Source organism: Triticum aestivum, chromosome 3A (assembly GCF_018294505.1).
Source record: "Triticum aestivum cultivar Chinese Spring chromosome 3A, IWGSC CS RefSeq v2.1, whole genome shotgun sequence".
Classification (NCBI taxonomy): Eukaryota; Viridiplantae; Streptophyta; class Magnoliopsida; order Poales; family Poaceae; genus Triticum; species Triticum aestivum.
In genome coordinates this window covers 441851918-441924006 of record NC_057800.1, presented here as the reverse complement: position 1 = coordinate 441924006, position 72089 = coordinate 441851918, and the positions used below count along the sequence as shown (strand labels likewise).

The 72089-nt window shown below is 47.0% G+C and overlaps 1 protein-coding gene and 1 long non-coding RNA gene across 3 annotated transcripts; both read right to left on the bottom strand.

Annotated features, from left to right (window-relative positions):
- Window positions 1-33623: 33623 nt before the first annotated feature.
- On the bottom strand, window positions 33624-40787 carry LOC123061567 (carbonic anhydrase, chloroplastic). Of its 2 annotated transcripts, XM_044484728.1 has the most exons (9): window positions 40504-40713; window positions 37649-37884; window positions 37216-37277; window positions 36994-37042; window positions 34822-34938; window positions 34685-34738; window positions 34413-34498; window positions 34205-34310; window positions 33624-34057 (listed from the first exon to the last, which is right to left on the bottom strand). In XM_044484728.1, exons 2-9 carry the CDS (start codon window positions 37802-37804, stop codon window positions 33923-33925), a joined length of 765 nt encoding a protein of 254 aa, XP_044340663.1. In that variant the 5' UTR covers window positions 37805-37884; window positions 40504-40713; the 3' UTR covers window positions 33624-33922. The 2 variants fall into 2 exon arrangements, with proteins under 2 accessions (XP_044340663.1, XP_044340662.1); XM_044484727.1 differs by lacking the exon at window positions 37649-37884 and having other exon boundaries at window positions 40504-40787.
- A 774-nt stretch (window positions 40788-41561) lies between these two features.
- Window positions 41562-56592, bottom strand: LOC123061568 (uncharacterized). Its single transcript, XR_006429123.1, has 3 exons — window positions 56355-56592; window positions 52994-53123; window positions 41562-41869 (listed from the first exon to the last, which is right to left on the bottom strand). It is a non-coding gene; the product is annotated as an uncharacterized lncRNA (long non-coding RNA).
- Between the last annotated feature and the right edge of the window lie 15497 nt (window positions 56593-72089).

The following is a 72089-nucleotide window of genomic DNA, read 5'->3' as shown; positions in this document are numbered from 1 at the left end:
ACTATATTCGGACATCGGAAAAGTTCTGAGTGATTCGGGTATTTTTCGGAGTACCGGTAAATTACGGGAATATGGGAGAAGAAGCATTGGGCCTCATGGGCCAAGTGGTGGAAGAGAGGAGGCAGGACAAGGCAGGGCGCGCGGCCCCCCTAGCCCAAACCGAATTGGACTAGGGGGTCGTCCCCCCTTTCCTCCTTTCCTCCCTCTCTTTCCTTCTCCCTCTCCTCCTTCCTTTCCTCCTCCTAGTAGGAGTAGGAAAGGGGAGTCCTACTCCTACTCGGAGGAGGAGGACTCCTCCTGGCACGCCCTGCAAGGGCCGGCCGGCCTCCCCCCTTGCTCCTTTATATACGGGGCTAGGGGGCACCCCAAGACACACAAGTTGATCAGTTGATCTTTTAGCCATGTGCGGTGCCCCCCTCCACCATAATCCACCTCGGTCATATCGTAGAGGTGCTTAGGCGAAGCCTTGCGTCTGTTGCATCATAATCACCGTCATCACGCCGTCATGCTGATGGAACTCTCCCTCGAAGCTCTGCTGGATTGGGGTTCATGGGACGTCACCGAGCTGAACGTGTGTTGAATTCGGAGGTGCTGTATGTTCGGTACTTGGATCGGTCGAATTGTGAAGACATACGACTACATCAACCGCGTTCTCATAACGCTTCCGCTTACGGTCTACGAGGGTACGTGGACGACACTCTCCCCTCTCGTTGCTATGCATCACCATGATCTTGCGTGTGCATAGGATTTTTTTTGAAATTACTAATTTCCCCAACAATAAGGTATTGCAAGCCGGTTTTTATTGGCCTACTCTCTTCAAAGATGCCCATAAGTTTGTCTTGTCTTGTGATGAATGTCAAAGAATTGGTAATATTAGTAGATGTCAAGAAATGCCCATGAACTATTCACTTGTTATTGAACCATTTGATGTTTGGGGCTTTGATTATATGGGACCTTTTCCTTCCTCTAATGGGTACACACATATTTTAGTTTCTGTTGATTAAGTTACTAAGTGGGTAGAAGCTATTCCAACTAGTAGTGCTGATCATAACACCTCTATTAAGATGCTTAAAGAAGTTATTTTTCGAGGTTTGGAGTCCCTAGATACTTAATGACTGATGTGTTGGAAATATGCCCTAGAGGCAATAATAAATTAGTTATTATTATATTATATTTCATTGTTCATGATAATCGTTTATTATCCATGGTAGAATTGTATTGATAGGAAACTCAGATACATGTGTGGATACATAGACAACACCATGTCCCTAGTAAGCCTCTAGTTGACTAGCTCGTTGATCAATAGATGGTTACGGTTTCCTGACCATGTACATTGGATGCCGTTGATAACGGGATCACATCATTAGGAGAACGATGTGATGGACAAGACCCAATCCTAAGCCTAGCGCAAGATCGTGTAGTTCGTATGCTAAAGCTTTTCTAATGTCAAGTATCATTTCCTTAGACCATGAGATTGTGCAACTCCCGGATACCGTAGGAGTGCTTTGGGTGTGCCAAACGTCACAACGTAACTGGGTGGCTATAAAGGTGCACTACGGGTGAGGGAGTCCTGGATTAGTGGGTGTACGGATAGCCGGACTATACCTTCAGCCGGACTCTTGGACTATGAAGATATAAGATTGAAGACTTCGTCCCGTGTCCGGAATGGACTTTCCTTGGCGTGGAAGGCAAGCTTGGCGATACGGATATGTAGATCTCCTACCATTGTAACCGACTTTGTGTAACCCTAACCCTCTCCGGTGTCTATATAAACCGGAGGGTTTTAGTCTGTAGGACAACGTACACATCAACAATCATACCATAGGCTAGCTTCTAGGGTTTAGCCTCTTCGATCTCGTGGTAGATCTACTCTTGTACTACCCATATCATCAATATTAATCAAGCAGGATGTAGGGTTTTACCTCCATCGAGAGGGCCCGAACCTGCATAAAACTTCGTGTCCCTTGCCTCCTGTTACCATCCAGCCTAGACGCACAGTTCGGGACCCCCTACCCGAGATCCGCCGGTTTTGACACCGACATTGGTGCTTTCATTGAGAGTTCCTCTGTGTCATCGCCGTCAGGCTCGATGGCTCCTATGATCATCAATAGCGATGTAGTCCAGGGTGAGACCTTCCTCCCCGGACAGATCTTCGTCTTCGGCGGCTTCGCACTGTGGGCCAATTCACTTGGCCGTCTGGAGCAGATCGAAAGCTACGCCCCTGGCCGTCAGGTCAGATTTGTAAGTTTAAACTACACGGCTGACATCCGCCGGGACTTGATCTTCGACGGATTCGAGCCACTGCCGAGCGCGCCGCACTGTCCCGACGAGCATGATCTAGCTCTGCCGCCGAACAGTGCCCTGGAGGCCGCACCCGCATCAGCTTTGACCCTTAATTCAGAGCCAACTATGCCGATCGAGGATGGGCGGTTGGATGCCACCTTGGGGGCTGTGATCCCAACGGTGATTGAGCCGAACACCAGCCCCGTACTTTGCGAGACTCGTGACTCCATGGAGCCGAACTCCTCTCCGGACTCCGAACCCTCCGTGCCCCTGCCGATCGAATCCGATTGGGCACCGATCATGGAGTTTACTGCCGCGGACATCTTTCAGCACTCGCCTTTCGGCGATATCCTGAAGACACTGAAGTCTCTCTCTTTATCAAGAGAGCCCTGGCTGGACTATGGTCAGCAAGGTTGGGGTACGGACGATGAAGAAATTCAAAGCCCACCCACCACCCACTTTGTAGCCACTGTCGACGACTTAACCGACATGCTCGACTTCGACTCCGAAGACATCGACGGTATGGACGCCAATGAAGGAGATGATGACGAACCAGCGCCTACCAGGCCCTGGAAAGCCACCTCGTCATATGACATTTACATGGTGGACACCCCAAAAGAAGGAGATGGCGATGGAACAGTGGAGGATGACCCCTCCAAGAAACAGCCTAAGCGCCGGCGTCAGCGGAGCCGCTCAAAATCCCGCCAAAACAAATACGGTGATTCCAGCACGGGAGATAATAATACTCCGGAAAGTGCCGAAGAAAATCCCTTCCGGCAAGATTTAGCACAGGAGGATGGAAAAACCATCCCTCATGAGAGAGCGGCAGATAGAGAGGTCGAGGACGACAATTATATGCCTCCCTCCGAAGACGAGGCAAGCCTCGATGATGACGAATTCGTCGTGCCAGAGGATACCGTCGAGCAAGAGCGTTTTCAACGCAGGCTTATGGCCACGGCAAGAAGCCTCAAGAAAAAACAGCAACAGCTTAGAGCTGATCAAGATTTGCTAGTCGACAGATGGACTGAAGTCCTTGCGGCCGAACAGCATAAACTCGAACGCCCCTCCAAGAGCTACCCAAAGCGCAGGTTGCTACCCCGATTAGAGGAGGAAGCACTTGATGCGGCCGACCAGCCACCTCGTGGCCGCGACAAAGAGGCCTCTTAGCCCTCCACTCAAGCCGCACCCCGTACCAAGGCACGGGAATATGCGCCGGACTTACGAGACATGTTGGAGGACAAGGAAAGGCAAACAAGATCGATCTACGGATCGCGTGGGTGCCCCACGGATCGAGACAGTAACCGTCACGCCGGCCACAAATTCGGCAGGGTCGAACACAGTAGACAAGGCTCATTGGAGCTACGTCATGATATAGCCCAGTACAGAGGCGCCGCACACCCACTATGCTTTACAGACGAAATAATGGATCATCAAATCCCCGAGGGTTTCAAACCTGTAAACATCGAATCATATGATGGCACAACAGATCCTGCGGTATGGATTGAGGATTATCTCCTTCATATCCACATGACCCACGGCGATGATTTCCACGCCATCAAATACCTCCCACTCAAGCTTAAAGGACCAGCTCGGCATTGGCTTAACAGCTTGCCAACAGGATCAATTAGTTGTTGGAAGGACCTGGAAGCTGCATTCCTCGACAATTTCCAGGGCACTTATCTGCGACCCCCAGAAGTCGATGACCTAAGTCACGTAATTCAGCAGCCAGAGGAATCGGCCAGGCAATTCTGGACATGGTTCCTAACAAAGAAAAATCAAATAGTCGACTGTCCGGACGCTGAGGCCCTAGCAGCCTTCAAGCACAATATCCGTGACGAGTGGCTGGCCCGGCACCTTGGACAGGAAAAGCCGAAATCTATGGCAGCACTCACGACACTCATGACCCGCTTTTGCACGGGAGAAGACAGTTGGCTTGCTCGTAGCAACAATTTGACCAAGAACCCTGGTAATTCGGACACCAGGGACAGTAGTGGCAGGTCGCGTCGCAACAAGCAGAAGCGCCGCATTAACGGCGACAATGCTAAGGATACGGCAGTTAATGCCGGATTCAAAGGATCTAAATCCGGTCAGCGGAAAAAGCCATTCAAAAGGAATCCTAGGGGCCCGTCCAGTTTGGACCGAATACTCGACCGCTTGGGATACATGGCACCCCCGAAAAGCAGGCCAATCACACCAACAGGGATTGTTGGGTGCTCAAGCAGGCAGGCAAGTTAAACGCTGAAAATGAAGACAAGGGGCTGCATAGCGATGACGACGAGGAGCCCCGGCCGCCGAACAACAGTGGACAGAAGGGTTTTCCCCCACAAGTGTGGACGGTGAACATGATATACGCAACCCACGTCCCCAAAAGGGAGCGGAAGCGCGTGTTAAGGGACGTATACGCGGTAGAGCCAGTCGCCCCAAAGTTCAACTCATGGTCCTCCTGCCCGATCACCTTTGATCGAAGGGACCATCCCACTAGCATCCGTCATGGCGGATTCGCCGCATTGGTTCTAGACCCAATTATTGGCAGATTTCATCTCACTAGAGTCCTTATGGACGGCGGCATCAGCCTGAACCTGCTTTACCAGGATACAGTGCGGAAAATGGGCATAGATCCCTTGAGGATTAAGCCCACCAAAACGACCTTTAAGGGCGTAATACTAGGTGTAGAGGCCAACTGTACAGGCTCAGTCACACTTGAAGTGGTCTTCGGATCTCCGGATAATTTCCGAAGCGAGGAGTTAATCTTCGACATAGTCCCATTTCGCAGTGGTTATCACGCACTGCTCGGGCGAACCGCATTCGCTAAGTTCAATGAGGTACCGCACTACGCATACCTTAAGCTCAAGATGTCAGGCCCTCAAGGAGTAATTACGGTCAATGGAAACACCGAACGCTCCCTCCGAACGGAGGAGCACACGGCGGCCCTTGCAGCGGAAGTACAAAGCAGCCTCTCCAGGCAGTTCTCCAGTCCGGCCACTAAACGACCGGACACCGTCAAGCGCGCCCGGAGTAACCTACAACAAGACCGCCTGGCACGATCCGAGCAGGCGTAGCAATGCGGCCCCAACCCCAACCCTCGCAAAAAGGTGACGCCAGTACTTTGCGTACATAACTACGCTCTAGAGATACCATGGGTACAGGGGGAGGGGCACCATCACGGCATGCCCAAAACACGGCTTAAACCGTACAAGGGGCTGCCGATTTTTTAATTTTCTCTTACTTTCAGGACTCCATTCTTCGGAAGGCCTGTTCGTCAGTTCAATTGCCGCACAAATGATGCAAGAACCAGAGAAGAAGACAAGCCACGCCGCATTACGGAACTCCCAGGTGGTCTCTATCACGAGCAGTATACCTGTTCCGCATACTATTCCATAGCTTGCCCCTGGAACGGACATGTTAACTAGTCCAACCTTCCACTTATCACATTATTTGTATCGTTCTGCTTTGATCGCAGCCCTTTTTAATAAACAATGCATAGCTTTCGTCTATTTTTGCATTACCTTTTTTCTTTATATATGTTCCTTAACGACATGTTGCACCCGTACACGTTGGTACGGCCAAAATACGCCAGGGGCTTTAGTACCCCTCAATATGGTGTGAGAAGTCTGAACACTTTAACAAGTGAGGCACCCCGAACTTATAGCAGTATATGCATCGGCTCCGAATCATGCCTTGGGTCAATAGTTGGGTCTGCCCGGCTCCTATGTTTTGGTGCCTTACGTTCCGCTATATCGGCTAAGGTAGCACTAGGAGAACCACTGCGATTGTGCCCCAGTTGAGCTGGGTCGAGCACCTCAGTGGAGAAATCTAAAACTGACTATCATGATGAAGCGAGAGCTGGTCGCTGTTTGAGAGGTTTTTCGAGTCCCTAAAGACTTATGCCGCTTAGGGAGAGGAGCCGGCTCTGTCCGGCCAAGGCGTGGATAGCGCCCCGAACTTGGTCTTCCGAACACCAGGGGCTTCGCCGAAATTTAAAATTATAGAATTCCATGGCTAAGTGAGAGTGTTCACACATTATAGTCTGATTGCCTTGTTCGTTGGGCTGAGCGCCTCCCTCGAAGGACCCAAACATGGGAAAAAGAGCGCTCAAGTTTATCCCCGAACACCGCAGCACTAGCGGCACGGGGGCAGAAGTCGACCACTCGCTATCTCTCAGAATTGATAAACAGCTGCACAGAAGGTAATATTTTAAATTCCAATAGCATCGCTTAGCGCATATGAACAAGTTTTCAGCGCATAGGACAAAACGAACAAGTTTCACTCAAAAATTACATCCCTAGAACATTCATCCACCACAAGGCAGGCACCCTTCAGAACATCCTTATATAATTTTCGGTCTTGCGATGCTCTTTCCCCGGCGGTGGCCCGTCCTTCACAAGCTTCTCAGTATCCAGCTTGCCCCAGTGCACCTTAGCACGGGCAAGGGCCCTACGGGCACCTTCAATGCAGACGGAGCGCTTGATGACTTCGAGCCTTGGACAGGCCTCCACCAGCCGCCGCACCAGCCCGAAATAGCTCCCAGGCAGAGCCCCTCCAGGCCACAGCCAAACAATGAGGCCCTTCATGGCCTGTTCGGCCGCCTTGTGGAGCTCGACCAGTTGCTTCAGCTGGTCGCTCAGGGGCACAGGGTGTCCGGCCTCTGCATACTGAGACTAGAACACCTTCTCTGTCGAGCTGCCCTCCTCGGCTCGATAGAATGCGGCTGCATCGGACACACTCCGGGGAAGATCTGCGAACGCTCCTGGAGAGCTCCGGATTCGGGTAAGTAACAAGTAACTCACGTTTATGTGTTTGCTTTGCATAAAGAATGCCTTACCCGCCGCTATCTTCTTCACCTCATCCAACTCCTGGAGGGTCTTCTGGGATTCGGCCTTGGCAGACTTGGCATTTTCAATAGCCACCGCGAGCTCCGACGCTCGCGTCTTTGAGTCAAGCTCCAAACTCTCATGTTTTTCCATGAGAGCCTGGAGCTCTACCGTACCTTGCCAACCTCGGCCTCATACTTCTCCCGCTCGGTGCGCTCCGAGGCCGCCCTCTTCTCGGCCTCGACCAGCGCTTTCTTAAGGGTCGCCACCTCAGACGTGGCCCCTACAATAGCCACGATAATCCTGTCATTATTTGCAATTGCACCTTTTTATATATATTTAAAAAATAAGGTATTTCTTACCTTCATTTTCCTCGAGCTCCTTCTTGACACACCCGAGCTCTTGCTCGGACCACTCGAGGTTCTGCTTTAGCGTGTCCACTTCCGCAGTCAGTGCGGCGGACGCAAGCAGAGAAGCCTGCATACGCATATTGACTCATTTTTGTTAGACTCCCACGAATTTTATTTGATCCTATATTCGGCCTTTCTTCTCGAACGCCAAACAGAGCATCAGGGGCTACTGTATATGCGGTAATATTTTTTACACATTCTTTACTTACCTCAAAGCCTGTTAAAAGGCTAGTACAAGCTTCAATCAGTCCGCTCTTGGCAGACTGAACCTTCTGGACCACCGCACTCATAATAGTGCGGTGCTCCACGTCAATGGAGGCGCCTTGGAGCGCCTCCAACATATTGTCCGGCGCCTCCGGTTGGACGGGGGCCACCGGCACGGTGGACTTGCTCCTCTTAGAAGGAGGTCCCCCGTCGGACTCTGGAACCTTTGAAGGTTCCGGAGCGGTGTCCGGCCTAGAGCCGGACTTGGAGCCCTGGGGGGTTTCATCCCCTTTACTCCTGGAGTCCGGGAGGTCGCCTTGCGGCGCCTCCAGGACCACCTCCTCCTGGCTTGGAACCTGTTGGGACAACACTTCGGTGTTGTCCGTAGGGCGGGGGGAGGAAGCCGTCGGAAGCAAGTTCACATCCGACGAGTCCAGTGAGCCGTTCAACGACGCGTCGAGCCGGTCTTTGGGTGGGCTGCATAAACATATTCGACGTAAGGGAAAGCTGTGCAATAAACGAATACTATGAATTACTCTGGTATCCGGATACTTACGATTTTGCCAGGGGCTTGGCCCTGGGCTGCCACTCCTCTCCGCCGTCGTCGGCGTCGGTGGAGTAGTCCGAAGGAAGGGTTTTCCCCTTCTTGGACCCTCCGGCCTCCCCAGAGAGGGCGGCCTTCCTTTTCTTCTCTCCTCCCGCTGGAGGGGGAGAGGTCTCTTCTTCTTCCTCCTCGTCTTCATGGGAGGAATGCGCCTCGGAACCATCAGATGATGGATCCGACACCTCCTGGCGCCGGGCACTCTTTCGAGTCCCCGCGGCCTTTTTTGCGGCCTTCTTCTCCGGCACCACATAGGGTGCCGGAACTAGCAGCTTCGCCAAGCGAGCGTCCGCTGGGCCTTAGGGCAAAGGAGCCGGACAGTTGATATGTCCGGATGTCACCTGCCAATCCTGTCAAAGGTAAGGGAGCTTAGATCCCGCATGGAGTCAAACTATGAAAAACTGATACCCTGTAAAAGGAAAAAACATCTTACCACGAGAGCGTGACGCTGCACACTGAATCCGCGATCCTCGGTAGCGGATGCGGGAGCCTCGGCACCCTTGAAAAGCACCTTCCAGGCATCTTCATACGTCGTGTCGAAGAGCCTGCTCAGAGTTTGGTGTCGCGTCGGGTCGAACTCCCACAGGTTGAAAGCCCGTTGTTGACATGGGAGGATCAAGCGGATGAGCATAACTTGGACTACGTTGACAAGTTTGAGCTTCTTGTCCACCAGGGTTTGGACGCATGTTTGGAGTCCGGTCAGCTCTCCCTTCTTACCCCATGACAGGCCCGTCTCCTTCCAAGAGGTGAGCCGCGTAGGGGGTCCGGATCGGAACTCAGGGGGTGCGGCCCATTCGGCGTTGCGCGGCTCGGTGATGTAAAACCACCCTGATTGCCACCCCTTCAGGGTCTCCACAAAGGAGCCCTCGAGCCATAGGACGTTGGCCATCTTGCCCACCATGGCGCCTCCGCACTCCGCCTGGTTGCCGCGCACCACCTTCAGCTTGACGTTGAAAGTCTTGAGCCATAGGCCGAAATGGGGGCGGATGTGGAGGAAGGCCTCACACACGACGATAAACACCGAGATGTTGAGAACGAAGTTCGGGGCCAGATCGTGGAAATCCAGGCCGTAGTAGAACAAGAGCCCCCAGACAAATGGGTGGAGAGGGAAGCCCAGTCCGCAGAGGAAATGGGGGAGGAACACCACCCTCTCATGGGGCCTAGGGGTGGGGATGAGCTGCCCCTTTTCGGGAAGCCGGTACGCGATGTCGTTAGACAGGTATCCGGCCTTCCTCAGCTTTTTGATGTGTCCCTCCGTGACGGAGGAGACCATCCACTTGCCTCCCACTCCGGACATGGCTGGAGAAGGTTGAGGTGGGGAGTGCGGACTTGGGCGCTGGAGCTCGAGTGCGCAAGAATGGATAGGCGAAGGAGGAAGAAGGCGTAGGTGAAAAGGTGGATCCTTATCCCCTTATATGGGTGGACGCAACTACATGTCCCCACCAGCCTGGTAAAACTCGCTTATCTCCAAGCACCATAATCAATGGCGCGGTTGGGTTACCCACGCCCGTATTGATGAGAATCCCGGAATAAGGGGACACGATCTCTGCTTTAACAAGACGTGCCAAGGAAACCGCCTCGCATGGCGCTGAGGTGGGATAATGAAACGACTCGGATAAAGGCTTGGCCGTGGTGTGTCACGCTACAGAATACGTCAGCGGATTAGATTGGTTACTTGGAGGAGGAACCCGCCTTGCAATGCCGAAGACAATCTGCGCGCCGGACTCGTTGTCACTGAAGCCTGGTTCAGGGGCTACTGAGGGAGTCCTGGATTAGGGGGTGTTCGGATAGCCAGACTATACCTTCAGCCGGACTCCTAGACTATGCAGATACAAGATTGAAGACTCCGTCCCGTGTCCGGAAGGGACTTTCCTTGGCGTGGATGGCAAGCTTGGCGATACAGATATGTAGATCTCCTACCATTGTAATCGACTTTGTGTAACCCTAACCCTCTCCGGTGTCTATATAAACCGAAGGGTTTTAGTCCGTAGAACAATGTACACATCAACAATCATACCATAGGCTAGCTTGTAGGGTTTAGCCTCTTCGATCTCGTGGTAGATCTACTCTTGTACTACCCATATCATCAATATTAATCAAGCAGGACGTAGGGTTTTACCTCCATCAAGAGGGCCCGAACCTGGGTAAAACTTTGTGTCCCTTGCCTCCTGTTACCATCCGGCCTAGACGCACAGTTCGGGACCCCCTACCCGAATCCGCCGGTTTTGACACCAACAACGGGTATCTCCGAAAGTGTCTGTTGGGTTGGCACGAATCAAGACTGGGATTTGTCACTCCCTGTAACGGAGAGGTATCTCTGGGCCCACTCGGTAGGACATCATCATAATGTGCACAATGTGACCAAGGAGTTGATCACGGGATGATGTGTTATGGAACGAGTAAAGAGACTTGCCGGTAACGAGATTAAACAAGGTATCGGGATACCGATGATCGAATCTATGGCAAGTACTATACCGCTAGACAAAGGGAATTGTATACGGGATTGATTGAATCCTTGACATCGTGGTTCATCCGATGAGATCATCATGGAGAATGTGGTAGCCAACATGGGTATCCAGATCCCGCTGTTGGTTATTGACCGGAGAGTTGTCTCGGCCATGTCTGCATGACTCCCGAACCCGTAGGGTCTACACACTTAAGGTTCGATGACGCTAGGGTTATAGGGAAAGTATGTACGCGGTTACCGAATGTTGTTCGGAGTCCCGGATGAGATCCCGGACATCACGAGGAGTTCCGGAATGGTCCGGAGGTAAAGATTTATATATAGGAAGTATGGTTTTGGCCACCGGAAGTGTTCCGGGCATCACCGGTAGTGTACCGGGACCACCGGAGGGGTCCGGGGGTCCACCGGGAAGGGCCCCGGAGGCATACATGGGCCTATAGTGGGAAGGGACCAGCCCCTAGGTGGGCTGGGGCCCTCCCACCAAGGCCTAAGGCGCCTCCAAGAGGGGAAGGGGGCAAACCCTAGGGCAGATGGGCCCTAAGGCCCACCCCAGGTGCGCCTCCCCCTCTCCCCCTTGTGACCGCCACCCTAGATGGGATCAGGGGCTGCCGCACCCCTTGGGGTGGGAACCCTAGAAGGGGCGCAGCCCCCTCCCTCCCCCTATATATACTTGAGGTATGGGGGCCGCCCAACACACGATTTGATCTCTCTCTTGGCGCAGCCCTACCTCTCTCCCTCCTCGTCTCTCATAGTGCTTGGTGAAGCCCTGCTAGAGTCCCGCGCTCCTCCACCACCACAACGCCATCGTGCTGCTGCTGGACGGAGTCTTCCTCAACCTCTCCTTCTCCCCTTGCTGGATCAAGGCGTGGGAGACGTCGCCGGGCTGCACGTGTGTTGAACGCGGAGGCGTCGTGGTTCGGCGCTTAGATCGGAATCAACCGCGATCTGAATCGCTATGAGTACGACTCCTTCATCCGCGTTCTTGCAACGCTTCCTCTTAGAGATCTACAAGGGTATGTAGATGCACTCTCCTTCCCCTCGTTGCTAGACTGCTCCATAGATTGATCTTGGTGATGCGTAAAAATTTTTAAATTTCTGCTACGATCCCCAACAGTGGCATCATAAGCTAGGTCTATGCGTAGTTTCTATGCACGAGTAGAACACAAGTTGTTGTGGGCGTCGATTTTGTCAATTTGCTTGCCGTTACTAATCTTATCTTGATTCTGCGGCATCGTGGGATGAAGCGGCCCGGACCGACCTTACACGTACGCTTACGTGAGACTGGTTCCACCGACTGACATGCACTAGTTGCATAAGGTGGCTAGCGGGTGTCTGTCTCTCCCACTTTAGTCGGATCAGATTCGATGAAAAGGGTCCTTATGAAGGGTAAATAGAAATTTGCATATCACGTTGTGGTTTTCGCGTAGGTAAGAAACGTTCTTGCTAGAAACCGATAGCAGCCACGTAAAAACTTGCAACAACAATTAGAGGACGTCTAACTTGTTTTTGCAGCATATGCCTTGTGATGTGGTATGGCCAAAAGGATGTGATGAATGATATATGTGATGTATGAGATTGATCATGTTCTTGTAATAGGAATCACGACTTGCATGTCAATGAGTATGACAACCGGCAGGAGCCATAGGAGTTGTTTTAATTTATGACCTGCGTGTCAACATAAATGTCATGTAATTACTTTACTTTATTGCTAAAGCATTAGCCATAGTAGTAGAAGTAATAGATGACGAGACAACTTCAAGAAGACACGATGATGGAGATCATGATGATGGAGATCATGGTGTCATGCCGATGACAACGATGATCATGGAGCCCCGAAGATGGAGATCAAAAGGAGCAAAATGATATTGGCCATATCATGTCACTATTTGATTGCATGTGATGTTTATCATGTTTTACATCTTATTTGCTTAGAATTACGGTAGCTTAAATAAGATGATCCCTCACTAAAATTTCAAGAAAAGTGTTCCCCCTAACTGTGCACCGTTGCGAAGGTTCGTTGTTTCGAAGCACCACGTGATGATCGGGTGTGATAGATTCTAACATTCGAATACAACGGGTGTTGACGAGCCTAGCATGTATAGACATGGCCTCGGAACACATGTGAAACACTTAGGTTGACTTGACGAGCCTAGCATGTACAGACATGGCCTCGGAACATGAAAGACCGAAAGGTCGAACATGAGTCGTATAGAAGATACGATCAACATGAGATGTTCACCATTGATGACTAGTCTGTCTCACGTGATGATCGGACACGGCCTAGTCGATTCGGATCATGTATCACTTAGATGACTAGAGGGATGTCTATCTGAGTGGGTATTCATTGAATAATTTGATTAGATGAACCTAATTATCATGAACGTAGTCTAAATTGTCTTTGCAAATATGTTGTAGATATATAGCTCACGTTGTAGCTCCCTGTTTCAATACGTTCCTAAAGAAAGACCAAGTTGAAAGATATTGTAAGCAATGATGCGGACTGGGTCCGTAGTCCGAGGAGTGTCCTCACTGCTACACAGAAGGCTTACGTCTTTGATGCACCGCTCGATGTGCAAACCCGTACAACGTCGTCTGTGGATGTTGTGAACACCTGACAGACACATCCTGATGACTACTTGATAGTTTAGTGCACCATACTTTACGGCTTAGAATCATGATTCCAATGACGTTTTGAATGCCATAAGACATATGAGATGTTCCAAGAGCTGAAAATGGGATTTCAGGCTCATGCCCGTGTTGAGAGGTATGAGACCTCTGACTAGTTCTTTTGCCAACAAGATGGAGGAGAATAGCTCAGCTAGTGAGCATGTGCTCAGAATGTCTGGGTGCTACAATCACTTGAAACAAGTGGGAACTAAAACTTCCAGATAAGATAGTGATTAATAGAGTTCTCTAGCCACTATCACTAAGCTACTAGATCTTCGTGATGAACTATGACATGCAAGGGATGGAGTTGATCCCGGAGCTGTTCGCGGTGCTTAAGACCGCAAAAGGTAGAAATCAAGAAGGAGCATCAAGTGTTGATGGTTTAACAAGACCACTGGTTTCAAGAAGGGCAATGGCTAGAAGGGAAACTTCATGGATGGCAAACCAGTTGCCGCTCCAGTGAAGGAACCCAAGGTTGAACCCAAACCCGAGACTAAGTGCTTCTATTGTAAGGGGAGCGGTCACTGGTAGCGGAATTACCCCAAATGCATGGTAGATAAGAAGGCTGGAAACTTCAACAAAGTATATCCGTGTTATTAATATGTACCTCACTAGTACTCCTGGTAGCACCTGGGTATTGGATACCGGTTTAGTTGCTATTATTGGTGACATGAAGAAAAAGCTACGGACTAAACAGAGACTGGCTAAGGGTGAGGTGATGATGTGTGTTGGAAGTGTTTCCAAAGTTGATGAGATCACCATCGCATGCTCCATCTGCCTTCGGGATTAGTATTGAACCTAGATAAATGTTATCAGGTGTCTACGTTGAGCATGAATATGATTAGATCATGTTCATTGCAATACGGTTATTCATTTAAGTTAGAGAATACTGGTTATTCTGTTTACATGAATAATACCTTTCATGGTCATGCACCCTATGTGAATGGTTCATTGAATCTCGGTCGTGGTAATACACATGTTCATGCCAAAAGATGTAGAGTTAATAATGATAGTACCACTTTCTTGTGGCATTGCCGCTTAGGTCATATTGGCGTAAGATGCATGAAGAAACTCCATATCGATGGATGTTTGGAGTCACTTGATTTTGAATCGCTTGACACATGCGAGCCGTGCCTCATGGGCAGGATGACTAAGACCCCATTTTCAGGTACAATGAAACGGGGAAATGACTTGTTGGAAATCATACATGCTGATGCGTGTGATCCAATGAGAATTTAAGCGTGCGGTGGATATCGCTATTTTCTCATCTTCACTGACGATTTGAGTAGATATAGGTATATTTACTTAATGAAGCACAAGTCTGAAACATTTGAAAAGTTCAAGATGTTTCAGAGTGAAGTTAAGAACCATCATAACAAGAAGATCAAATTCCTATGATCTGATCGATGAGAATTTCTGAGTTATGAGTTTGGCAATCACTTAATACATTGTGGAATTGTTTCACAGTTGAAGCCACCTGGAACACCACAGGGTAATGGTGTGTACGGATGTCGTAATCGAACCTTATGAGATATGGTGCGATCTGTGATGTCTCTTACCGATCTACCGCTATTATTTTGAGGTTATGCATTAGAGACATCTGCATTCACTTTAGATAGGACACCATATAAGTCCGTTGAGACGACGTCATATGAACATTGGTTTGGCAAGAAACCAAAGTTGTCGTTTCTTAATGTTTGGGTTGCGATGCTTAAGGCTTCAGCCAGAGAAGCTCGAACCCAAAGCGGATAAACACATCTTCATAGGATACCCAAAGGTGACAGGTGGGCATACCTTCTATCTCAGATCCGAGGGCAAATTGTTTGTCGCTAAGAACGGGTCCTTTCTCGAGAAGGAGTTTCTCTCGAAAGAATTGAGTGGGAGGAAGATAGAACTTGATGAGGTTGTCGAACCTTTACTTCAACCAGAGAGTGATGCAACACAGAAAGATGTTTTCTGTGGCACCTATGTCTGTTGAATAGGAAGTTAATGATAGTGACCATGAAGCTTCGGATCAAGTTGCTATCGAACCTCATAGGTCGACAAGGATATGTACTACTCCTGAGTGGTACGGTAATCATGTCTTAAATATCATGTTGTTAGACAACAATGAACCTATGAGCTATGGAGAAGCGATGGTGGGCCCGTATTCCGACAAATGGTTAGAAGCCATGAAATCCGAGATAGGATCCATGGATCAGAACAAAGTATGGACTTTGGTGGACTTGCCCGATGATCGGCAAGCCATTGAGATAAATGGATCTTTAAGAAGAAGACGGACATGGGCGGTAATGTTACCGTCTATGAAGCTCGACTTGTGGGAAAGAGTCTTCTCACAAGTTCAAGGAGTTGACTACGATGAGAATTTCTCACCCGTAGCGATGCTTAAGTCCGTCGGAATCATGTTAGCATTAGTTGTATTTTTCGATTATGAAATCTGATAGATGGATGTCAAAACAAGTTTTCTTACCAGTTTTCGTAAGAAAAAGTTGTATGTGATACAATAAAAGGTTTTGTCGATCCTAAGGATGCTAAAAGGTATGCTGGCTCCAGCAATCCTTCTACGGACTAGAGCAAGCATCTCGGAGTCGGAATATATGCTTTGATGGAGTGATCAAAGCTTTTAGGTTTATACAATGTTTGCTAGAAACTTGTATTTACAAGAAAGTGAGTGGGAGCACTACAACATTTCTGATAAGTATATGTGGATGACATATTGTTGATCCAAAATAATGTAGAATTTCTGGAAAGCATAAACGGTTGTTTGAAGAGTGTTTTTCAAAGGAAGACCTGGATAAAGCTACTTACATATTGGGCATCAAGATCTATAGAAATAGATCAAGACGCCTGATGATACTTTCAAAGAACGCACACCTTGACATGTTTTTGAAGGAGTTCAAAATAGATCAGTCAAAGAAGGGGTTCTTACCTGAGTTGTAAGGTGTGAAGTTGAGTAAGACTCAAAGCTTGACCACGGAAGAAGAAAGAGGAAGGACAAAGGTCGTCCCCTATGCTTTTGTCATAGGCTCTATACGGTATGCCATGCTGAGTACTGCACCTGATGTGTGCCTTGCCACATGTCTGGCAAGAGGGTACAAAGGTGATCTAGGAGTGGATCACCAGATAGCGGTCAAAATTATCCTTAGAGGAATAAGGAAATGTTTCTCGGTTATGGTGGTGATAAAGAGTTCGACGTAAAGAGTTACGTCGATGCAAGCTTAACACCTATCCGGATAGCTCTGAGTAGATATACCCGATACGTATAATGGAGCAACAATTTGGAATAGCTCCAAGTGGAACGTGGTAGCAGCATCTATGATATGACATAAAGTTTTGCGAAATACATAGGGATCTGAATATGGCAAGACTCATTGACTACAACCTCTCTCACAAGCATAACATGATCAAACCCAGAACTCATTGAGTGTTAATCACATAGTGATGTGAACTAGATTATTGAGTCTAGTAAACTCTTTGGATGTTGGTCACATGGCGATGTGACCTGTGAGTGTTAATCACATGGCGATGTGAACTAGATTATTGACTCTAGTGCAAGTGGGAGGCTGTTGGAAATATGCCCTAGAGGCAATAATAAATTAGTTATTATTATATTATATTTCATTGTTCATGATAATCGTTTATTATCCATGCTAGAATTGTATTGATAGGAAACTCAGATACATGTGTGGATACATAGACAACACCATGTCCCTAGTAAGCCTCTAGTTGACTAGCTCGCTGATCAATAGATGGTTACGGTTTCCTGACCATGGACATTGGATGTCGTTGATAACGGGATCACATCATTAGGAGAATGATGTGATGGACAAGACCCAATCCTAAGCCTAGCACAAGATCGTGTAGTTCGTATGCTAAAGCTTTTCTAATGTCAAGTATCATTTCCTTAGACCATGAGATTGTGCAACTCCCGGATACCGTAGGAGTGCTTTGGGTGTGCCAAACGTCACAATGTAACTGGGTGGCTATAAAGGTGCACTATGGGTATCTCCGAAAGTGTCTATTGGGTTGGCACGAATCGAGACTGGGATTTGTCACTCCGTGTAACGGAGATGTATCTCTGGGCCCACTCCGTAGGACATCATCATAATGTGCACAATGTGACCAAGGAGTTGATCACGGGATGATGTGTTACAGAACGAGTAAAGAGACTTGCTGGTAACGAGATTGAACAAGGTATCGGGATACCGACGATCGAATCTCGGGCAAGTACTATACCGCTAAACAAAGGGAATTGTATATGGGATTGATTGAATCCTTGACATTGTGGTTCATCCGATGAGATCATCGTGGATCATGTGGGAGCCAACATGGGTATCCAGATCCCGATGTTGGTTATTGACCGGAGAGTTGTCTCGGCCATGTCTACATGACTCCCGAACCCGTAGGGTCTACACACTTAAGGTTCGATGACGCTAGGGTCACAGGGAAAGTATGTACGCGGTTACCGAATGTTGTTTGGAGTCCCGGATGAGATCCCGGACGTCACGAGGAGTTCCGGAATGGTCCGGAGGTAAATATTTATATATAGGAAGTATGGTTTTGGCCACCGGAAGTGTTCCGGGCATCACCGGTAGTGTACCGGGACCACCGAAGGGGTCCGGGGGTCCACCGGGAGGGGCCACGGGCCCCGGAGGCATACATGGGCCTATAGTGGGAAGGGACCAGCCCCTAGGTGGGCTGGGGCACCTCCCACCAAGGCCCAAGGCGCCTCCAAGAGGGGAAGGGGGCAAACCCTAGGGCAGATGGGCCCTAAGGCCCACCCCAGGTGCGCCTCCCCCTCTCCCCCTTGTGGCCGCCACCCTAGATGGGATCAAGGGCTGTCGCACCCCTTGGGGTGGGAACCCTAGAAGGGGTGCAGCCCCATCCCCTCCCCCTATATATACTTGAGGTATGGGGGCTCCCCAACACACGATTTGATCTCTCTCTTGGCGCAGCCCTACCTCTCTCCCTCCTCGTCTCTCATAGTGCTTGGCGAAGCCCTGCTAGAGTCCCGTGCTCCTCCACCACCACCACGCCGTTGTGCTGCTGCTGGATGGAGTCTTCCCCAACCTCTCCTTCTCCCCTTGCTGGATCAAGGCGTGGGAGACGTCACCGGGCTGCACGTGTGTTGAACGCGGAGGCGTCGTGGTTCGGCGCTTAGATCGGAATCAACCGCGATCTGAATCGCTACGAGTACGACTCCTTCATCCGTGTTCTTGCAACACTTCCGCTTAGTGATCTATAAGGGTATGTAGATGCACTCTCCTTCCCCTTGTTGCTAGATTACTCCATGGATTGATCTTGGTGATGCGTAGAAAATTTTAAATTTCTGCTACGATCCCCAACGTGATGGTGGTTCACATTTTATTCATGGTGCTTTTCGTAAAATGCTTGCTAAGTGTGATGTTAATCATAGAATCTCATCTCCATATCATCCACAGTCTAGTGGTCAAGTAGAACTTAGCAATAGAGAGCTTAAATTAATTTTGCAAAAGACTGTCAATAGATCTAGAAAGAATTGGTCCAAGAAACTTGATGATGCATTATGGGCTTATAGAATTGCATATAAAAATCCTATGGGTATGTCTCCGTATAAAATGGTTTATGGCAAAGCATCTCACTTACCTCTTGAATTAGAACATAAGGCATATTGGGCTATTAAAGAGCTCAACTATGATTTCAAACTTGCCGGTGAGAAGAGGCTTTTTGACATTATCTCACTTGATGAATGGAGAACCCAGGCCTACGAGAATGCCAAACTGTTTAAAGAAAAATTTAAAAGATGGCATGATAAAAGGATACAAAAACGTGAGTTTAATGTAGGCGATTATGTATTGTTATACAACTCTCGTTTAAGATTTTTTGCAGGAAAACTCCTCTCTAAATGAGAAGGTCTTTACGTCATCGAGGAGGTTTATCGTTCCGGTGCCATAAAAATCAACAACTTAGAAGGAACAAATCCGAAGGTGTTGAACGGTCAAAGAATCAAACATTATATCTCAGGTAATCCTATAAATGTTGAAACTAATGTTATTGAAACCATAACCGCGGAGGAATACATAAGGGACACTTTCCAGAATGTTTCAGACTCCGAAAAGGAATAGGTACGTGGTACGGTAAGTAAACCGACTCCAAAACAGTTCTAATGGCAATTTTTCTCCGTTTTGGAATATTTAAGAAAATATGAAAATAAGAAGCAGACCGAAAAGGACACGAGGCTTCCACGAGGGTGAAGGGCGCGCCCCCTGCCTCATGGGCACCTCGTGTGCTCTACGGACTCCGTTTTCTTGCACGATACTTCTTTTGGTCAGTAAAAATTCAATATATAATCTCCTGAAGGTTTTGACCACCGTATCACGCAAATATCCTCTGTCTTTGTTTCGAGCTGTTTCTGCGGCAGATTAGAACAATATGTCGTCCCAAGATTCGGAGGGAGAAAGTTATGTGGCTGATTACTTTGCAGATCATAAGGTCTACGGGGACTTGGAGCATTGTGGTTGGACCACGGAGGAAGAAGAATACTATGAGCCTAAGGGAAAGGAGGAGATGAGCTCAGATGAAGATGAAGCCCCATTACCTCAACCTGGGGATATGCATGTGGAATTCAAAAATTCAAGCCTCCCCAATAGAGCAAAGAAACCTAAGATCGAGTTTATCCCTTTTTGTCTCTTGCAGGAGAACAAAGAAGAACTATGCAAAAATGTATTAAGCCTTGAGCGGGATATCGAGGACCTAAGGGAGCAAAATTCTATCCTCAAGCGCAAATTAAGGAATAAGCCCACATCATCAACAACTCCCTCATCACCACATCCGAGGAAGGAAACATAAACACATGGGTATGGGCACTCCCCTTGGCAACTGCCAAGCTTGGGGGAGTGCCCCGGTATCGTATCACCATCACTTTTATCTTTACCATTTTTCTTAGTTCGATCCTTTTGGTAATATCTTGATCTAGTAGAATAAAGTTTTAGTATGATCTCGTTGTGAGTTTTGCTTTATGATCCTTCTATGTAATCGAGTCCGTGAGCTATATATAATAAAGATTAGTGTTGAGTCAAGGGCTTGATTATTTTGCTATGATCTTGAGGGAATAGAATAAAATAAAAGAGAAGAAATAAAGAGATCATATGGGAGAGTAATGAGCTCACATATAAAGAGTATGATGAATAAAAATTGTTGAGAGTTAACAAGCATAGTTTTGGTCATCGCTGAAGTAATAAAGAAAGAGAGGTTTTCACATATAAATATACTATCTTGGACATCTTTTATGATTGTGAGCACTCATTGAAATATGACTTGCTAAAGAGTTGATGTTGGACAAGGAAGACAACGTAATGGGTTATGTTTTCTTATATCTGAGATAAATTATATTGTCATGGATCATCCAACATGTTGAGCTTGCCTTTCCCTCTCTTGCTAGCCAATTACTTTGCACCAAGTAGAGATACTACTTGTGCTTCCAAATATCCCTAAACCCAGTTTCGCCATGAGAGTCCACCATATCTACCTATGGATTGAGTAAGATCCTTCAAGTAAGTTGTCATCGTTGCAAGCATTAAGAATTTATCTCTAAATATGTATGACTTATTAGTGTGGAGAAAATAAGCTTTATATGATCTTGTGATGTGGAAGAAATAAAAGCGACGGACTACATAATAAAGGTCCATATCACAAGTGGCAATATAAAGTGACGTTCTTTCGCATTAAGATTTCGTGCATCCAACCATAAAAGCACATGACAACCTCTGCTTCCCTCTGCGAAGGGCCTATCTTTTATTCTTGTCTATTACTTCATATAAGAGTCACGGTGATCTTCACCTTTCCTTTTTACATTTTATCCTTTGGCAAGCACAATGTGTTCGAAAGATCCTGATATATCTGGCTAATTGGATGTGGGTTTTCATGAACTATTATTGCTGACATTACCCTTGAGGTAAAAAGTTGGGAGGCAAAACTATAAGCCCCTATCTTTCTCTGTGTCCGATTAAAACTTCATAACCATAAATATCGCGTGAGTGTTAGCAATTGTGAAAGACTATATGATGGTTGAGTATGTGGACTTGCTGATAAGCTCTTATATTGACTCTTTCCTATGTTATGATAAATTGTAATTGCTTCAATGACTGAGAATATAGTTTGTTAGTTTTCAATGAAGTTTCTGATTCATACTTGAGTATGTGGATGAATTGTTACTTTAGCATAAGAGATCATATGACAATATATATATGTGTGTGTGTTGCTGTTCGAAGAATGATCATGACGCCCTCATGTCCGTATTTTATTTTATCGACACCTCTATCTCTAAACATGTGGACATATTTTTCGATTTCGGCTTTCGCTTGAGGAGAAGCGAGGTCTAAGCTTGGGGGAGTTGATATGTCCATTTTGCATCATGCTTTTATATCGATATTTATTGCATTATGGGCTGTTATTACACATTATGTCACAATATTTATGTCTTTTCTCTCTTATTTTACAAGGTTTACATGAAGAGGGGGAATGCCGGCAGCTGGAATTGTGGGCTGGAAAAGGAGCAAATATTAGAGACATATTCTGCACATCTCCAAAAGTCCTAAAACTCCACGGGAATTATTTTCAGAATATATAGAAAATATTGGGCCAAAGAAGTACCAGAGGGGGGCCACCCACCGTCCACGAGGGTGGGGGCGCGCCCCTGCCTCGTGGGCCCCCTGGTGGCCCTCTGATGCCCATCTTTGGCTATATGTAGTCTTTCATCGAGGAAAAAATCATAAGCAAGCTTACGGGACGAAACTCCACCGCCACGAGGTGGAACCTTGGTGGAACCAATCTAGGGCCCCGGCGGAGCTGTTCTACCGGGGAAACTTCCCTCCGGGAAGGCGAAATCATCACGAACGATCCTCTCATCGAGAGGGGGTCAATCTCCATCAGCAACTTCACTAGCACCATCTCATCTCAAACCCTAGTTCATCTCTTGTATCCAATCTTTGTATCCAAACCTCTCATCGAGAGGGGGTCAATCTAGTACTTGTGGGTTGCTAGTAGTGTTGATTACTCCTTGTAGTTGATGCTAGTTGGTTTACTTGGTGGAAGATCATATGTTAAGATCCATTATGCATATTAATACTCCTCTGATTATGAACATGAATATGCTTTGTGAGTAGTTACGTTTGTTTCTGAGGACATGGGAGAAGTCTTGCTATAAGTAGTCATGTGAATTTGGTATTCGTTCCATATTTTGTTGAGATGTATGTTGTCTTCCCTCTAGTGGTGTCATGTGAACGTCGACTACATGACACTTGACCATTATTTGGGCCTAGAGGGAGGCATTAGGAAGTAATAAGTAGATGATGGGTTGCTAGAGTGACAGAAGCTTAAATCCTAGTTTATGTGTTGCTTCGTAACGGGCTGATTTGGATCCATATGTTTCACGCTATGGTTAGGTTTACCTTAATACTTTTGTTGTAGTTGCGGGTGCTTTCAATAGGGGTTAATCATAAGTGGGATGCTTGTCCAAGTAAGGGCAGTACCCAAGCACCGGTCCACCCACATATCAAATTATCAAAGTACCGAATGCGAATCATATGAACGTGATGAAAACTAGCTTCACGATAATTTCCATGTGTCCTCGGGAGTGCTTTACTTTATATAAGAGTTTTTCCAGGCTTGTCCTTTGCTACAAAAAGGATTGGGCCATCTTGTTGCACCTTATTTACTTGCATTACTTGTTACTTGTTACAAATTACCTTATCACAAAACTATCTGTTACCGATAATTTCAGTGCTTGCAGAGAATACCTTACTGAAAACTGCTTATCATTTCCTTCTGCTCCTCATTGGGTTCGACACTCTTACTTATCGAAAAGGCTACGATAGATCCCCTTCACTTGTGGCTCATCATCTACGTACCCTCGTAGACCGTAAGCGGAAGCATTATGACAGCGCGGTTGATGTAGTCGTACGTCTTCACGATCGACCGATCTAGTACCGAAGATACGACACCTCCGCTATCTGCACACGTTCGGCTCGGTGACGTCCCGCGAACTCACGATCCAGTAGAGCTTCGATGGAGAGCATCATCAGCACGGCGGCGTGATGACAGTGATGATGTTGCTTGATGTCTACTACACAACCTTCTTCTTGTAGACGTTATTGGGCCTCCAAGTGCAGAGGTTTGTAGGACAGTAGCAAATTTCCCTCAAGTGGATGACCTAAGGTTTATCAATCTGTAGGAGGCGTAGGATAAAGATGGTCTCTCTCAAGCAACCCTGCAACCAAATAACAAAGAGTCTCTTGTGTCCCCAACACACCCAATACAATGGTAAATTGTATAGGTGCACTACTTCGGCGAAGAGATGGTGATACAAGTGGTATATGGATAGTAGATAAAGGTATTTGTAATCTGAAATTATAAAAACAGCAAGGTAACTAATGATAAAAGTGAGCGTAAACGGTATTGCAATGCGTTGAAACAAGGCCTAGGGTTCATACTTTCACTAGTGCAAGTCCTCTCAACAATAATAACATAATTCGATCACATAACTATCCCTCAACATGCAACAAAGAGTCACTCCAAAGTCGCTAATAGCGGAGAACGGACGAAGAGATTATGGTCGGGAACGAAACCACCTCAAAATTATTCTTTCCAATCAATCCGTTGTGCTATTCCTATAAGTGTCACAAACAGCCCTAGAGTTCGTACTAGAATAACACCTTAAGACACAAATCAATCAAAACCCTAATGTCACCTAGATACTCCAATGTCACCTCAAGTATCCGTGGGTATGATTATACGATATGCATCACACAATCTCAGATTCATCTATTCAACCAACACAAAGGACCTCAAAGAGTGCCCCAAAGTTTCTACCGGAGAATCACGATGAAAACATGTGCCAACCCCTGTGCATAGGTTCACGGGCGGAACCCGCAAGTTGATCACCAAAACATACATCAAGATAACTTCAAAGGGGAAACTCAACTCAATACAAGAGAGTAGAGGGGGAGAAAACATCATAAGATCCAACTATAATAGCAAAGCTCGCGATACATCAAGATCGTACCACCTCAAGAACACGAGAGAGAGAGAGAGAGAGAGAGAGATCAAACACATAGCTACTGGTACATATCCTCAGCCCCGAGGGAGAACTACTCCCTCCTCGTCATGGAGAGCACCGGGATGATGAAGATGGCCACCGGAGAAGGATTCCCCCTTCGGCAGGGTGCCGGAACGGGTCTAGATTGGTTTTCGGTGGCTACGGAGGCTTCTGGCGGCGGAAATCCCGATTAATTGTGCCCCTTGGAAGTTTTAGGGTATATGGAGATATATAGGCGGAAGAACTACGTCAGGGGGGCCACGAGGGGCCCACGAGGGTGGAGGGCGCGCCCTAGGGGAGTGGGCGCGCCCCCCTACCTCGTGGCCTCCTTGAAGCTTCCCTTACGTGCACTTCAAGTCTTCTGGGCTTCTTGCCTTCCAAAAATGAGTTCCGTGAAGTTTCAGGTCAATTGGACTCCGTTTGATTTTCCTTTTCTTCGAAACACTAAAACAAGGTAAAAACAGAAACTGGCACTGGGCTCTGGGTTAATAGGTTAGTCCCAAAAATAATATAAAAGTGTATAATAAAGCCCATAAACATCCAAAACAGATAATATAATAGCATGGAACAATAAAAAATTATAGATACGTTGGAGACGTATCATTGCTAACGGAACAAGGCTTCGCCTAAGCACCGCTATGATATTACTGTGGTGGATTATGGTGGAGGGGGCACCGCACACGGCTAAAGATCAACGATCAACTTGTTGTGTCTCCAAGGGGTGCCCCCATCCCCGTATATAAAGGAGTGGAGGAGGGGAAGGGGCCGGCCTCCTATGGCGCGCCCCATGAGGAGTCCTACTCCCACCGGGAGTAGGACTCCCCCCTTCCAAGTAGGAGTAGGAAAGGAGAAGGAAGGGAGAGAAGGAGAGAAGGAAAGGGGGGCGCCGCCCCCCCCCCTTGTCCAATTTGTACTAGAGGGGGAGGGGGCGCAGGGCTGCCCTGGCCGCCCCTCCTATTCTCCCACTAGGGCCAATTAGGCCCAATATACTCCCCGGGGGGTTCCGGTAACCCCCAGGTACTTCGGTATATGTCCAAAACCTCCCGAAACACTTCCTTGTCCGAACATAGTCGCCCAATATATCAATCTTTACGTCTCGACCACTTCGAGACTCCTCGTTATGTCTGTGATCATATCCGGGACCCCAAACTACCTTCAGTACATCAAAACACAAAAAATCATAATACCGATCGTCACATAACTTTAAGCGCGCAGACCCTACGGGTTCGAGAACTATGTAGACATGACCGAGACACGTCTCCGGTCAATAACCAATAGCGGAACCTGGATGCTCATATTGGTTCCTACATATTCTACGAAGATCTTTATCGGTCAACCCGCATAACAACATACGTTGTTCCCTTTGTCATCAGTATGTTACTTGCCCGAGATTCGATCATCGGTATCTCAATACCTAGCTCAATCTCGTTACTGGCAAGTCTCTTTACTCGTTCCGTAATGCATCATCCCGCAACTAACTCATTAGTTGCTTTGCTTGCAAGGCTTATAGTGATGTGCATTACCGAGAGGGCCCATAGATACCTCTCCGACAATCGGAGTGACAAATCCTAATATCGATCTATGCCAACTCAACAAGTACCATCGGAGACACCTGTAGAGCACCTTTATAATCACCCAGTTACATTGTGACGTTTGGTAGCACACAAAGTGTTCCTCCGGTAATCAGGAGTTGCATAATTCATAGTCATAGGAACATGTATAAGTCATGAAGAAAGCAATAGCAGTAAACTAAAACGATCAAGTGCTAAGCTAGCGGAATGGGTCAAGTCAATCACATCATTCTCCTAATGATGTGATCCCATTTATCAAATGACAACTCATGTCTATGGTTAGGAAACATAACCATCTTTGATCAACGAGCTAGTCAAGTAGAGGCATACTAGTGACACTATGTTTGTCTATGTATTCACACATGTATTATGTTTCTGGTTAATACAATTATAGCATGAATAATAAACATTTATCATGATATGAGGAAATAAATAATAACTTTATTATTGCCTCTAGGGCATATTTCCTTCAGATACGTGTTTTTGTCACAATTATAGTCATAGAAGTGTCATACGCATGACAGAAAAAGTTTTTCGTTCGTGTCAAAATGTCACGGATGTGTCTTTTTTTGTAGTGTGCCCAGACCCTCCGTATGTGTGATTTGAATGTTGTGTGTAGTCTGTCAGAGAACTGATTGATGTATGTCGATCGGGCAGTGTACTCAGCAGCCCTCCTGCCGTCCAGGTAATCTCATCCTCCATTCCCTCGACCAAGATGATGCACACCCTTCTGACAAGTCATAGTAATTGAATGAATTGAGGTGGGATGATGGCGATGTTATCGTGGCGAAGGTCGAGCACCCAACGGTCTTCGTGCAATGCCACCACAGCGGTCCTGTTTTTTTTGATGGCGTGATTGAACATGTCCGGGAAGGCGAGCCGCAGGGGGCGATCACGCAACCAATTGCAATGACACAAACTCGTCCTTGTGTCATTGTGAACAGTGACATCTGTTGTGGACGTGGAAATGGCCTTGTCCTTGTCGTCGCAGGGCATGCCAGAGCCCACTCAAGTCCTCTCCAGGTGCTTCCAGGCAAGCCACAATCATCGCAGGCGCGGCGCGCTTGTGAACCGCAACATTTAGTGGATGCTTAGTCCACCACAATCCCTTGGTGAGGTGACAATTTGCCAATTGATCTTGCACTTGCCGCCCATGATTTGTTTGTCTTGCGCCCATAGAAACTACCCCAATGTCATTATAAGCACATTGAAATTAATGGACAAAACGACATCGATTTTGATAATTTAATGGATGGTGAAGTTATAAGGAATGAAAATATTTGTTCCATTTGAATCAACTATTTTAAGTGTATTGTCATGGTTGGATCTGCTGTAACATCCCAAATTTCGAATTTGGAATGATATACATAGATCATTCATGCATATCATATTTTGCTGCATTTCGTTTCGCGATCCTCGAAATTCTAAGCAACTCAAGGACCCTTGGAGAGAGTTGGGGATTTCACCGTTTTCATATTTGAATTCTATCAAATATTGAAACAAGGATTTTTGGTTTTAATTATTTTTCTCTCCGAAAATATTTCATATTAAAAATATATGAGAGGAGATAATATGACTGTCTCCAAAATAAATGAAATATTGGAAGAAAAATATTAAAATCAAATATTTGGACTTTATTCGGAGTTTATTGCTATTTTATTTGAATTAGAAAAATTGCTTGTTTTACAAAATTGCATTTTAGGGCCAAGAAAATGTTCATCTCGTTCTAAATATTTTATTTAGACGGTGAAAATTTGTTTTGGCATTTTTAGATTTTTATTTATTTATTTAGGATTTATTTAAGTTTCGATGAAATTATTTAAAAAAAATCTCCAGCGCCGACTAGGCCGAAGCCCAGCCCAGCCGGCCCACCTCCCCACGCCTCGTCTCCCTCCAGGAGACCGGCAGGCCGCCGCCGCCCAAGGCCGAGTCCGGCCGGAACTCTCCCGCGCCGCCTTGCCCCTCCCCCAAGCAAGCCCCCTTCTTTTATAGTGCCGCCCCGCCCCCGACTCCACCACCACCCGCAACCCCGCCGCCTGCCGCGCCCGCCGTTGCAACGCCGCACCGCTGCCGCGCCTCGCCGCCACACCACCCGCCGCCCCGCCCGGACCCTGCGAAGACCGCTGGACCTCGCCGGAGCCCCGCCAAGGTAGTCGCCTCGCCGTCGCCTGTTTTGAGAGAAAAATTGATCCGATTTTTTTTGAAAACCCTAGGTTTTTCTTTAGAATAGACCGGTTTTATTTTTTTCCGGTTTAGTTTATTTAGCGGACGTTCGTCCGTATGTTCGTTTTAACGAACGGTGTTCACTCGTTAGCCGTAGACAACGAACGATTGTTCGTTAGCCTGTTCGTCAGTTTTCTTTTTCTCGGATTTTCCACGATTATTTTCGATCGCGATTTCTGATCCGATTTTCGTTTCAGTTTATCTTTTCACTCGTTTATCGGAATCAGGCGATTCAAGCGTCTAGATCTTCGTCTCGAAACCCTCTTTCTGTTTAACCAACTTGAACAAGATTTTGATACAGTAAAATTTTACTTTAGTCCAGATTAGTAATCAGATCTTGTTTCTCTCGCAGTTTGAGTTTCATTGCTCCGTTTGATTTGATTCTTTTTGCAAACTAGAGTTCTTAAGTTGAACTTTCTGGTTAGATCTCTTATTTGAGTTTTACCCGTGCTTCTTTGCTTGATTGCTTATGTATGCTATTGTTTATTTGCGATAGAACACTCGGAGTGCGAAGCGTGCTACTTCGAGTCTCTAAGTTTTGCGGATCATCAGCAAGGCAAGTAACACTTTGATCATACCCTTTATCACCCAGTTTTTATGCATTAGTTCCAATCCTCAAACATTGCATGGTTAGGACTTGATAACATGTGGGTTGGGAAGTAGTTGATGAGGTAGAACCTATTGCCCTATTATTATTAAACCCTTGGGAGTTACTTCTACATATTGCTTATATTGCTATGCTATGCTCGTAGACGTGGATTGAGTTTGAGTGAAACCATGACAGATGTGAGATTGTTAATTAATGGTTCAACTTAAGGTGGCAACTTTAATGCACATCTGGGTGGATTGCTTGTTGGGCACCTGGAGAATCCAATGTTGTCCTAGGATATCCCGGAGTACCCGTGTGATAATCCTACGGTCCGCCACCCAGGCTCAAAGGGAACCGAGATATTTCATGCTAGAAACTTCCGTGTGCAGCCACAAGCTATTATGAGCTCTAGCATAGTTGAGTAAATTGTGTGAAGCACTTGAAGAGATAGACTAGCAGGTAGTGGGTTGTAGGTGGTATAGTCTATCCGGAGTAGAAAGTTAATGCTTCTGAAAAACTGTGTCTCGATCATCCATTTCTCAAACATAATGTAGTGCGAGAAATCCAACGAAGGAGATCGAGTCTTGTGGGGAAAAGTGCGCAAACCTCTGCAGAGTGTATAGACTAATTATGGTTAGCCGTGTCCCCGGTTATGGACAATCTTGAGTATCTAGTACTTGGATTATCATGTGTATCTCATCACTCTAAATTAATATTGTTGGGTTAATAATTACTTTTAATTGGGATTGAGTTGGAGGAACCTTCTCAATGATGTTTCAACTACCATGATAGTTAAATAAAGTATATTCCTTTGTTGTAGGGAAAAATTGGCTTTTCACAAAATTTTAACCGTAGAGCTTTCCACCAGCCAAATATGCATGAGTGATAGCATTATTATGTTCTTGCTCTACTGTGTTACATTGCCAGCATATTCCATGTGCTGACCCGTTTTCGGGCTGCAACATATTATGTTGAAGACTTTTCAGACGAAGAGTAAGGTTCGTTAGGTCGTTGTCGTGCAGCTCAGCTATGCCGTTGGAGTTGATGGACTCATTTTATCTTCCAAGACTTCTGATGTTATCGTATTAGATGGCCTTAAGCCATATTTATTGTAATAAGTTCTCTTTTGAGACATTCGATGTAATAAGTGCGTGATTGCTACTCTGTTATAAATCCTCGAGTACTGTGTGTGTCAGCATTACCGATCCAGGGATGACACTGAAACAGAGATTTGACCATTTGAGATCGGGTCGCTACATCTGCCAACAGAACAACAGTGTAAATTTCTTAAGGGCGGATATTAAAGACAAGTAAAAAGGAACTTGACTCATATGTGATGTCTACTATGTAACTTTCTTCTTGCAGACTTTGTTGGGCCTCCAAGTGCCGAGTTTTGTAGGACAACAATAAATTTCCCTCAAGTGAATGACCTAACATTTATCAATCCGTTGGAGGTGTAGGATAAAGATGGTTCTCTCTCAAACACCCCTGGTATAGGTGCACTAAGTTTGGTGAACCAAGGAGGGCTAAAACCCTTGGGTATAGGTGCACTAGTTTGGTGAAGAAATCGTAATACAAGTGTAGTATGGATGATAGAAATAGGTTTTTATAGTCTGAACAAATAAAAAAAGTAAGGTAAAAAGTAAAAAAGGTAGATAAAAACGGTGTCTCAATTCTTGGAAATAAGGCCGAGGGTTCATACTTTCACTAGTGCCAACTCTCAAAATCATGAACATAATTGAACATCATGATAATCCCTCAAAGTGTAGTAAAGAGTCACTCCAAAGTTTCTATTCTTTCGGAGAAAGTAGGATGAAATCGCGTAGGTAACAAACCATCTCAAAGTTGCATTTCTAATCAATCTATTGAATCACCCCCAAAGTGTCATGGATATCCCTAGAGATCGTATACGACAACACCATATGATACGCATGGTTCAACATTTATGCCTAGATTACTCCAATGTCATCACGGATATCCGCAAGTTAATTACTAGACATTCATCAAGTGATCTCAAATCTAAAGTACTAAATCCAACATAAAGAAACTTCAAAGTATTCAATTCAATTACTAGACATGCATTTTTTAGACCATGGCATTTTTATTGTTAGGCCATTCTTTTTTATAAACTAGCCCATGGTACTTTCATTTGTATGTAGCATGTCATTTCTATTATTTCGGCTAAAAAATCAAAGTTTTGTTCCTTTTTTCAATAATGGGGTTGTGAGATGGCAATGTACATGTTCTTTTTTCTAATTTCGGCATGTCAATTTTTTGATTTTTCTGCAATGTGTGTGTGTGTGTTGTGTTGGGATGTACACCACCTAATTATTTTGTACATGAAATCATTTAAATTATGTACATCATGGCATTTTGATGTTGTTTGTAAAATGAAGCCCATACAATTTTTGTTAGTTTCGGCAATGTATAATAGAAAAATCGGCTTTATTGGCCTTTTTTGGCCCAACTGGGCGTCGCTGAGGAAGGATCATGGAAGAGGATGTGGAAAACCCATGTACCAGCCAAGGTAAAGATGTTTCTTTGGAGATTAGCTAAACATTCTCTGTCCACAGAGGACATTAGGACGCATAGACATATGGCAGATGACTCATCATGTGGTTTATGCGGCTCCCTGGACTCTTGGCGGCATTCTTTGATCAGCTGTACTACATCAAGATGCACATGGGCACTAGTTGATGAGGAGCTAACTCATAAGCTAGTAACATCGACGGAGCCGAATGCTAAGCAGTGGTTGTTTACCCTGATGGAATCATTACCATATGATCAGTTCGTTCTTCTGATTGTCACACTCTGGGCTATTTGGACGGCTCGGCGTAAGGCGATTCATGAAGGAATTTTTCAAACACCGCAGGGTACCCAGGCCTTTGTCACGAGATTCATCGAGGAGCTAAATATGGTGAATGAGAATAGAGGATCGACAACCCAGCGGGGTGCTTCCACTGCACTCCCTACTCGCCCGAAGGCCCCACCTGCTGGTTTTGCAAAAATTCATGTGGATGCAGGCGTGAGGACTAGAAGGAGCGGATTGGCAGTTGCTGTCTGTCGGGATAGACAAGGAAATTATTTGGGGAGCTCCTCACTCGTGATCGCAGGTCTATGTGAACCGGCGATACTGGAGGCGATAGCCTGCCGAGAGGCTTTAGCGCTAGCAGAAGATCTTAATTTGCAGAATTTTGTTGTCGCCTCGGACTCCAAACAAACAATATCGGACATCTCTCAAGGCAGCAGAGGGAAGAACGGGTCTATCATCCATGAAATAACTCTTAGAGCTTTCTATGTTTCAATGTAATTTTACGTTTGAAGGTCGTGCTATGAATTATGAAGCACACAGGCTAGCTAAGTACTCTCTTAATCTCGGTCCAGGGCGCCACATTTGGTTGGGACAACCCCACGACTCGAGCTGTATCCCACTTCATGTGGCTTTCGGTGAATAAAGTTTGTTTCACCCCTAAAAAAAGATACATAGGGGGGGCTCTTTCCAGTCAATGAAATCGACCCCCCCCCCTTTGAAAGGATTAGTTCGCAGATGCCTCCTCCCCTTTGAACATTCCCCAGTTATTAGGGTCCATTAATTAACTACAATTAAGGGATTAAACTCCTGCTTGTAATAAATCGCAGGCGGTTGCCTTTCAGGGCATGTACAATGGTTGATAAGATAGTCTTATCTTAATATGTGCATGTAATTTTTAGAGATGACAAAATGAAATGTCTACAATGGGCCGTTTCTTAGCCTTATCTTCAATAACTAGTCATTCCTAAAAACGTGGTGGGACATATTGTGCTAAGAGATCATCTCTTGTCTTCTCTTAAATAAGATAAGACACGCCTTTTCTTATGAGTCCCCTCTCCTTCACGTCATCATTTATCCTACATGGCACTTCTAAGATAGCACCATTGTACATGCCCTCAGCCACCATCGTATCGGTTCCAACTCAAACCGACATATCCTGTAAAGGCGTTTCCCTATTCACATTTGTCTCTTCAAGTGCTATATATAACAGTCATCTAACCCAAAGACACGGTTTTCATTACTGTTAATTGCCAGTCTCTCGCGTTTCTGCGCTCAAACATGAATCACAGCCACTCTAGATCGAAGCAGGAGAACCCAGATACCTCAATCCTTCATGTCAAAAAAAAGATACCTCTATCCTTTTAGTCCTCGATCCCTCTTCCATTTTTTTTGGTCAATATGGTGTGTGGTATATATATGTCTACTTGCTTAAGTAATACTACTCCGTAGATAGTCTTGTCAATTTTTTCCATCAATTGCATTTTTCAAGTTTGTCATTTTGCACCGAGTAATGAAATGTGATGGATCCTTTTAGACTGATATGCACTAAGGCGCCGGAGACTGGAAATTGACAGCTGACAGAGCTGAGCGCAACTATTAGTTTTGCACAAACAATATCCAACTCACGGATGAAAAGAGTCCGAAAGGTGGACAGACCTTTCTTTCTGAAAAAAAAATGAAACTGAAGATAGTTCCTACACATGAGCATAGATTACCGACTATGTAATTCCGATGTCGAGGTCATTAGTAATCAAGACATTACTGCAAGACCTCAAATCTTTCAGTAAGTTTGTATATTGCCTTTAGTCAATTTCGGTTCCTTCAGATATACAGTAGTACAAACTGTTTCTTGGGTTGGGCAAACAGCTAAGCAGTGCCAGACACAAGACGGAAAACCACAAGGACAAAGGGTAATAAAAGGGGTAAACTGTTCATGAAAATATTATTAAACTTATATATGATGTCTTTTGATCACAGGACGATCAAATTATGCATCACACGGGTAGTACAATTCCTCGTCAGAAAATGGTAAAAGAAAAAGGGTTCTATTGCTTATGGCGAATTCACATCGGGCCATCCCGGCATCCAGTACTGGAAAACAACGAGTACGCACTCCATGGCATTGGATTCACATCGGTCGGTCGGACGATATCTTGATATATGTACGCGTTTGCATTCGCATGTATATATAGGAGTTAACCGCTGGGGAAGATTCACTGCTCCCATGTCTCGAACTTGCCGGAGACGAAGTCGTAGTGACCGCCGACCAGCTTGAGGGTTCCGTTGGACACACCCTCCTTGACGAACGGGTAGGTCAGGAGGTTCTGGAGGGACACGTTCACTGCCTCCTGTGGAAACAATTCAGAAATATCCCTTGGTCAGCGTACCAATCATCAGTTAGACAAACCACATGCAGAATTGCGAAGTCTACAGTACTGCCAATAGGAGTAATATATGAGCAAAGTATGAGATGGCAGATGGGCAATGGTGCGAACCTTTTCGAGGACGGTGCACTGGTCATCGAAAGGCATGGAGGCGCACTCAGTCTGCACCTTCTTCTTGGCCGGGAAGCCGATCCTGACCCAGTCCTCGACGAAGTGGCTGACCAAGACCAACCAAATAGACAGTCAGAAACTGATCGGAGAGACGGTAGCAGCGTTAGCTGGAGTAAGATGTGAGCCGTTTTACTCTAGTGGTACTTACAAGGAGTCGTCTGCGCCATCCTTGAGTGAGAGCAGAGCCTTGATTCCACCGCAGCGGCTGTGGCCAATCACCACGATGACCTCAACCTGCAGCCGAAAGTAAAGTCCATATCAGGCCACGCTCTAAAATACAGACAGTGCCCATGTTCACTTGTTCTTATACTAGTAGTTGGGTGACAGCAAAGTCCACTAGGGCAATAATGCATTATGGCACTCCTATTTTAGAAGCGACAGCACCAGAGAAAGAAAGAGAGAGAGGGGGAGGGAGTTGACCTTGAGAGCACAGACGGCGTATTCGATGGCCGATCCAACACCGGCGTACTTGTTCTGTAGTTGACAAAGAAATATCGTCAAAAATGCAGCTCGGCGATGAGAAAGAAAAAAAGAGGAAGAGAGAAACGGGGCGGGACCTTGCAGTAGGAGGGGACCATGTTGGCGATGTTGCGGATGGTGAAGGCCTCGCCGGGCTCCAGGCCCAGGGTGACCGAGGGGCACACACGGGAGTCGGCGCACGCGAACACCATGTACTGCGCAGCCAATCACCACCACCAGGTCAATCATCATCATCAAGGAACAAAGAAAATAAAAGAAAAGATGCTCCACTAGTGGTACTAAGCATAATAAGCACTGAATCCACTTTGTGGGGTGTTATATTAGCGAGCATTTCACTCACAGTGGTTAGTGATAAGCAGATGCGTTGTTCAGCGCATAAACAAATATAAGCAGATGTGCTGATAATACGAGTGATAGGTGGAGTAGGCGTATCCTTCCTTCTGACACACACACACACACACAGAGCTTTGCGCTAAAGGCCGCCGCTTTTGACCTGTCTCCGGCCCAGCATACCCACTTTTTATCCAGAGGGGAGGCATGCAGAGGGGCTCGCGAGAAGGAACCGGAGACGTACGGCACAGGAGACAGAAAGGCGAGGCAAGCAAGTAGCGGCAAGGTTCCCTCCGTGGCACGCCTACTGGACAGTACACAGGCTTCTATTTCCAAACCAAATTACCGACTAAACACTTGATTATGACGCGTGACAGTAGACCAGACCCGACGAAGGACTTGATTATGGGCCAGGCCTTTGTGTGAGTTATCAAGAAGACAGGACCACCGGCGGTTTCTTGTGCAAGAAATGAAGCCAGGCCCACTGCTCACGCGCCGCAGCTTGCTCCTCCGATGGCGACACGCCGGAAGTACTACTGTAGGATCTTTTCTTCCTGCAGTAGCAGCACTGCTGTGGGATGTGGCACGGATCATCAGCTGTGGATTACAGTATTACCGTCTCCCTGTAAAGCAGCCTTTGGGCCTTAACCGATCTCTCAGGTCAGGTAGTACTGCTGCGAGAGGCACTCGGTGCTTGCATAGGCCAACCTGACTGATAAAGATAAGCATATGCCAATCTCTAAAAGGATACGGCCAAACATATGTATGTAGGCGCCAAACTCTTTCGTAAGGCTCCGTCCACACACGCATTAATCTGTGACTGTAATGGGTGGTCCACCGATTGATAGCCCCCTCCATGGTAGGGTAGGGCCTGCTTAATCATGGAGTACCACGCAAAGCGGCAGCGCCATAGCCATACACTGGCAGCTCCAGCTAGCTATGCCCTGTTCTCAGGTAGTACTTCTTCTCTGCTTACAATAAATAATACCCCGAGCGAGGACGGAGCAAGACTTGCCGCTCACGGTTCTTGCGCGTGGGGTCCGACGCGGCCGGTGCCAAGATGATGAAGCTTCCATATAAATGGACATCATCAAAAGACCTTCATCTTCAACTCCGATAGTGCGGGGTGACGGCCATTTTTTCTCAAAGAAAAAAGGATAGCTGCAACTGAGACGGCTGGGATCGAAATTCAACACAGCCAGCCAAGGGAACCTCAACGACTGCATTGGCAAGCACGCCAATGGAGAAGAGAATCCAGAAGAGAGGGAAAATAAAACGCTTCTTCTTGTACTTGCAAGATTCTGAGCGTCAATTTATCCTAGCTGCTACAACAACAGAAAAGGGGGAAAAAGAACCATATTCTAATGCCACAAGACCACAAAGACGGTGACATCTCAATAAGCCTTGGGTCAAAAAAAAAACATCTCAATAAGCCAAATCATATCATGGCATCGCCGTGCACATGGGAGTCGTTACCGCGGCGCGATCCGATTTCCTGGATGTGCACGACAGGTGGGGGTTTATTCGGAGGGAGATCCACAACTGTACTGGTTTCAGCCTGAGATTGCCTACCGCCCATCTTTGGTACGCTAGTACAGTAGTGGTTGTGTTAACACATAACCTAGTATCAAGTATCAACTGGCTGGCAATGGCGACAAGCTGTCCCCTCTTACGGCCAGGCCATGCAATTAGGACAAGCGTTTCATCTGCTTTGACCGCATCAGGAAATGCTATGGGCACCCACAGAGTGTGTTCCGGGTTATGCGCCGAACGGCAGGCTAATGCGAACAGAGGACTTCTTCCGCTGCTGCGCTAAAGACTAAACACTCTTCTGCTACCACAACAGAACAAATATAACAAGAGTACTCCAGCTGCTAGAGACAACATTGGCTCAAGGAAATGATGGATGCGGTACATACCTTGGGCGCCTGGCCGGCCTTGAGGGGCTCGAAGAAATCGGGCTTCTTGCTGCAAAGAGGAAACGGAAACGGAAACGGACAGACAATCAGTTGAAGAAGAAGAAGAAGAAGAAGAAGAAGAAGAAGAAGAAGAAGAAGAAGAAGAAGAAGACTCAAATCGAAGCAAAGAAACCATCATCAGTCGAAGCGGCAGGACAGGAACAGGATTGGGGGTGAACTTACTCGTAGACCTCGGTCTTGAACTTCTCGAACCCGGTCTTGAGGCGCTCCACGGCGGCGTCCATCTGCAAGGGGAGGAGAGGAGAGGATCAACACCAAATTAGTTGCCGTCGCGTCGCCACACACTCGCAGCAAGAAGAAACAAATAAACACTCGATATGCATCATGCGAATTTCGAGAGAGAGAGAGAGAGAGAGAGAGAGAGCTGTGCCCACGGAAAGGGAGAGCGTGCGCAAGCAAAGGCGATTCAAGAGGATAACTAAATGCTTTACAACAGCAACAAAAAAGAAAGAAAAGCTGAAAGGGCAAGCTGTGAACTGAATCGAAAGGGGGGCGGCCGAAAAGGAAACGGAAAAAGAAGAGATGGATGGATGGATGGAGCAGTTTACGGGTGGTGTGTGGGGGAGGGGGAGGAAGGGAGAGGAGGGAGACGGACCTTGTTGGAGGGTGGAGGAGGTGGTGGATGGTAGGTAGGCTTCTGGAGGAGTGACGAGGAGGAAGAATCTATCGCTGCTGCTGGGGGAGTTGTGTTCTCCCCACCGGGGGCGGAGGGCTTCTTATAGCAGCAGGGGAGGCACAGGCAGCCGCTCATCTTCAACTATCGCGCTCGCGTTCGCGACTCTACTCTTTTGGGTTTTCTCTCTTCTCCCCGATGGATGGATGGATGGATTACTGGCAAACACGGCACGTGGAAAGAAGAAGGCAACGAAAGAAGTTAGCAGCAAAGGAGGAGGGGCTGGCCGGCTTTGTGGCCAAATGGCCCATCGCAATGGCAGCGGTTCTCTTTCTCTTTCTTTCTTTTGGTATGTTTTGATCAGATCATTAAGCCCGTGAATTCATGGTGACCGGGCATCCTTATCTTTATCCTTTTGGAGTACTAGTACTTTATAATCTTATTATTCATGGAATTAAATAAATACGAGGAAATGCGTCTAGAGAAAGCTAGTACTGTACTACGAAACAAGGAAGACGGTAGCTGGCGCGTGATGCAATTGCCACTAGGCCTAGGGTGTGGACACAGTTCACAAGTCAAAGCATATGCAGGTTGGACATGCCTTCAATTGTGTGCTGCCTGCCTAGTGCCTAGTTGAGCAGCAGTAGTATCTCAGATCCCCAGGCCAGAAGCGCTTGCGCTTGCCCAGGTCAGGTGCATGGGTGAAGGTGGGCCTGGGGTAATCACCGGCTCCCAGATCCAAGGACAATTGGCAACAAGAAAATTGGCAATTGGTAGTAATGTGCTGGGCTCCTCTCTCTACTCAACCAACGTCGGGTACGCTAATTCCAGATGCCGGGGCCGCGGAAGGGCCGCCCGGCCACGAGTTCCACCTGCGGGGCCCCCTGAATTGACGCCTCTATCCCTCCCGTACCAACTGCCCAGACCACCGCTTCCTGAATTATTGGAACCTTGCTCCCTCCCTCCCTCCCTCCCTCCTCCTCAGTCGACGACGAGCCCTCCTGAATCTCCGCCACGACTCCTTCCGGCCCGCGTCTGCTGCCCAAAGCAGTCGCCGATCCAAGTCCAACGGCAACTGCTTGCTTTCTTTTTCTTTAACGGCGTTTCTGCTCGTTTTTTACATGCATGGAGCATGATGTATGATGCCAAATAATATTTCAGCCCATTCTTTAGAATGAACTGCCAATAAGATTAAAACATTATTTTTAATTTTTTTGCGAGAGAAGATTAAAACATTGGGGCGACATATATGCAGGATTCTTTCTTTGTTGACATCTCAGCTGGAGAAGCTGGATATGGTACTACAACCACACATGGTTGAGGGTTGCAATCAGCTTCAACCTCTGCATCGATATCACATCACTACGTGTACCGTTGTGACGTTGATACCAACAAAATATCAGGCCTCCTCCTACATATGGTTAACACGTTTTTATGTACAATCTCCTACGTAAAAGCTTGGTAATGCACTGGCTCTTTGTTTCCTTCAAATGAAATATTAATATAAATATGAGGATTTGTTATAACATTCGGGTTGGATTAAGTGTAGTAGTAGCTTGCATAGGTGGTGTTTGAATACTCGAAAAGAGGAAACATAGGAAGCTGACGGAGTGGATGACCTAGTCGTTATTTCTGCAAGCTTTTGCTATCCCAAGTCAAACTACTCAACTCAACATCAAGACAAAGGATGGACATCTTTCTCCAAGAATCAAGAGAATGGAAACATTGAGTAGACCTAGCTTAGGAGTACCTTACTTTACTTACTTAGATAAGCCAAAGTAACAACTGCCTTAACGACTCCATAGTTAACGTGTTTCATGTAGATTATTTGATATTTCTGCACTTACTGTTTGTTTTATTGAAATAAATGAAGATTTCTTATATCCTTCGAGTTGGATTTAGTGTAGTAACTTGCCTTGGTGGTGTTTGAAAACTCAAAAAGAGGAAAACAGGAAGCTTCTTATATCAAAAAAAAAAAAAGAATAGGAAGCTGACGCAGTGGATGACCTAGTCGTTAGTATTTCTGCAAGCTTTTGCGGATCAAAGTCAAACTACTCAACATCAAAGCCAAAGTATGGTCATTTTTCTCCAAGAACCAAGAGAGTGCTAGAAACATAGAGTAGACCTAGCTTAATTGGTGTCCTTTCAGTCTTACCTAGCAATAATGCCCGATAGACTCCACCTTATTGCTTTAAGGAAAAGCTGCCGCTACATGTTTATGCGCTAGTATAAACTTTGTCCTGTACACTTGAGACTTTGTGGAGTTATTTTCAACCCAGAGCACATTATTGTGTTAAACTAACATTATCGCTGGCCACCTCTCTGGAAACCCGTTCATGTTCATCCCACATATATTCTATCCAGTTTGTTGACATGCATGTTGATGGTGGATGCAGAGAGGACTAAAAACACAATGCCTTTTGTCTGTTAGATCCATATATATAATATTCAATGATTGCGTTCGCATAAATAGAAAAGGTTGCAAGAGTATAGGGGATCATGGCGACATGCAAGCCCCATGTGCAGAGCTGGTCAACTGTGCAGCAGTAATGCGTTTTGGTTTTTTGAGGTCGAAAATAAGGTGCATTTGGTTGAGCCATCACATGCATTTTGGTTACCTCTAGACCTTGCATGCCGTTCTCCCATATTGTGGGAAGAAGATCTAGGCATGTGGCGTGGAGCAAGGGGACCCGTGAGTGACCCACGTACGTCGTTCCCAAAACAGCAAAGGACACGCCATGGTGCCAAACTTAGCCAAGCTTAACAAGGGCTCTGCCGGCCGGATAGAGGAAACGATATGCATGGTGCATGCAGCTGCGAACGTGCGTAGTACGTACCAATGCGGGTGCGACGGGGGCGGCCTGGACGGGGGTGTTCCTGATGAGCTTGGGGCGGAAGGAGGAGGAGTTGGAGGGCGCGGGGGTGCCGAGGCTGGCGACGATGGTGGAGGAGCGGGCACGGGGCGCGACTACGGTTGCGTAGCACCAGTTAGCCGCGGCGGTCGACATTGTGCAGATGGGCAGTGCCTGCTGCCCTCCTTATACGCGCAACAAATAGTGCGCGGAGCGCGTGCGTGCGGACAAACACCCCAGGGCCGGGTGCGGTGCGCGCGGCGGCGTGCGGCTCGCCACGGCCGGTGGATGCCGGCCACTGGCACCGGGCGCCCTCATCCCCCCGGCGCCACACCGGATAGGCTCGCGATAACGCGACGCTCCATCGTGGCCAACGGTTCGCGCGCCAGGAAACCTGGTCCACACGCGGGAGGATGGGGCCGGGAAATCAAGGATTTGAATGCGCGGCGTTGGGGAGGTGGGATTACGGTTGAGGGAGAGAGATGGATGACGACGTGGACGTGGATGTACGCCGCTACCTGCCTGCTGGCGGCCTCCGCCGCCTATCGATTGTCAAAGGCTGGGCTTGGGCCTGGGCCGACGGTGAGGTGTGGTCGCGATGCACTGGGTGAAGTGTGTGCTCAGGATGTGCTCAAAAAAAGTGTGTGATCAGGATGTGCCTGGGTGAATCATTAAACATCTTCACGTCAATAAAGGGGAGATAAGGCTAACTCCAACGCGACAATTCAAACTTATGTGAATTTGGTCCCTCTTTTGTTCACTGGGTCCGTCAAAGAGGCGGCGTCCGGCCTGGTTTATGTTTTCGTGGAAGTGCGCTCAATCCGCCGACCCATTTGATTCGCCCGGTCGGCCAGCGGCCAAATATGCACAATTTTTTCATGCATATATCTGAACTAACATTGCACAACCAAATAAATCACATAGTTTTACACGACAATAATAAATACTTTACAACCAAATAAAAAACTCATAATTTACAACTAAATTTAAATTGTCATAAATACATTGAAAGAAAAAAACCAATACATATATTGGTTGCCAAGGTGAGCCCACATGTGCTCAACCAAGTCATTTTGGAGTTGGATGTGAGTTTCCTAATCATGTATTTCTGTATGAAATTGGATGAACTCTTGTGCTTAGGCAAACCTATACCTCTTCTCTACTATCGGATTGGAGATTGTCTTCACAAGAGTTGATCAATGAAGATAGATATCATTCACTAGGTAGTATCCTTTGTTGTAGTGGTGCTTATTGAGCTCAAAGTTCACCTCTGGGCAATTGTCTTCTGCAAGCCTTCCAAATGCCGGAGAGCGTTGAAACACGTTGATTTCATTGCGATACTCAATCATACCTAAAAAAGAGTGCCAAACTCAGATATCTTGTGAAGCCACAACTTCAAAGTATGAAGTGCAAGCTTTCACGTGCCCCTTATATTGTCCCTGTCAAGCAAACAGACAATTCTTCCACTCCCAATGCATACAATTTATGGTACCAAGCATTCCCGAAAAGCCTCTCTCTACACCGATCCCTAACAACTGGCTTGTATCTATAGCATTTGGCTCTCTGAAGTACTCCGGGCCAAACACTGCTACCACAGCCTTGCAGAACTTGTACAGTGATGCAAGGCATGTGGACTTGCTTATGCAGAGATACTCATCAACAATATCACCGTGAATTCCATATGCAAGCATCCGAACAACCGCGGTGCATTCTGATATAAGAGGAGAAGCCAACCATTCCAAGGGCATCCTCTTTGCGTCTAAAGTAATCATCATGCGCCACCATCCCTCCCGAATACGGTTAAACACATGTCACCATCCGGAAGCGGTGCTAGAAATGCTTAGGACTGAAGAGTGGGGACGTGCATTGAAAGTAGTCGGCGAAGAGTAGGCAATGTCTACTATCTCTCTATTTTGATTCAACGTCGGAGCATGGCCCAAAATGGATACCCTGAATCTCGGTCGCTGCCTAGCAATGTGTCCGTTGACGATCAAAGTAGCAACTACAAAATCTTCTTGATCCAACGACAAATCGTCCAAATCACAAATGAAGTTGTTGAAAAAGAATTCATCCCCACTAGCCATTGTACCTTGAGGGCAAAGCCCCCAACACCTTTAGGTGTGCTGTAGTAGTCGCCGGTGAAAAGCCACGCGCCTTTACTGTACAGGCAGCAGACCTATCAAAGGGGAGGCGAGTGCGGAGCTGAGGCCGGTGGAAGTGGAGGGGAGGTCAGTGCTGGCGACCATGGCTTCCCTGGCACCAACAGCGGCGAGAAGAGGCCACCAATGCGTCAAGAATGTGCCTCAGATGCGACGTTGAGGTGGGGGAGTAGGTGGATGTGAGAGGAGGCCTGGGAGCGGCGGCCGGAAGTGGGTGGCAGCGGTGAGGCCGAATGGTGTTGGGTATGGAGGGGGAGGGGAGAATGTCATACGTGCCACCGACGGGCGGGCCAGGAAGAGGACAAGGACAGACGTCGCATGCCTCCGCGCCTGCGCAAACCCTGGCCAAATTTGGGCCATAAATGGGTCGCGGGCGGATGAAAAATGGACGCTTGTTAGTTTGGTCGCCGCGTTGGACTGTGATTTCTGTCTGTTTCGACCCAAACGGACGTGGACAGACCAAATGTGATCGCACGTTGGAGTTGTAGTGGTTATTTTCCATTTCATCGGTCCTCCCACTCTATGGAATTTTTTTAAAGATATGCTTTATTAGAAACTATAAACTAAGAACTAAAACAAAAGTGTGGAAAGTTGGCCTCTCGTATGTATCTTTATTCCTCAGTTCGGGGACCTCTTGTTAGGCTAGTGGCTATTGGGTGTTGTTAGTGTTGGAAATATGCCCTAGAGGCAATAATAAAAGCATTATTATTATATTTCCTTGTTCATGATAATTGTCTTTATTCATGCTATAATTGTGTTATCTGGAAATCGTAATGCATGTGTGAATAACAGACACCAACATGTCCCTAGTGAGCCTCTAGTTGACTAGCTCGTTGATCAACAGATAGTCATGGTTTCCTGACTATGGACACTGGATGTCATTGATAACGAGATCACATCATTGGGAGAATGATGTGATGGACGAGACCCAATCCTAAACATAGCACAAGATCGTATAGTTCGTTTGCTAGAGTTTTGCAATGTCAAAGTATCTTTTCCTTAGACCATGAGATCGTGTAACTCCCGGATACCGTAGGAGTGCTTTGGGTATGCCAAACGTCACAACGTAACTGGGTGACTATAAAGGTAGACTACGGGTATCTCCGAAAGTGTCTGTTGGGTGACATGGATCAAGACTGGGATTTGTCACTCCGTATGACGGAGAGGTATCACTGGGCCCACTCGGTAATGCATCATCATAATGAGCTCAGAGTGACCAAGTGTCTGGTCACGGGATCATGCATTACGGTACGAGTAAAGTGACTTGCCGGTAACGAGATTGAACGAGGTATTGGGATACCGACGATCGAATCTCGGGCAAGTAACATATCGATAGACAAAGGGAATAGCGTACGGGGTTGATTGAATCCTCGACATCGTGGTTCATCCGATGAGATCATCGTGGAGCATGTGGGAGCCAACATGGGTATCCAGATCCCGCTGTTGGTTATTGACCGGAGAGTCGTCTCGGTCATGTCTGCTTGTCTCCCGAACCCGTAGGGTCTACACACTTAAGGTTCAGTTATGCTAGGGTTGTAGGGATATGTATATGCAGTAACCCGAATGTTGTTCGGAGTCCCGGATGAGATCCCGGACGTCACGAGGAGTTCCGGAATGGTTCGGAGGTAAAGATTTATATATGGGAAGTCCTGTTTCGGGCATCGGGACAAGTTTCGGGGTTATCGGTATTGTACCGGGACCACCGGAAGGGTCCCGGGGGTCCACCGGGTGGGTCCACCTGTCCCGGGGGGGCCACATGGGCTGGTGGGGGTGCGCCTTGGCCTAATGGGCCAAGGGCACCAGCCCCACATAGGCCCATGCGCCTAGGGTTCAAGGGGGGCAAGAGTCCTAGGAGGGTAAGGCACCTCCTAGGTGCCTTGGGGGGGAGGAAAACCCCCCTAGGCCGCCGCACCCCCTAGGAGATTGGATCTCCTAGGGCCGGCCACCCCCCTTGGCACCCCTATATATAGTGGGGGGAGGAGGGACTTCATACCTGAACGCCTCGGCCTTTGGTTGCCTCCTTCTCCCTCCCCAACACCTCCTCAACCTCCATAGTGCTTAGCGAAGCTCTGCCGGAGTACTGCAGCTCCATCAACACCACGCCGTCGTGCTGCTGCTGGTGCCATCTCCCTCAACCTCTCCTCCCTCCCTTGCTGGATCAAGAAGGAGGAGACGTGGCTGTTCCGTACGTGTGTTGAACGCGGAGGTGCCGTCCGTTCGGCGCTGGTCATCGGTGATTTGGATCACGTCGAGTACGACTACATCATCACCGTTCTTTTGAACGCTTCCGCTCGCGATATACAAAGGTATGTAGATGCATCTAATCACTCGTTGCTAGATGAACTCCTAGATGATCTTGGTGAAACGAGTAGGAAAATTTTTGTTTTCTGCAACGTTCCCCAACAGTGGCATCATGAGCTAGGTCTATGCGTAGTTCTTCTTGCGCGAGTAGAACACAATTTGTTGTGGGCGTAGATTTGTCAACTTTCTTGCCGTTACTAGTCCTTTCTTGCTTCAGCGGTATTGTGGGATGAAGCGGCCCGGACCAACCTTACACGTACGCTTACGTGAGACCGGTTCCACCGACTAACATGCACTAGTTGCATAAGGTGGCTGGCGGGTGTCTGTCTCTCCTACTTTAGTTGGAGCGGAATCGATGAACAGGGTCCTTATGAAGGGTAAATAGAAGTTGACAAATCACGTTGTGGCTTTAACGTAGGTAAGAAAACGTTCTTGCTAGAACCCTAATTCAGCCACGTAAAACTTGCAACAACAATTAGAGGACGTCTAACTTGTTTTTGCAGCAAGTGGTTTGTGATATGATATGGCCAAAGTTGTGATGAATGATGAATGATCTATATGTGATGTATGAGATGTTCATGCTATTGTAATAGGATTCACGACTTGCATGTCGATGAGTATGACAACCGGCAGGAGCCATAGGAGTTGTCTTTATTCTTTTATATGACCTGCGTGTCATCAAGAAACGCCATGTAAATTACTTTACTTTATTGCTAAACGCGTTAGCCATAGTAGTAGAAGTAATAGTTGGCGAGCAACTTCATGGAGACACGATGATGGAGATCATGATGATGGAGATCATGGTGTCAAGCCGGTGACAAGATGATCATGGAGCCCCAAGATGGAGATCAAAGGAGCTATGTGATATTGGCCATATCATGTCACGTTTATTATTTGATTGCATGTGATGTTTATCATGTTTTGCATCTTGTTTACTTAGAACGACGGTAGTAAATAAGATGATCCCTCACAATAATTTCAAGAAGTGTTCCCCCTAACTGTGCACCGTTGCGACAGTTCGCTGTTTCAAAACACCACGTGATGATCGGGTGTTTTATTCAGACGTTCACATACAACGGGTGTAAGACAGATTTACACATGCAAACACTTAGGTTGACTTGACGAGCCTAGCATGTACAGACATGGCCTCGGAACACAGAAGACTGAAAGGTCGAGCATGAGTCGTATAGAAGATACGATCAACATGAAGATGTTCACCGATGTTGACTAGTCCGTCTCACGTGATGATCGGACACGGTCTAGTTTAACTTGGATCATGTAATACTTAGATGACCAGAGGGATGTCTAATCTAAGTGGGAGTTCACTAATAATTTGATTAGTTGAACTTAATTATCATGAACTTAGTCTAAAATCTTTGCAATATGTCTTGTAGATCAAATGGCCAACGTAGTCCTCAACTTCAACGCGTTCCTAGAGAAAACCAAGCTGAAAGACGATGGCAGCAACTATACGGACTGGGTCCGGAACCTGAGGATCATCCTCATAGCTGCCAAGAAAGATTATGTCCTACAAGCACCGCTTGGTGACGCACCCGTTCTCCCTGCAGAACAAGATGTTATGAACGCTTGGCAGGCACGTTTCGATGACTACTCCCTCGTTCAGTGCGGCATGCTTTACAGCCTAGAGCCGGGGCTCCAAAAGCGTTTTGAGAGACATGGAGCATATGAGATGTTCGAAGAGCTGAAAATGGTTTTCCAAGCTCATGCCCGGGTCGAGAGATATGAAGTCTCCGACAAATTCTTTAGCTGTAAGATGGAGGAAAACAGTTCTGTCAGTGAGCACATACTCACTATGTCTGGGTTGCATAACCGCTTGACTCAGCTGGGAGTTAATCTCCCGGATGATGCGGTCATTGACAGAATCCTCCAGTCGCTTCCACCAAGCTACAAGAGCTTTGTGATGAACTTCAATATGCAGGGGATGGAAAAGACCATTCCTGAAGTATTTGCTATGCTGAAATCAGCAGAGGTAGAAGTCAGAAAGGAACATCAAGTGTTGATGGTCAATAAAACCACTAAGTTCAAGAAAGGCAAGGGTAAAAAGAACTTCAAGAAGGACGGCAAGGAGGTTGCCGCGCCCGGCAAGCAAGCTGCTGGGAAGAAGCCAAAGAATGGACCCAAGCCCGAGACTGAGTGCTTTTATTGCAAGGGAAGCGGTCACTGGAAGCGGAACTGCCCTAAGTACTTAGCGGATAAGAAGGCCGGCAAAACAAAAGGTATATGTGATATACATGTAATTGATGTGTACCTTACTAGTGCCCGTAGTAGCTCCTGGGTATTTGATACCGGTGCAGTTGCTCACATTTGTAACTCAAAGCAGGGGCTGCGGAATAAGCGGAAACTGGCAAAGGACGAGGTGACGATGCGCGTCGGGAATGGTTCCAAGGTCAATGTGATCGCCGTCGGCACGCTACCTCTGCATCTCCCTTCGGGATTAGTTTTAAACCTTAATAATTGTTATTTAGTGCCAGCTTTGAGCATGAACATTGTATCGGGATCTCGTTTAATTCGAGATGGCTACTCTTTTAAATCTGAGAATAATGGTTGTTCCATTTTTATGAGAGATATGTTTTACGGTCATGCTCCTATGGTGAATGGTTTATTCCTTATGAATCTCGAACGTGATGCTACACATATTCATAATGTGAGTACCAAAAGAAGTAAGGTTGATAATGATAGTCCCACATACTTGTGGCACTGCCGCCTTGGTCACATAGGTGTTAAACGCATGAAGAAGCTCCATGCTGATGGACTTTTAGAGTCTCTTGATTATGAATCATTTGACACGTGCGAACCATGCCTTATGGGTAAAATGACCAAGACTCCGTTCTCAGGAACAATGGAGCGAGCAACCGACTTATTGGAAATCATACATACTGATGTGTGCGGTCCGATGAGTGTTGAGGCTCGCGGTGGCTATCGTTATGTTCTCACCCTCACTGATGATTTAAGTAGGTATGGGTATATCTACTTAATGAAACACAAGTCTGAAACCTTTGAAAAGTTCAAGGAATTTCAGAGTGAGGTTGAAAATCAACGTGACAGGAAAATCAAGTTTCTACGATCAGATCGTGGAGGAGAATACTTGAGTCACGAGTTTGGGGCACACTTAAGAAAATGTGGAATAGTTTCACAACTCACGCCGCCTGGAACACCTCAGCGTAATGGTGTGTCCGAACGTCGTAATCGCACTCTGTTAGATATGGTGCGATCTATGATGTCTCTTACCGATTTACCGCTTTCTTTTTGGGGCTATGCTTTAGAGACTGCCGCATTCACTTTAAATAGGGCTCCATCGAAATCCGTTGAGACGACACCGTATGAATTATGGTTTGGGAAGAAACCTAAGCTGTCGTTTCTAAAAGTTTGGGGATGCGATGCTTATGTCAAGAAACTTCAACTTGAAAAGCTCGAACCCAAATCAGAAAAATGCGTCTTCATAGGGTACCCAAAAGAAACTATTGGGTACACCTTCTACCTCAGATCCGAAGGCAAGATCTTTGTTGCCAAGAATGGGTCCTTTCTGGAGAAAGAGTTTCTCTCGAAAGAAGTAAGTGGGAGGAAAGTAGAGCTTGATGAAGTATTGCCTCTTGAACCGGAAAATGGCGCAACTCAAGAAAATGTTCCTGAGGTGCTTGCACCGACTAGAGAGGAAGTTAATGAAAATGATCAAGATACTTCTGATCAAGCCCCTACTGAAATCCGAAGGTCCACAAGGACACATTCCGCACCAGAGTGGTACGGCAACCCTGTCTTGGAAATCATGTTGTTAGACAACGGTGAACCTTCGAACTATGAAGAAGCGATGGCGAGACCGGATTCTGACAAATGGCTGGAAGCCATGAAATCCGAGATAGGATCCATGTATGAAAACAAAGTATGGACTTTGACTGACTTGCCCGTTGAGCGGCGAGCCATAGAAAATAAATGGATCTTTAAGAGGAAGACAGACGCGGATGGTAATGTGACCATCTATAAAGCTCGGCTTGTCGCTAAGGGTTATCGACAAGTTCAAGGGGTTGACTACGATAAGACTTTCTCACCGGTAGCGAAGCTGAAGTCCGTCCGAATCATGTTAGCAATTGCCGCATTCTATGATTACGAAATATGGCAAATGGACGTCAAAACGGCATTCCTTAATGGTTTCCTTAAGGAAGAATTGTATATGATGCAGCCGGAAGGTTTTGTCGATCCTAAGAATGCTGACAAAGTGTGCAAGCTCCAACGCTCGATTTATGGGCTGGTGCAAGCATCTCGGAGTTGGAACATTCACTTTGATGAGATGATCAAAGCGTTTGGGTTTACACAGACTTATGGAGAAGCCTGTGTTTACAAGAAAGTGAGTGGGAGCTCGGTAGCATTTCTCATATTATATGTAGATGACATACTTTTGATGGGAAATGATATAGAACTCTTGGACAGCATCAAGGCCTACTTGAATAAAAGTTTTTCAATGAAGGACCTTGGAGAAGCTGCTTATATATTAGGCATCAAAATCTATAGAGATAGATCAAGACGCCTCATAGGTCTTTCACAAAGCACATACCTTGATAAGATATTGAAGAAGTTCAATATGGATCAATCCAAGAAGGGGTTCTTGCCTGTGTTGCAAGGTATGAAATTGAGCTCAGCCATAGGTTCTATTATGTATGCCATGCTGTGTACCAGACCTGATGTAAACCTTGCCGTAAGTTCGGTAGGAAGGTACCAAAGTAATCCCGGCAAGGAACACTGGACAGCGGTCAAGAATATCCTGAAGTACCTGAAAAGGACTAAGGAAATGTTTCTCGTTTATGGAGGTGACGAAGAGCTCGTCGTAAAGGGTTACGTCGACGCTAGCTTCGACACATATCTGGATGACTCTAAGTCACAAACCGGATACGTGTATATTTTGAATGGTGGGGCAGTGAGCTGGTGCAGTTGCAAGCAAAGCGTCGTGGCGGGATCTACATGTGAAGCGGAGTACATGGCAGCCTCGGAGGTAGCACATGAAGCAATATGGGTGAAGGAGTTCATCACCGACCTAGGAGTCATACCCAATGCGTCGGGGCCGATCAAGCTCTTCTGTGACAACTCTGGAGCTATTGCACTTGCCAAGGAGCCCAAGTTTCACAAGAAGACAAGGCACATCAAGCGTCGCTTCAACTCCATTCGTGAAAATGTTCAAGATGGAGACATAGAGATTTGTAAAGTACATACGGACCTGAATGTAGCAGATCCGTTGACTAAACCTCTCCCTAGAGCAAAACATGATCAACACCAGAATTCCATGGGTGTTCGATTCATCACAATGTAACTAGATTATTGACTCTAGTGCAAGTGGGAGACTGTTGGAAATATGCCCTAGAGGCAATAATAAAAGCATTATTATTATATTTCCTTGTTCATGATAATTGTCTTTATTCATGCTATAATTGTGTTATCTGGAAATCGTAATGCATGTGTGAATAACAGACACCAACATGTCCCTAGTGAGCCTCTAGTTGACTAGCTCGTTGATCAACAGATAGTCATGGTTTCCTGACTATGGACACTGGATGTCATTGATAACGAGATCACATCATTGGGAGAATGATGTGATGGACGAGACCCAATCCTAAACATAGCACAAGATCGTATAGTTCGTTTGCTAGAGTTTTGCAATGTCAAAGTATCTTTTCCTTAGACCATGAGATCGTGTAACTCCCGGATACCGTAGGAGTGCTTTGGGTATGCCAAACGTCACAACGTAACTGGGTGACTATAAAGGTAGACTACGGGTATCTCCGAAAGTGTCTGTTGGGTGACATGGATCAAGACTGGGATTTGTCACTCCGTATGACAGAGAGGTATCAATGGGCCCACTCGGTAATGCATCATCATAATGATCTCAGAGTGACCAAGTGTCTGGTCACGGGATCATGCATTACGGTACGAGTAAAGTGACTTGCCGGTAACGAGATTGAACGAGGTATTGGGATACCGACGATCGAATCTCGGGCAAGTAACATATCGATAGACAAAGGGAATAGCGTACGGGGTTGATTGAATCCTCGACATCGTGGTTCATCCGATGAGATCATCGTGGAGCATGTGGGAGCCAACATGGGTATCCAGATCCCGCTGTTGGTTATTGACCGGAGAGTCGTCTCGGTCATGTCTGCTTGTCTCCCGAACCCGTAGGGTCTACACACTTAAGGTTCAGTTACGCTAGGGTTGTAGGGATATGTATATGCAGTAACCCGAATGTTGTTCGGAGTCCCGGATGAGATCCCGGACGTCACGAGGAGTTCCGGAATGGTCCGGAGGTAAAGATTTATATATGGGAAGTCCTGTTTCGGGCATCGGGACAAGTTTCGGGGTTATCGGTATTGTACCGGGACCACCGGAAGGGTCCCGGGGGTCCACCGGGTGGGTCCACCTGTCCGGGGGGGCCACATGGGCTGGTGGGGGTGCGCCTTGGCCTAATGGGCCAAGGGCACCAGCCCCACATAGGCCCATGCGCCTAGGGTTCAAGGGGGGCAAGAGTCCTAGGAGGGTAAGGCACCTCCTAGGTGCCTTGGGGGGGGGGGGAGGAAAACCCCCCTAGGCCGCCGCACCCCCTAGGAGATTGGATCTCCTAGGGCCGGCCACCCCCCCTTGGCACCCCTATATATAGTGGGGGGGAGGAGGGACTTCATACCTGAACGCCTCGGCCTTTGGTTGCCTCCTTCTCCCTCCCCAACACCTCCTCAACCTCCATAGTGCTTAGCGAAGCTCTGCCGGAGTACTGCAGCTCCATCAACACCACGCCGTCGTGCTGCTGCTGGTGCCATCTCCCTCAACCTCTCCTCCCTCCCTTGCTGGATCAAGAAGGAGGAGACGTGGCTGTTCCGTACGTGTGTTGAACGCGGAGGTGCCGTCCGTTCGGCGCTGGTCATCGGTGATTTGGATCACGTCGAGTACGACTACATCATCACCGTTCTTTTGAACGCTTCCGCTCGCGATCTACAAAGGTATGTAGATGCATCTAATCACTCGTTGCTAGATGAACTCCTAGATGATCTTGGTGAAACGAGTAGGAAAATTTTTGTTTTCTGCAACGTTCCCCAACAGTTAGTGACTTTAGTCGCAGTTCGTTACGAGGTAGGCTGTGATAACCTTATAAGTGAGAGTGCCACACTCTTTTTAGACTAGTCTGTTGGGTTGTGTTGAGCTCTCTGCTTATAGTTGTATGCCTGATGCGCACCGAACATCCAAATGACCCAGGGGCTAGTGCCACCTTAAAAGAGAAAGTGTCGCACTCAGTTTAGGCTAGTCTTATGGGATGTGATGGACCATCCACTTATAGTGGTTTGTCCAATGCGCATCAGAAATGCCCGAATGTGGGACATAGGTTGGGAGCTGGGCCTGGGACGCTAACACGGATATGTTTTGTTCGTGCTGTTTTTTATAACAAAGTTAGCTTTAGTTTTTTTCCTCACAACTCAAGTTGGACCTAGGAAAAAAAGGCTTCTCGTAGATGAGATCATTGTCACCTAGGTTGCTTGTGGACAAGATCATCGTCACCAGGTCCTCCATAAAAACCCGCCAACCCCTACCCCGATGTCGTCCAAACCCACCTTCAAACCATGCTAGTCCTTCCCTCACCTCGGTGCCGCCACATGCCGCCCCTCACTCGACACTACCCCAAGGCAGCTCGTGTCTCCCTCACCCTAGTCGATGCCACTAAACACCACCTTCACCAGCATCAGGGTTTCAAGCATACTTGGTTAGGAGCCAAAATTGGCTTGCCAACATTTGGCAAGTTCAAAAATTGCCAAAAATCAACAAGTGTTGTGAGGCCGGCAAAGGAAGTTCATAACCAACCAATTGGTAGCCAATTTTCCAGTATATCGTTGTTCTTCATTTTGAAATTTCATTAGCTATGATCCAATTTATACCCAATGCAAACATGAGATATACTTCAGATAACTAAGAGCACGACAACAATCAAAGTGGTAAGTAGAGCGAAAAGCAATCAATAATGTACTTACTTGTTTCCTTGAGAACGAATCCCTTCGAGTTCCAATCACCAGTTGCATATAGCACTTTGCTCATTTGCTAAGCGTTCTTCCATAACGTTGACACCGTCTAGAGCTAAGGTGTTCGGGTTTATCTCATTGCCTGCAAAGTTGCACAAACAAGTCTAAATAACGCAACCCCGATGAGTAGATTTATATTACTACTCATGTTCCCTCGAAGTTACAAGTTCAAAAAGTATCCCAAGTTTACATGTCAATCATTATGCATCACGTACAACTTAGGTTGTATTGAAAACTGTAAGAATCAACACAATTTTCAAGGGTTTCTTATACATACTACTACCATCCACAACATGACGTTTAAATCAAATTGGTTAATATAAAGCACGTAGACATATTAACAAAAAGTATGGAGCAAGAATAGAAATCAAATCAAATATACATTGTGCAAGACTCTTTTCTTGACATTGGGTTTACACTTAAGCAATCATACAAATCTTCAAGCAACAACGAGCACTCAAAATCTATGCACAAGCATACTGAGCAGGAGGAGGATATCAAGATTTCATATGTGTACCCATAACACACACTCTAACAAATACACATTTTAATTTTGTATTGTTGAATTGTCTCATGTTATAGGGTGTTTTCACTTTCTTTCAAGTATATGGAATTGTTAACCGGAGGAAATTGCACATTTGAGAGATATATGTGAACTTTTTTCTTGGTTGCCCAAAGTTATTTTAGTGCACTTTTGCTTGTTGAATATGTAAAAATTAATGTGAAATGGTATCATCTACATGTGCTAGAGAAGCATGACAATTGAAGAGATAAATATATGAATGATTAAGCGCTTTCGGGTGAAGAGGTAATCTACCACAACTTTGATAGTGCGAAGGACGAGTATTGTGCTCTTGAGTTCCTGAACTCGTTGACTCTCAACAGGCTACCTTTACATGTGCTTTGAAGATAAATTGTCGTGTTATACCACTGAGCGATCAAGTTGATGGACCGTGTGATGACACGAGGTTTATTGTCTGGGTTTTTAGAGTGACATGTCTCACACATAAATTGTGCTAGCACAACACATCGGTAGGGGGGGGGGGGTCCTTCCTTGGATACTTCTCCGACCTGCAACGACGACATGTTCTCATTCAAATTCAAGAGGAAGCAGCTTCTGATTGTCTCAAGTATCTATTTGATATGGTGTTCTCTCATGGTCTGCTCTATGTTGCATTGTCCCCAGCCACCACAAAGAGAAACATAATGATTATCGTCATCAAGGAGAAGGATAAGAGCAAGGACTGGACTAAGAAATAAAAAAGCTCGTAATAACGACCATGAAGAACATAGTCTACAAGTTAGTCCTTCGCAATTGAAATGGGAGGATCAAACTTGAGCAACTTGCACGAGTATCATTGCATACAACATCCTATTGTTTGGTGCAAGCGCATAACACAAAAAGATGACCCGGCTTATTTGTAGTCCCCAGTCCTACGGACATTTTGAATAACAAATGAAGAATAACCAGAAGCAAACTCCCCAATTTTTAAGAATATAGGAGACGCAGTTGACCAAGAACTATGGCGAGAATTTCAGAGGCTGACCACCTCAAGATAGTTCGTATTTATACTACCTTGGTGAAGTCCCACAACTTGCCAAACATAAACTCTGTCCTGGAGAGCTACCGCTCTATGATGAGAGGATCCGTTACCCCGATATAGGGTTAAACCAAGTACAAAGATATGAAATTTGTGAACCAGCAACCCATCCACCTCCTCCTTGCGCTCATCAGCTACTATGGCTCCATCAGTATTAATCTTCACCCAACCTGAATCAAGCGGCCGCAACACTGTTCTGGACCAATGTCACTTCAGTGTCACTCGTGGATCGAAGGCCTTCTGGTTATGAGTCCAACGATTCCTAGAAGATGAGATAGCTCACATAATAATAAGGAAAATGTATGTTTTTGGTCACTCAAGTTCCTCAAAAGTATAAACTTGGTCCCTCAAGATTTTTTGTAGACATTTGGTCCTTCAAGTCTTAAAACCGGATAGGTTTGGTCCAAAACCAGATTTTGAGCATGTTGACCAGGTTTGACCAATGAATAGTAAATTTTAAAAAATAGCAAACAAATTGAAAAAAACGAATTTTTTTGACAACCAAGATGCTTGGGTGCGCTAGGTGCATGTAAACTTTTGTGGTCAAATAACATCCGAGGAGCTCTCGCAAAAAAAAGTTTTTTTGTGAGCCAAAATTTGTAGTTTTTTCACGAGCTCCTCGCATGTCGAAACACCACACAAATTTTCACGCACCTAGCACACCCAAGCATCTTGGTTACCACAAAATTTCATATTTTCTTGATTTTTTTTGAATTATTGTTCATCAGTCAAACCCGGTCAAGGTGGTCAAATCCGGTCCACATGGTCAAAATCTGGTTTTGGACCAAACTTATCCGGTTTTGAGACTTGAAGGACCAAATGTTTACCAAAAGATGTCCTCTGTCTTCCTTTGAAAACATTTAGTCACAAGAAAAATCCTTGGCCCAAGTAACAAGATGCAGCCTTGGCAACTTCAATTGTAATGAAGGTTTTGATCAAGTCCGGTTTTGATCCAGTCCACAATCGCTAGCGTGTTCACAGGACACTAGTGCATGTATCAAATTTCTCTCCATTGCGAGGCAAATACTACACATGCTCGGCTCTTTGATGTGTCGATGCTTCAGTGTGGCCACACCACAAAACCCACACTTTCGGCCCAACATTCAGCTTCCAAAGTCGGCTCCATAACTGTTCCTCAGACTTTGAACTACCTGTAATCGTCCCTTCCCCTCGAGCGAGTGCAGTACGCCAATTTATCCTTTCTATTTTTTTTCTTCGCCTTTTCTGTCTAAGGTTTCTCTCCTATTTTCTATCGCCAGTTTTTCAGGGTTTTTTTTGCAATTCTTAGTTCACTAATCACTATTTGCATCATACTAGTTGATTTTCAGGTTCTCATGAGGTAATTTTGAAATGGTGCCGGTTTCAGTTTCTTGCGCCGATACCCGTATGGTATCGCGGTCGACTACATGAGATCAAGATGCACTTTCAAATGGCAAGATGCACTTTCGAATAGCAAGACTGAGAAATTAACCCCGTAAGCATCTGCTCTCAGCCCCAAGTCAGAATTTCAGGCACTGTGGGGGAAGGGGTCAATCATGTGACGGCTAGCTGGGCGGAGGAATGGGAAGAGGATCTCCGAGACTACTCCATGCAGCCGGACTGCCATACTGATACCACTACTACTTAGTTCTCTACAAAATTAACACATGTACGGAAGTACGGAACAGAAAAGAGCATTCGGTAAAAGAATATAGTCCAGTATGTATGTGTACCTGTGATTCTCGTGTAGAAATTCGAAGCGCGAGATATGAACTGGTGCAGCTGCTGCTCCACGGCCGTCGCGGGAGCCAGATGTGAGGAACGTAGCTAGCCATGGCGAAGCCTTGCCCTTGCGCTGGAGCTCTGTTCCTGCCCGGAGAACATCGTGTACGTGGGTCTGGTGTTTTAACAAGGTTTGCAGAGTGACCTGGCACCCTGTGGGGCGACTTGTGCGCGGAACGTTGACAGGATGAGCTCATTTTGGCGACATCGTAACTCCATAGAGCTCGTTTGGTGTCATGGTCAAGATAGGGCTGGGCATCACCACGTGAAAATAAGCTTTTATAAAAAGATAAACAAACTACTAGTAATTTTTAAAACTGATCATTCACCCGTGCAACTGCGTGTGCTTGCTTTTTTGTTTTTATTTGCGGCAAACTGCTAGATAAATCAGTTCAAAACAAAGATAGATTATTTCTGCGAATTTATCAGAAATGAAATATATTGAAACGGTGTTAGGGCATCTCCAATGCCGACCCGCAAACCATCCACATACGACGAGCGGTTCGGACCACGAAATTCATCCAGCACGGTCATGTATCGGTCCACAGCGTGGTCTAGACGTATTTTCCGCAAACCGGAGACAAACGTGGAGGCTTTGCCGGAATCCAGACCACTGCCAAGCCCGCTTCTGGCCGCCCTGGCCCACCCAAAGCCCTCCTCCCTCCCCTACGTGCGTTCCTTTTCGGCGCCAGCTGCCCGCATTCATGCCGCTGTAGAGCGCACCGCTCCACATTAAAAATTATTCAGGACGGACGCGACCTCTCACTGCCTCGACCATTGAAGCGGCGCGTCGGCCGAGGATGCCGCCCGCGACGCGTCTCTGGTGTCGGCACCTGTTCAATGCCGTAGACGTGTGACTGTATAGGACAGGACGGATATCTACCACGGCCGTTGAATGCTCCGTCCTTTCATATGCTACCATTAAGCAGGCTCGCCGGCCGAGAAATCCACTCCGGCATCGCGCATTGATGCACCCGGATGCATGGCCTTGCAGGAATCCGCTATTTAAAGGCGGCCACACCCGTCCATCCACTCCACAACACAAGCCGCTCCACATCCTCCTCCCTTGCACTGCACCTGCCATGACTGCAGGCGACGAAGCTCTGTGGGAGAGTCTTTCCACTGAGATGAAGCACGCGCTGGCCGCCCTTGTTGCCACCTGGCAGAGTTGCCATGCCAAGCAGATTAGGGCCGGCTTGCCGACCGGATCGCCCGAGGTCTTCGAGGACGAGGACGACCCCACGATGGAGACGGGCTCCGACGATACCGCCTCGGCTGCCGCGCCTGCTGTGCATGTCGGGTTCACCATGGAGCAAGCACAAGCGCACTACAACACCGCCATGGAGCAGCAACTTTGTCGGCGTTCCAGCAAGCGCAAGACGAACATCGGTACAACCTGTTCCTCTTGGAGCAGCACTAGCTAGCAGTGGGCTAGATCGAGGAGGCTGTGGCGGCCATGACCGTGGCGAACCCCAACTTCATCGCGGAGCAGCGTGCCATCTACGATATCATCCACGCTCATGTCGCCGCCCGCCAAGGAGCGGCCACCGCAGAGGCGCAGCTACATGCGATCATGGAGGAGAACAACGCTAGTTGCAGGCGACCGCGGAGGAGAACAATGCTAGTTGTGCCTCCTACGCGCCACCGCCGAACTATCAGGCGGCCCTGTGGGACGATGACAACGCCGACGCTACCATTTCCATCGTGGACCTCACGTCCACCAGCGACGGGCAAGTCGCGGACTCCTCCGAGGACGAGTAGGCCATGGGAGGTGGAAGGGCCTTGTGTACCGATACGTCTCCAACGTATCTATAATTTTTTATTGTTCCATGCTATTATAGTATCAATCTTGGATGTTTTATATACAATTATATATCATTTTTTGGGACTAACCTATTAACTTAGTGCCAAGTGCCAGTTGCTGTTTTTTTGCATGTTTTTGATTTTCTAGGATATCGGTACCAAATGAAGTCCAAATGTCACAAAACTTTTTGACGCTTTTTTCTGGACATAAGAGACACTAGAAGCTCCGGGAGGAAGTCATAAGGCGAAGCGGTAGGCACGCCCTGGTGCCTCATGGGCCCCTCATTGCTCCATTTGACCTAATTCCGCATCTATAAATTCTCTACAATCGGGAAACCAACAGAGAGCCACCCAAAACACTTATTCCACAGTCGTAAGCTTCTGTTCTCGCGAGATCCTATCTGGAGGCCTTTTCCAGTAGTCTGCCGGAGGGGGAATCGATCACGGAGGGCTTCTACAAAAACCTTGATGCCCCTTCGATGATGTGTGAGTACTTTACCACGGACCTACGGGCCCATAGCTAGTAGCTAGATGACTTCTTTTCTCTCTCTTTGATCTTCAATACAATGTTCTCCTCCATGTTCTTGGAGATCTATTCGATGTAATCCTTTTTACGGTGTGTTTGTTGGGATCCGGTGAATTGTTGGTTGATGATCAGATTATCCATGAATATTATTTGAGTCTTCTCTGGACTCTTTTATGCATGATTGTTATAGCTTTGTATTTCTCTCTGATCTATCCGTTTGGTTTGGTCAACTAGATTGATTTATCTTGCAACGGGAGAGGTGTTTTGTGATGGGTTCGATCTTGTGATGCTCAATCCTAGTGACAGAAGGGGACATGACATGTATTTGTATCGTTGTCATTAAGGATAAAATGATGGAGTTTATTCATATTGATTGGATTTACTTTGTCACTACTGCAGGATGCTGCTAATGCGACACTACGATCAGAGACCCTTCGACGAAACTGTGTGCGATGCAATAATCACAAATGGTGGTGTAAAAGAACCGTCAAAAAAGGTGCAAAACATTTGCGATGGCGGAGCCATCAAACACAGTTCCGATTTTAGTTGCGTGTGCGATGCAGGGCATATGGTTCATTTCAATGAACTGTTTGCGATGAGGCGGAACAAAAGAAACGGGAAGCCACATGACGGCGTGTGTGATATGCAGCATACGATTTACTCCGATGAACTGTTTGTGATGAGGAGGAACAATAGAAACGGGTAGCTAGATAAAGGTGCGTGCCATTGAGGGCATACTCTTCAGAAGGATTAACTGTTTGCGATTAGGCAACAGAACAGAAATGGGTCAGCCAGATCAAAGTGTCTGCGATTGATGGCATACACTTCACACGGATGAATTGTTTGCGATTAGCCACACCAAACTGAAACAGATAGATAGATCAACGTGTGTGCGCTACACGTGCACACATATTCTAATTAAAAGAAGTGTGCGCGATGGTAATCACAAGCACGCACGGTTGTTGGAACAAGACATGTGTTGACATTACCTATTATGGTGCATCCTATGGTGCAAACGCCACGTACGCGGCCAAGAAGACATACGTGCCCACGTTATGCCTTCCGAGAATAGTGCCGCACTTATAACCGTCAGTAAATTTTGAGCCTGCGTCCCGTCATATTCCAAATTGCAAACCCGTTCACATCGATCAAAACCTAAACGGCTTCCCACTTAGGAGCGTATTTGTACTCGGTTATAAATACTACTCTCTCCATCCCATAATGTAAGACATTTTTTAACACTAGTGTAGTGTCAAAAAATGTCTTACATTATGGGACAGAGGGAGAACTACTCTAAGATGACTGCACATTCCTCCTCAATTCCTCATCCACTAAAACAAACAAGTCATTCATGATCGTTCCCTTGCGCCGGCCATGGCCAGCGTGAGTTCTGGGTCGAGAGATTACCACCAGAGAGATGTGAGCATGAAAGCGGAAGCACGAGAGATGTCCCGCCTCGCTGTGAAGCCAGCCGGCATGTCCCGCCGTGCGGCCGTAGCCGCACAGAGGTCCCGCCACGCCACCGAAGCAGCACGCAGGTCCCACTGTGTCGTCGATGCGGCAGACTGGTCCGTCCGTGCTGCGGAAGCAGAAGAGATGTCCCGCCGCACCGCAAATGCAGCAGAGATGTCCTCCCGCGCTGTGGTGGCCTGGGAAAATGTCTCGCGGGCAGGCGAGGACTCTTACAGGCGCATGCATGCGATCGTCCATGGCCAGATGTATCAGATCTCCGGCTGGGCGAGGTTGCAGGACAACATGAAAGCCTCTTTTGAACAGGCTACCGGTGTCATCCAGCAACTAAATGGGAGCAATGCGAAGCTCCGGGCCGAGGGTGACCTGCTGAGGGCGAAGATCGTTGGAAGTGCGGAGTAGCAAGAGGAGACCACTGCCTTGTTGAAGAGGGCCGACATCATCGTCGAGAAATTTATGGACGAGGATGCCATGCTGTGCATCAAGCGCAGAAGGCTGGTGGAGGAATCCGTGGATGCTCTCAAGCAGCATCTTGAGGACAAGAAAGAGCTCATCGCCGCTCGCCTCACAGACTAGTTCCTACAGCCTGCAGCAATGCATCAAGAAAGTAGAGATCAACGAGCCAGATCGTTGTCTTCCTTCTTCTTTTGCCCTTGTGTATTTCGGGTGTTGCCGCATGTGGCTTTTTTTAATTATGTTCCTTTTTTGCGGGGATTTTAATTATGTTCCTAAATATGTAAGACAATTATTATCCACTATCATCGTCCTTTATATTCAGCATGCTTGCTATAAGTCGCAGTGGATGCTATATAGGTCCATCGGATCTTACATCAAGACCCATGCAAACTTTCTTTTCAGATTTTCATTTTCTCTCTTAAATCTCAGTCCAGTGAGTATAGTCACGCCGTAGAATATGGCCTTGGGCGCCATTAATGGAGACGTTGGGAGGGAGCACTGGTGCGCGTCGATCCTAAACAAACGATTTTTAACCCCTTTCCGTGACGGCCTCGGAACCGTCGCCAAGTGATTGTGTGCGATAGGGAGTCCTTCCCACACGACCCAGAAACCGTCGGGGATATGGAACAGTGATCCAGAGGCCTTCCAAAATGTAATCGTGTGTGATGCAGCACACACTAAATTCTTTCGCACGTGTGGTATCGGTGATTAAGCGTTTCTAATGACGCAGTGAAACCATAAGGTCTGTCGTAACGAACCGTTTGGGAAACAGTATGTAAGGCACACGGGCCAACATATGAACTGTGTGCGATTTGTGCCCTGTCGCACATGAGTTTTTTGCGTAACCCGTCTGCCATGCTAGACTCCATTGCACATGTTTTCCAACAATTACCGTCTGTGATAATGTTCTATCACAAACGGTTCAGGAGCCCCTTCACACACATACAAGTGCTGCAGACTGTTTGTGATTTGTTAGGTATCACTGACGGTTGCCGTAAGAGTGACATGTGCTTTTCGTTTGGGATCCCACACGTTTCCTAACAAAATACGACTGGGATTGTATTTTGCATTGGGCACGGTTTACTCCCAGTTCTCGTGTGCGATAACGCGATATCACAAGCGGTTCCAGAGAACCTATGCACACGTAGTAGCATTGCAAATCGTTTGCGATCTGCTGTGTATCACCGACGGTTCCGCTACGATTGACGTATGCTTTTCGATGTGGATCGCACACACTCATTTAGTTGAACCATGTGCGGAGCAATTGCCAGGTTAAAACAAAAATATCCCATTTTGAATCAACACGCAAAAAGCAAATTTGCCACAATATTCAATTGAACAAATAAACAAAAATATCCCATTTTGAATCGCACGCAAAAAGCAAATTCACCACAATATTCAATTGAACAAATAGTGTCCACAGGAAGAACATTCATCAGATTTCGCAGCAATTGCAATTGAACATATGGTAGCTAAATTCCAATGATTTGGCCACACATATATGCATTACATAATTAATCATAGTGTACAAAATAGGAAGACCTCATCAGATGGAAAACAATGGGTCCATGCGTTATATGTTTAGCGGATAACTCTTACTCAATGTTTCAGGAGAACGCATGCTGAAATTTTCATTATCACCAGTGGGATTGATGTAGTGATCCAGGAAGAAGTCGCTGATAAATCTCTGAACCATCAGCAATTCACCAGCCGGGAGCGGTTCATGGGTCCTCGATTTTAAGATGAGCTGCAGTATTTTTAAGATCAGAATGTGCCATAAGAGTGGAGTAGAAGATATTAATTAAGATAGACTTACTGGTACTAATTCGTAAGGATCGTCACAACTATCAACAAATTTGTAGATGGAGATCGTGTGTCTGCAAACATAATATCCACAAAGGTTGGTTCCTGCTTCTTGCTGAGGACACTGAAATTTTTTGTACAAAATTAGTCATGTATTTGTCCTGTTAGGAACAATCTAACCGGTGTTAGATGTATTATTTTTTTCTCTGGACAAAATAGAAAGAGGTTTATTTAGAAGCTTGAACATTTGATTAGCGTAAGGAAAGGTATTTGCAGACTGTTGGATAAATTTTTCGAAAATAATGGATTTCGGTGTGTTACCGGAGAAACAATCTCGTGCTGCAGAGGTAGTTTCCTCTTGAACAGGTTCCCTATTTTAGTTTCCCACAATGCGAGCACACTGCAAATGATGATGAATTTTGACAACATCAATTATTGAACCAGATATGAATGCAAATTAATTTCAACATCATAGAATTCAATACCTATCCAAGAATTGCTGAAGATGTGTCAGATCCTGAGCGTTTGTTAACTCTCTGAGAGAATCGATGTAGTAAACTGTGTTCTTGTTTGGAACAATGAATACCAATATCCAGTGATTGCTACATATTAAGAAAGCCATGAATTTACGAATGATGTTGAAATATGAAAGACAATTAGTGTATGCGTGGTTGTTTACTTGACTTACCATTCATGATATGTCTAGAGAAATGATTCTGCATGAGACGTGTTTTTGAAGATACGGATGACCATGTTAACGGCCCAGTCCCATCGGTCCTTTTCATGTAATGTTGTGCCATTTGCTAATGCAGGATCTATGAAATACACATTCTCACTTTGTCTTCTCTGCACGTTCAATCCCTTGAGAGGAATAAAATGCAGTTAGCTATTTATCATTTACAACCTTGTATGGAGAATTTGATCAGAGTTTGCTAAGTACTTCAAAAATCACGCATCTAACAAGAGTGGCATCGAGCACGTTGAAGTTGAAGAAGAGATGTAAGTCCTCGAAACTCACAATGATGGAACCAGCATCGTGTCGGAAATGATCTCTGTTGTAGTGGACTAGCAAATGGTGATGACCTTCTGACATTTGATCCATGCAATATTGATGTAACTCGCGGCAACTGGAGCTGCACTCATCAAAGTATTCGCCAATAAGAAATGGCTGACCATGGACGTAATTGCGTGCTTCAAGTATGACTGCTTTATTTTTAGCAAGCAACAAACATACTTCTTCATCACCCATGGCGTCAAAAATAATATTACTCCCTGATTCGAACAATCTGCAAGTAAGAGGCAATCGTTCTCTTTCCTCTTCACTCTCCCGCTGCGCTTCCTCGTGGTCGTGGGTGTAGCCTTTTTGGCCACTTCCTTCTTGGTACTTGAAGCATTTCTGGCAGAACGTCTGGTTGCCTGCACGATAGACTGCCGAGCAGATGATGAAGCTTGGACGGACTGCTTAGCAGACGGTTTATCTATGCCGGACCGCTGAGCTGGCGGTGCTGTTGTGATGGACTGCTGGGCTGTAGGAGCAGAGGCATCAGACTGCTGACCATGCGTTGAAGCTATGTCAGGTTTCTGCGCATGTGGTGCCAACTTGTCGGTGTGCTGAGGAGGCTGTGCAATCGCGTTGGTTTGCTGAGCAGGAAGTGCTGACGCATTGGTATGCTAATCATGCACCTGCGAACCGACGGACTGATGAGCAGTCAGTTCTGGACCTACAGATTTCTTAGCAGGCGGTTCCGAAGCATCAGACTGCTTAGCAGTCTGTTCCACCAGGTTGGTCTGCTGAGCATTTGCTGCAGCTGGGTCTCCTCCCGCTGCTTCAGTGGCCGGCATATGAATCGGTGGTGCGTCATCAGCAGTTGTAGGCCTTTCCACTGGCTGCTTTGGGGTGGAGGATGACATGGCCTGTACGCCACAAAGTCGGTCCGGCTGATCACAGGTTGATGCATCAGCCCGCGAGAGCTGCTCGGGCAAGGAGAGCGTCACGGGTTGAGGGGCGACAGTGGTTTCTCTTGGCGGGGCTTCAGGAATCTCATCAATGAACTCCGTTTCCTTTCGTGGCCACTGGATGTGATGTAACAGTGTTTCTCCCAAGGTCCTTTGCTTATCGAAGTCTCCTAGGACATTCTTCAAAGCAAATTCGTTGAATCCAGACTTTACTTCAGTCACGTAGCACTTCACACAGCCCGGCTTCAATGGCACATTGTCCAAGAAGAAGCCACCTTCCAAGAAGGGTGGGCAAACCCAGGCTGTTGCACAATTTAATGTACCTTCATAATGTGTAAGCACGCCCTTCAGTCTGTCTTTCATTCCAGATAGATCAGATATAGCATCATCACGAGCAGCTGCAGTCTCAGTGTTGCTGGGGTCAGCTAATGCACAGCTACCCTTGTGCAGTGTTGTCACGCAATAAGAAACATCATCCATGCCCGCCTCCCCTCCCATCTGCTGGCTATTTGTCAATGTTAGAGTCTTCTACATCATCATTGACTCCTCAACATCCTTTCGAACAGCCGGATAAATCTCCTTCTTTAACTTTTCAAACAATGCATTCTGCTTCATTTTACTCCTCATTTTTTTCATGCTGAGCCTCTCTTCTTTGCTGAGTGTGAAAGCCCTCTTGTGCGGGACATTAACACCTATACCCTTGCACGGCCAGGGGGCTCTTTTGTGTCCAGAGCAATGGACAGAATGTCACATGGCCCTGAGTTCATGTAGAACCTTCTAGGGATCTTGGAAGCCTCTACCATCACTTCATACAGTTTGGCATCACGTGCGTTTTCAAAGTAATAAGTTCTATCATCACGCCTCTTTGCACGTGCCCGCAAGTAGTCTCTGGCGCGTTCGCCCTTGATTTCACTAAAGGCCGGATTCCCACCTGCCGCTACTGCTTCTTTGCCCTCATGTTCCCATATCAGTTTCATGCCGTAGTATCCTGCCACACCCATACGGTGGGGGTGTATGTTCTTCTTCTGAAGTTCCGTTTGCTTGATACTCTTCGCAGCAAACTCTGGAGTTGCCCTGACCCTTTTGAATTATGCCCAATCTGCCTTTGTAATTTGGGGGTATGTAGGAATTGGGTCCTTGCCTTCAGTCAAGTACTTCTTGTACATCACGTGCTTCCAGTTTCTCCAAGCATCCCTAGCCTTCTTCAGTGCAGCGTGTTCCACCTGCATTCTCCATTGCTTTGGAACGTTGAAGTGATCCATGATCTCCCAGACTATCCTTCGTCGTGTTTCCGTGTCAGCCTTCTGAAACCTCGAAAGATTAATGTTGGCCCTGCCAACAAATCCACACACACTCCTGAACCTCAAGCGTGCTTTATCTGGTTTAGTTGGAGCCCAGGACTTTAAATCAATCTCGGTTACTTCATATACACCTTTAGGCTGGTGTGTGGGCTTCCTTGGAGCGTTCCTCCATGTCCTGACCGGAAGGGTAATTGCTGCAGCTCTAGCCTGTTCAAGACTACTTGATCCCTTACAATCTGCTGAAGACCTAGGGTTGTCCGAATCAGATGAAGATACATGGCCTGAATGAGTGTTGTCGCTGCTACTCGGCATCTACAGAGAACACATGCAAAACTCAGGAAAGGAGGATAAGCAGAAAACTAACAACTTGGTATCAAGGTTTCTAAACATGCCATGCAATAATTTAGAAAATGTACGACTAATTTGTTAAGTTTGTGTGACTCGGGTGCTCGCGATCTGCAAATAGGCAGTAACTTATTTGAACAAATACAACTTATATGTAGTAAGGAAGGTAGATAATGAACATATATATGCTCTCCATTATTTATAGCCAATTTGGGAACATACAGAACAAAATTGGAAAAGGGATTGCGAGGAAATATGCCTCACCGTGATGGAGAGCAGTAACTAACAGGCTTCTTAATGCAAATCCGGCCGGACCAGAGGAGAGGCGAGGGTTACGGCATCGATTTGCTCGAGGGTGGATGGCGAGCAAACAAAGATGGCGAGGCGCGGGCCGCCGCGTGTTGGGAACGACAGTGGAGGTAGGCTTCACGCCGAAGAGCGGGCACACGGCTGGGGTGAGCATGGCGGCACTGGAGAGGGTTCTGTTGTGGATCTGGGGGAGGGGGGAGCTGGCGAAGGAGATTGGGTGGACTAGTTGAGTGAAACGTGGGCGGACGGTGGGGGGAGGGGTGTTACGGCCTAGGTGAAAAGGGTGAAAAATATCCCCGGTTGCCGAGCGCAGAAAGGCCTATGCAAACGGTTGCCTCTAAGCGCTCGTGTGCACAAACAGAATAATTTCGTTTGAAATGAAGACGTACTAATTTTGAAATGAAGACGTGAGTTCATCATTTCTCCTCTAAATTTTTCGCACGTAAACCAATCACAATTTTACCACGGGTTTGATTTGCTGGTGCATTTCAGGTCTCGTGTGCTATATGTAAGACATTTTTGGCATTTACCGTGCATGTTGGCATATAAATCAATTCCTAGCCGGACTGCATTTCCTATCGAAAGGGCTGAGGATTGCCTTTCGATCTGGGAGCATCCAACGGTGCAGATGTACAATCCGTGGGGTTTGGGTTCTGGCCAATCAGAACACACGACTCAGATCGCGCGCGCAGCGATGGGGGGCATCGGCCACGGTTTGGTAGGCACACGGCTTACGTGTGTGAACCGTGTGCTATTTTAAAACATTTTTTGGGGAGAGGCTATTTGAAAACATGTACATGTGTTGTCGAAAGGGATGAGGATCGCCGTTCGATCAAGGAGAATCCAATGGTGCAGACGTACGATCAGTGGGGTTTGGGTTCTAGCCAATTAGAACGCACAACTCAGATCGCACACGTGGCAGAGGGGTGGGGGGTGCATTGGCCATGGTTTAGTGGACACACGGCTTTCATGAGTGAACCATGTGCTCTTTGAAAACATTTACATTACCCAACATCATATTTTTGTTTGAATGAAAACATGAGTTCATCGTTTCGCCTCCAAGTTTTTTCCATGGTAAGAAATCATAAGTATAGTGGAGAGTGTCATATACTAGTATCATGAATATACAATACATATGATACTAGTGTATGATACTACCTTTAATTAATTATAGCATATAGTATAATACAGAGAGTATAGTATCATATATATATATCATATTTATTGCCATGCATGACACAAATTAGCATCGCATTTAACATGATACGGTATCTACCTACTATATGTTACTCTAACCCTCTCTATATATATTTAATTCTTTGTCACATCAGCATACTTGCTATTTCCGAGTGTATGACATCGTCGGCCACTATGGCCAGCCTTATATAGTGGGGAGTTTCATATATATATATATATATATATATATATATATATATATATATATATATATATAGTATCATGCATATGATACTAGTGTATGGTACTATGTACGTACCTTCATAGTGCATATATAGTATCATAGAGTAGTACTAGCTCCCTCTGTAAACTAATGTAAGAGCGTTTCGATTACTAAGTAGTGACCTAAACACTCCTATATTAGTTTACGGAGGGAGTATATATCATAGATGACCGTATTTATGAATTGAGCCCTATAAGGCTGGTTGTAATGGGGAATATTATATATACTAGTAGTATCATGCATGCATATATATGATAGTGTAGCTAGGATACTACTTCCGTAATGCATAGTATCATAAGTTAACATCTTAGGTTGCCTTACTAATTGTCATGCATCACACAAAGTAGTAGTACAACATTTAATATGACACGGTATCATGATATGATACCACATCCTCTCTTGTGTGCCACATCATCCAGAAAGTCTAGTTGGCATGCATGATACCACTTATGATAATACCATTACAACCAGCCTAAACCGGAAAGGAGGGAGTATGAGACTAGCCACAATGGAGAGTAGTACACTAGTAACATACACATATCCCTAGACTATTGTCGATGGAAACAACACCTATGGAATCACTGGGATCCCTTCTACGGTTGGCAGGCACGGGGTTGTGCAAAGAGCGGGTCTGGTGGTCAGCACAAGGACTGTTAACCCAGGTTCGGGCCATGGAGACGTGTAAAACCCTAGTCCCACTTTGACGTATATTAGAGTGTTCTTGAGTTCTTGAACTAGCTATGGTGTGTGTCTAGTTCCAAAGATCCGAATCCCTCTCCAGTACGCCTCAGGCCTCCTTTTATAGCCAAAAAGGGGTCGCCACAGTGGCACACATGAGGTGGAAAGGTGTATAGTGGCTGAGTCTATCGTCTGCACTGTCGGACAAACACATTTAATGCGCTGCCGACGTGCCCCTCTTGCTTTATCGGGGACGGCAAGGAAGCTCGTCCCAGCTATTGCCGCCTCGCCTGGCCCCGACATGCGTCCGAGATGACGAGGTGTTGTAGCGCCATGTTGGCTGGCTGTTGGGCCGGTGTGGTGGCGGAGTCTTCACGAAGATCTACATGCCACCGCACAGGTGCTTGCTGGGTCAGTGTAGAGGCCGCACGCTACCACGCAGATGCCTGCCCAGCTGGTTGAGCTAGCAGCTGTATGGGAGTGGTGGTGGAGTCTTGGCAGATGTGGGCCTGGATGCGGCCCCACAGATGTCCTCGGCAAGGGTCTTGCCGGGGGGCCCGACAAGGGTCTTGCCGTGGCACCGCGGTCGTCCCCGACAAGGATCTTGCCGGGGTCTCATGGATTTCCTTGGCAAGGATCTTGCCAAGGATCGTCATCTTCTAGTCCTCATCTGATCTTGTGTATTTATGATTTCCACAAAGATCTGCATGCCACCATGGAGGTGCCTCCCGAGCCTTGGTTCCGATGTGGGTGATGGCGTTGGAACCCCTTGGCTCAAGGGCGGCGTGTTCTGCTGGCATTGGGCAAGTTGCCCGGCAAGGCTTTTGCCGGGGCTGCGGAGGCCGCCCCGGCAAGGGCATTGCCGGGGGAGTCCACCTCGCCCTCTTTCTATCTGTGCCTCTGGCCTTGGCGTTGGTTCGGTTGCCTCATGCTCCGGCTTCCCTCCTTTGCCCTGCTCAGTGTGGTCGCGGGCGTGGCTTTGACTGCCCATGCACAAGTAAAGGGGTACAAAGGAAATCCCATACTTTTGTACACCGACAGGAGCCCCCGGGTCTGGGCCACACATAAGTGCGACGTGTTGTTGGGCCAGGTCCAGAATGGTGCGCGGGCAGGCGGGGCAGATTTTTACTTGTAGTAACTCCTTCGCTCGCTGCGCTTCCCCATGACCCATGTTGAACGCGCGACGTGGAGGGTCATGCGTGACGTGGGGGTCCTGCGTGGGGCGATTTCCGCACGCATGCGTCATGTCGCAGTAAATGGTAAAGAGGCAGCATGTGCCTTCCCCATAAAAAGAGGAAAACGCAGAGGCGCGGCTCATTTACTAAGTGGACTCGGGTCGTGGTCTTCAACGCGCCCGCGCCCCACGATGACAGGGTGGAGAACGGTCACTTCACCCGTCCCCTTGATTTCTGCTTGCTCGCCACATGTCCCCCATGCCTCCAAGGTGGCAGGCGGTGGACGCATGCGGGGGGGGGGGGGGGCACGGGCCCTAAATAACGAGGCGAGAAACTGGACCGTCGCTGATTTGAGCAGCGGGTCGGTCTCGATTCCCTGCGCCCCTGATGGGCGGATTGGCTGAGTGGGGCGGCCGAGCCCCGACCCTGCCCCTTTATAAGAAGGGGGAGGGGGATGTCATCCCACAATCTTTCACCATCCATCTCCTTCCACCTCAGCTCCGTTCCTTCATCTGCCATGGCGAAAGGGGGCGCCGGCCCTTCGACGGTGGCGGCGAGGGTCTCTGCTCGACAGCGCGTCCCTCCTTCCCAAGAGCTCGCGGCGGCAGAGCCAGCCATGAGAGTAAGGGGGAGGGGGCGAGGCCGAGGTCGGCGTGGAGCTTGGGGAAGAGGGGGACGGGGCAGCGCTCCGGCCTTACCTCCGCCAGCGATGCCTCCCCCAATGGAGGGCCACGTCGGGGACCAGCCTCGTGAGTTCTTCATCAGGCTGCACTTGCCACAGCACCGTCGCCTTCGTCTCCCTGCTCCATTCGCTCGGGAGATGGAGCTCGATCCTCCCCAGACCCTAAGGTTGCATATGAGGGGCTGCGGGAACGGCGGCATGCGGGTTGACGTCGACTTTCCTGCCCCTCACGTCATGTACCTTCATCGCGGATGGAAGACTTTTGCTTGTACCCATAGCCTGACGGCAGCTTGTTCTCTATTTCAAATTAATGGAGAACGGCCTGCTCTCCGTCAAGGTCTTTGGAGACTCTGGAACTCGCCTAAAGTGCTGCGTGGAGAGCTCCTCCGATGACGAAGACTCTTCCTCAAGAGGGAGTGACGAGGAGGACATCAACAATGAAGACAAGGGTGTCGAGTGGGGGAACACCGACTCCGACTCTGACTGACCATGCCGCTCCTCCCTTGGCCACGTGCCCTGTCGAGGGCCTTCCTCGTCCAGCTCTCCATCGGGGCATTCCCCATCGCCCCTCTTTTGCCTTCACCTGCTGCACCTGGGAGGAAAAGGGCAAGAACGGGGATCACGGGGCACTTATCTTTTTTTAGTTTGTAAGCCTACGGGCCTTGGTAAAATTTAGACTTTGTATTCCCCTCGCTCGTGTACTCATTTCGTATGAATTGTACTTGTTTACAATGTATGAATGAAAAGAAGGGTGTTTGCCGGGTTTTGTTTGCGCGTGGGCGAGGGCCACACCGAGGAACGCGTCCTCGTTATCTTAAGATAAACATTGTATCCCGGCAACAGGCCTTCCCGTCCTCCTGCTCTATGGCTCAGCTACACTCACGCCCTTGGCGGAGGTAGGGGCCGAGTAGGATTAGGCCCTTCGCTCGCCCTCTTCCCATTGCACTACAACCAAGTTCCGGCCCAAAATAAGGTTTTCGGACACGGGACAGAGGGAGCAAGATGGTACAAGAGCGAGTGAAGCCTTATAAGTTCAAGGTTCATACGGGGGCACAGAGTGGGGGAGAAACACTTATCTGATGTTGCAGCCCTCGGCAACCTTGGCTTGCCGTGATTGGATCCTTAGACCTACAGCCCCCGGCAACCTTGGCTTGTCGGGGTCGGGGCGTCGGCCTGTTCTCTTTCTTCCAAATAGCTCAGCAAAAATGTTCATGTACCCTGCGAACCAAAGAGGAAGGAAAGGAATAGAGAGAGATGCACACTCGACCTCTATGCTAGGGGTTAGCCACCGCTAAGCACTATTAACCCTAACCGAGGGAGAGACTCAACCTAGCATGCATGCTAAAACTTAGGGCGCCAGCGCTTCATTTATTTAGGCATAGGGTCTGCGCCTGGCTTTGTATAGAGGGTTACATGCCTTGCTGGCAAGGCCTGTACAAAAGGTGGCTTGCCGGGGGGGGGGGTGACAACCGCGCCTTATGGGTAAAACTTGCGAAGATGTTCGATGTTTCAGGAGTTGCTCACTGGAATAGCATCTTCGGTCTCCAGGCGGACTGCGCCGGGCCTGGTGACTCGTATTACCCGATAAGGGCCTTCCCACTTCGGCATCAACTTGTTGGAATTTTTGGCTGATTGAACGCACCGAAGAACAAGGTCGCCTTCCTCAAAGCTTTAGGCATGAACCTTGCTGCTATGGTAGCGGCGCAAGGCTTGCTGGTAGCGC

Coding starts and splice junctions, on each gene's coding strand:
- LOC123061567 (XM_044484727.1), bottom strand. CDS start 40,674: ATGTCGACCGCCGCGGCTAACTGGTGCTACGCAACCGTAGTCGCGCCC. Junction 34,311..34,412: donor GATGGCGCAGACGACTCCTT/GTAAGTACCACT, acceptor GGTCTTGGTCAG/CCACTTCGTCGAGGACTGGG. Junction 34,058..34,204: donor AGTGCACCGTCCTCGAAAAG/GTTCGCACCATT, acceptor TTGTTTCCACAG/GAGGCAGTGAACGTGTCCCT.